General features: G+C 47.9%; 1 protein-coding gene and 1 long non-coding RNA gene across 6 annotated transcripts; one reads left to right on the forward strand and one right to left on the reverse strand.

Annotated features, from left to right (window-relative positions):
- The first annotated feature begins 3,674 nt into the window (after positions 1–3,674).
- On the forward strand, positions 3,675–27,477 carry echs1 (enoyl CoA hydratase, short chain, 1, mitochondrial). The gene is made up of 8 exons (XM_059946807.1): positions 3,675–3,835; positions 10,187–10,384; positions 13,387–13,514; positions 15,515–15,614; positions 22,214–22,318; positions 24,628–24,747; positions 27,126–27,193; positions 27,278–27,477. The coding sequence occupies exons 1-8, from the start codon at positions 3,745–3,747 to the stop codon at positions 27,341–27,343; spliced, it is 876 nt and encodes a 291-aa protein (XP_059802790.1). The 5' UTR covers positions 3,675–3,744; the 3' UTR covers positions 27,344–27,477.
- Positions 27,478–34,735: 7,258 nt separating this feature from the next.
- LOC132379275 (uncharacterized) lies at positions 34,736–39,329 on the reverse strand. 5 transcript variants are annotated; one of them, XR_009507350.1, is made up of 3 exons: positions 39,203–39,329; positions 36,830–37,775; positions 34,736–35,199 (listed from the first exon to the last, which is right to left on the reverse strand). It is a non-coding gene; the product is annotated as an uncharacterized LOC132379275 (long non-coding RNA). The 5 variants fall into 5 exon arrangements; XR_009507353.1 differs by having other exon boundaries at positions 39,234–39,313; XR_009507349.1 differs by having other exon boundaries at positions 39,171–39,310.
- Between the last annotated feature and the right edge of the window lie 32,760 nt (positions 39,330–72,089).

The following is a 72,089-nucleotide window of genomic DNA, read 5'->3' on the forward strand; positions in this document are numbered from 1 at the left end:
TGATGAATTCCAATTATATCTCAGAAACTTGAAGCAGTCCATGTCTGCAGGTAGCAATACTTGGATACCAGTCAGCCAGGAGACATAAAACAATAAAACATATAACCATATAACAATTACGGCACAGAAACAGGCCATCTCGGCCTTTCTAGTCTGTGCCGAATGCTTACTCTCACCTAGTCCCACCAACGCGCACTCAGCCTATAACCCTCCATTCCTTTCCTGTCCATATACTTAGCCAATTTTACTTCAAATGACAATATCGAACCTGCCTCTACCACTTCTACTGGAAGCTCGTTTCACACAGCTACCACTCTCTGAGTAAAGAAGTTCCCCCTCGTGTTACCCCTAAACTTTTGCCTTTAACTCTCAACTCATGTCCTCTTGTTTATTTCATATTTACATACCCTTGTTGAGGGGTACACACCCCGCCCCCACCCCTCAACTCCCGCGGCAGAAGAACCCTGCTCCGTGGTCCTTCCCCACCGGGCCCCTGCGGTGGCTGCACCGAGTTTGAGTGCGTCCCTCAGCACGTACTCCTGCAGCCGAGAATGTGCCAGTCGGCAGCATTCCCCCACGGACATCTCCGTGTGCTGGTAGACCATCAAGTTTCAGGCCGACCAAAGGGTGTCTTTCACCGAGTTGATGATCTGCCAGCAGCACCGGATGTTGGTCTCCGTGTGCGTCCCCGGGAACAGCCCGTAGATCAGAGAGTCCTCTGTCACGCAGCTGCTGGGGATGAACCTCGACACTGCTCCTTCCATCTTCCTCCACACCTTCTCCGCAAACCCACAGTGTTAAAGAGGTGGGTCACCGACTCCTCCTCACTGCCGTGGGCAGAGGGGTGTGGAGACGATGTCGCCGGGTGTACAGGAGGGATCTGACTGGGCGGGCCCTTCTCACCGTTAACCATGCGAGGTCTTGGTGCCTGTTCGAGAGGTCTGGCGATGAGGCATTTTTCCGGATGAACTGGGCGGTCTGCTCAGGGAACCACCCCACCATGTCCATCATGTCCTTCTCCTGCATCGTCAATGGCGATGACCTGGAAGGACAGGTATGGCGGCAACGCAGTAGCAGGGCCAGGCCCCTCCTTCGTAGCCAGGACGACAGGTAGAACCTGGGCACATAGTGGTGCTTGTTGCCCACATACCTGGGATCCACACACAGCCTAATGCAGTCACACAGTAAACTGGCCATCGGGTGAGGGCGTCATTGGGGACATTTTTGCCCCCGTTGTCCAGGGACTTGTGCATGGTGGTCCGACTGACCCCCTCCATCTTGGATCCCCAGATGAATCTGAAGACGGCTCGGGTGATTTCTGAGGTGAAGGAGCGGGGGACTGGCCACACCTGCGCCAAGTACAGCAGCCCTGAGAGCACCTCACACCTGATGACCAGGCTCTTGCCCGTCATCAAAAGGGAGCGCCCTCCTCACAGCCCCAGTTTCTGTTTCACCTTGGCAGTCCGCTCCCGCCAGTTCTTGTTGCACGCCTTGCCCTCCTCCCCCCGAACCGGATCCCCAACACCCTCATGTGATCAGACCTGCTGGTGAAGGGACGCCAGGTCGGTCGGGCCGGTTGCCGAAGAGCAGGGCTTCGCTCTTCGTCCGGTTGATCCTGAACCCCGACGCCTGCTCACACTGTTTGCAGATGCTGATCAGCCTGCGAACTGACCTCGGATCAGAGCAGAAGACGGTGATGTCGTCCATGTACAGGGAGGTTTTGACTTGGGTCCCTCCACTGCCTGGCAGCGTCACCCCTCTTATGCCCTCATCCCTCCTGATGGCTTCGGCAAAGGGTTCTATGCAGCACACGAACAAGACGGGAGAGAGGGCAGCCCTGCCTGACTCCAGACCTGATGGGGAAGATGTCTGTTTCCCACCCGTTGACTTGGACTGTGCTACAGATGTCCGTGTAGAGCAGTTTGATCCAATTCTGGATTCCCTCCCCAAATCCCATTTTGGAGAGTACATCCATCATGTACGTGTGCAATATCCTGTCGAAAGTTTTCTCCTGGTCCAAGCTGACCAGGCAGGCGTCCACCCCCCTGTCCTGCACGTAGGCGATGGTGTCCCTCAGCAGTGCGAGACTGTCTGAGATCTTCCTGCCCGGTACAGCACAGGTTTGGTCCGGATGGATCACCTGCTCCAGTGCAGACTTGACCCTGTTGGCGATAGCCTTGGACAGGATCTTGTAGTCCACATTCAGGAGAGAGATGGGCCTCCAATTTCTAATGTTCTCCCTCTCCCCCTTCTGTTTGTAAATGAGAGTGATGATGCCCTTTGTGGTGAACTACATACAACTGTCTGGACACGCCCCTCTGCTGACTGCTCCTGTGGCACCTCCCACAGACCCCGGTATAAAGGCAATTGGAGACACTGCTCCTCCCTCAGTCTCCAGGATGTTGTGTGGTGGTCTCTTGCTGCTAATAAAAGCCTATCGTTCACCTCCCGTCTCTGAGAGTTATTGATGGTGCATCACCCTCCCTCATGGATCCTGACATACTGCCCGCCAGGAGCATAGCGTTGTACACTTCCAGCAGGTCGGGGCCCATCCGGTTCCACAGAGCCGAATACAACTCAACTGGTAAGCCGTCGCTTCCGGGAGTCCCCCTCAACCATCAGACTCCTGAACTCCTGAACGAGGAAATCTGCAGATGCTGGAAATTCAAGCAACACACACAAAATGCTGGTGGAACACACTAGGCCAGGCAGCATCTATAGGGAGAAGCAACGTCGACGTTTCAGGCCGAGACCCTTCGTGAGGACTAACTAAAAGAAACGATAGTAAGAGATTTGGAAGTAGGAGGGGGAAGGGAAAATCTGAAATGATAGGAGAAGACCCAATCACCTTTCCAGCTCTTAGCTTCACCCCATCCCCTCCTGTCTTCTCCTATCATTTCGCATTTCCCCCTCCCCCTCTTACTTTCAAATCTCTTACTATCAGTTAGTCCTGACGAAGGGTCTCGGCCTGAAACGTCGACTGTACTTTTTCCTATAGATGCTGCCTGGCCTGCTGTGTTCCACCAGCATTTTGTGTGTGTTGCTTCAACGCTGAACAGTCAGTTACTTTCTCAGAATTATTTATATTCTTTGATTTATTACACGATTTGTCCTTTCTGCACACCGGTTGCTTGTCATGTACATATAATTTATTATGTACAAATGATTTTAATACATTCTATTATATTTCTTTACGACATATGAATAGGTTTCTGTTTAATAACTTTATTACATTTGCCGTATTTTAATGATATACTTTATTTGAAGTTTGATGTCCCAGTTAGAAAAAAAACCGAAGACACACATAGATTTAGGATGGGAGTGAAGAGATTTGGAGGCAGTCTGAGGACCTGTGTACGGGCAGTGCACCGACCGAGACTGATGGAACGGACTCGTTGACAGCATTTACAAGCCCGAGTACCGAGACGTAGAACGATTTGCCCCAATGCAGGGAAATCTGGTTGATACGGATACGTGCGCACGATTCCGCGTGGCCAAACAGTCTTTACAAAGGCTGGGCGGCCGGAGACGGGAGCCCGCCGCCAGCCTGCAGGGTGGCCGAACCAGCTCTCCGCAGAGACGGAGCCCTCGACCTGTCAGTCAGCGGGTTGATTGACAGGCAAGCGTGGTCTGGGGCGTGTCATCCGTCTGATTGACAGGTGAGGTGACCGTGGGCGCGTCATCGGCGCAGGACTGGGACGGCGTGCGCGCTCTCGCGAGACGGTGCCGCACAGACAGACAGCGATGGCAGTGCTGTGCAGAGCCGCTGCGGCTTCCCTGTGTGCGCCCCGGACTCTGCCCTCTTTATTAGTCGCAGCCCGGGTGAGCAGCGCAGGTAAGATCCTGTCTCGTCCCACGGCCGTGCGCTTGCAACCGAGATCGGGCCTTCTGCAGAATATTGGGGCGGAGAGCCCATGACCTTGGGTCTTTAACGAGCCTTCCAACTGAATGTCCCCGGTGCAGAGTGGCATTGCCGGAGATTCCCTTGTCACTCAGGCGCAGAAAGATGGTTTCTGTCCTCGGTCCAAATCACCGTCTGCGTACTCCCCTCCATACCTGATCTGCTGAGTTCCTCCAGCATTTTGTGTGTGTTTCCTGAAGATTTACGACATTTGCTGAATCTTTTGTGTTTATGGTCGCCAGGTCTAACTTGGGATGGACACGTGATAGCAACAGGCCTGGGTGAATGATCTCCCCACTAGAGACTTTTTTGGGTGAGGGGAGCTTTATTGTTGGTTCGAAGGAAACGACACCACCTGCCACAGACTATTTGCATCCTATTTGATATTCAAAAGTCAAAAAGTTTTGAGTTACGTAGTTAGAAAAGCATTTCTTGATTAGTCTCATTCTAGTAGTTTTGCACATCTGGTGCTTCCCTTGGAATCTAGTCGTTGAATGAATTGCTCCCAAGATGGTGGTATTGTCAGTCGTGCAGGTGGTTGTTGGGACTCTACAATTCATGTTCTCAATATTATGCACGATTATTTATTTATTTTTCTTGTATTTGCACAGATTTTCTTGTGCGTTGGCAGTCAGGTTTAGACTATTGTATTTGCTTGTTCTGCTGTGAATGCCTGCAAGAAAACGAATCTCAGGGTTGTATATGGTGACAAATATGTACTTTGATAATAACTTTACTTTGAACTTTGCAAACCTGGGCTGAGAAATGACTGATGGAGTTCAGTGCAGTGTGAAATGATACAAAGTTGAAAGTATATTTTATTATCAAAGTATGTACACATTATACAACCTTGAGATTTGACTCCTGACAGGCATGCACAAAACAAAGAAACCCAAAACCTTTTAAAAAAAAAAGGAAGAGTGTCGAACACCCAATGTGCAGAGAAGAAAAAGCAAATCATGTAAACATTAACTGCAAGTAAATAGCATTCTGAACTGAAATTCACAAAGAGAGTCTGAGACCCATAGTTCAGCAGAGAGCTGAGTAAACATCGCAGAGCAGCAAACTACACCATCCCTCGCCTCGGGCCCCAACACCCTGGCCTTTTCCAGCTGGTCCCTCACCTCGGGCCCCGACACCCTGGTCTTTTCCAGCTGGTCCCTCACCTCGGGCCCCGACACCCTGGCCTTTTCCAGCTGGTCCCTCACCTCGGGCCCCGACACCCTGGTCTTTTCCAGCTGGTCCCTCACCTCGGGCCCCGACACCCTGGTCTTTTCCAGTTGGTCCCTCACCTCGGGCCCCAACACCCTGGTCTTTTCCAGCTGGTCCCTCACCTCGGGCCCCGACACCCCGGTCTTTTCCAGCTGGTCCCTCACCTCGGGCCCCGACACCCCGGCCTTTTCCATCTGACCAGCACCTAAATCAACATCCAAACATCAGGTGCAGTCGCCTCGATTTGCTCTGGGCCTGGAACCCTGCGCCTCAATTCAGCCTGTACCCAATCTTTCTGATTTGGCCTGACACTTTGGAAAGTTGAACTTGAAGCCAGAATACGCGGTGAAAGGCAGGATTCTTGGCAGTGTGGAGGAACAGAGAGTTATAGAAACATAGAAAACATACAGCACAGTACAGGCCCTTCGGCCCACAAAGCTGTGCCGAACATGTCCCTACCTTAGAAATTACTAGGCTTACCCATAGCCCTCTACTTTTCTAAGCTCCATGTACCTATCCAGGAGTCTCTTAAAAAACCCTATTGTATCTGCCTCCACCACCGTCGCTGGCAGCCCATTCCACACACTCACCACTCCCTGCGTTTTAAAAAAAATCTTACCCTGACATCTTCTCTGTACCGACTCCCCAGCACCTTAAACCTGTGTCCTCTTGTGGCAACCATTTCAGCCCTGGGAAAAAGCCTCTGACTATCCACACCATCAATGCTTCTCATCATCTTATACACCTCTATCAGGTCACCTCTCATCCTCTGTCACTCCAAGAAGAAAAGGCTGAGTTCACTCAACATATTGTCATAAGGCATGCTCCCCAATCGAGGCAACATTCTTGTAAATCTCTGCACCTTTTCTATGGCTTCCACATCCTTCCTGTAGTGAGGCAACCAGAACTGAGCACAGTATTCCAAGTGGGGTCTGACCAGGGTCCTATAGAGCTGCAACATTACCTCTTGGCTCCTAAATTCAATTCCTCGATTGATGAAGGCTGATACACCGTATGCCTTCTTAACCACAGATCCTTGAGATCCACGTCCATAGCTCTCTGAAAGTTGCTGTGCATGTGGGTAGGGTGGTTAATAACGCTTAAGGTGTGTCGGGGGATTGTGTTCAGGAGCTGTGAGGTAATGTTGCAGCTCTATAGGACCTGGGTTAGACCAGACTTGGGATATTGTGTTCAGATCTGGTCACCTCATTAGGAAGTTTGTGGAAACTTGAGAGAGGTTTCGGAGGAGATATACCAGGATACTGCCTGGATTAGAGAGCATGTCTTACGAGGGTAGGGTCGGTGAGCTAGGGCTTCTCTTTATTTTCTCAGTGCAGAACTTACTAATACAATGGGGTATAATTTTAAGATGATTGCAGGAAAGTATAAGGGGCATGTTGGGGGTAAGTTTTTTTACAGACTGGTGTGTATGTGGAATGCAGTGTCAGGGGTGTTAGTAGAAGCAGGTACATGGTGGGGAGGGGGTGAGAGAGGGGGGTGCAGGGATGGGAGGGGTAGAGGTGAGAAGGAAGTGTAGGGTGGGGAGGGGGTGAGAGATGGGAGTGCAGGGATGGGAGGGGGTGAGGGACTTGCAGAGACAAAGGAGTTTGAGAGAGGAGAGGATAGAGGTGGGAGGGGAGGGGTGAAAGAGGGGAGTGGAGCAGGACTGGAAAACCACAAGTGTCACTCCACTCTTTAAAAGGGAGGATGACAAAAAGAAAGGAAATTATAGGCCAGTTTGCCTCACCTCGGTGGTTGGGAAAGTGTTGGAGTCTATTATTAAGAATGAGGCTTCAGGGTACTTGGAGACTAATGATAAGTCAAAGTCAGCATGGTTTCTGTAAAGGGAAATCTTGCCTGACAAATCTGTTAGAGTTGTTTGAGGAAGTAACAAGCAGGGTGGACAAAGGAGAGGCAGTGAATGTCATTTACTTGGACTATCAGAAGGTGTTTGATAAGGTGCCACATGAGGCTGCTTAACAAAATAAAATCCTGTGGCATTACAGGAAAGACACTGGCATGGATAGAGGAATGGCTGAGAGGCAGAAGCCAGTGAGTGGGAATAAAAGGGGCCTTTTCCTGGTTGGCTGCCAGTGACGAGTGGTGTTCCTCAGGGGTCAGTTTTGGGACTGCTACTTTCACATTGTTTGTCAATGATTTAGATAATGGAATTGATGGCTTTGTGGCAAAGTTTGCGATGATGTGAAGGTAGGTGGAGGGGTACATAGTGTTGAGAAAGCAATGTGATTGTTGCAGGACTTGGACAAATTGGAAGAATGGACAAAAAGTGGCAGAGGGAATACAGTGTTGGGAAATTTATAATAATGCATTTTGCTTAAAGGAACAATAGTGTGCACTATCTTATGGGGAGAAAATTTAAGCATCAGAGATGCAAAGGGACTTGGGTGTCCTTGTCTAAGTCTCCCAGAAGGTTAATTCACAGGTTGAATTTGTGGTAAAGAAGGCAAATGCAATACTGGCATTTATTTCAAGGGGAATAGAATATAAAAGCAAGGAGATAATGCTTGAAACACCAGTCAAGCCACATTTGTCATATTGTCAACAGTTTTTGGCCCCTTATCTATGAAAGGATAAGTTGTCATTGGAGAGAGTTCAGAGGAGGTCCACGAGGATGATTCCGGGAATGAAGGGGTTAACATATGAGGAGCATTTGGCAGCTTTGGGCCTGTACTCACTGGAATTTAGAAGAATGTGTGGCGATCTCATTGAAACCTACTGAATGTTGAAAGGACTACATTAGATTCGATTAGATTAGATTCAACTTTATTGTCATTGTGCCGAGTACAGATACAAAGCCAATGAAATGCAGTTAACATCTAACTAGAAATGCAAAGAAATGTTATTTACAAAATAACTGCAAATAAAAACTAAGTGTTACAGCATACAAATATAAAAGTACTGAGACAGTACAATATATGTGCAATACTGCTTAGTGCTGTGATGTGAGGTTCAGCAGGGTCACAGACAGACATACTGTATTGATCCCGAGGGAAATTGGGTTTTGTTACAGCCGCACCAACCAAGAATAGTGAAGAAGTATAGCAATATAACACCATAAATAATTAAATAATAAGTAAATCATGCCAAGTGGAAGAAGCTCTTCCTGGGCCTGCTGGTACGGGAGTGGAGGCTCCTGTAGAGCCTACTGGATGGGAGAAGAATAAAAAGTCCATGGTTAGGGTGAGATGCATCCTTCATAATGCTTTTCGCCCTGCCCAGGCAGCGTTTATGGTAAATGTTCTCAGTGGTGGGCAATTGGGTGCTGATAATCCACTGGGCAGTTTTCATCACACGCTGGAGTGCTTTGCGGTCTGATATGGGACAATTAATAAGGTGGATGTGGAGAGGATGTTTTTTCTGGTGGGGGTTTCCAGAATTAGAGGGCACAGCCTCAAGATTGAGGGGTGACCTTTTATAACAGAAGTAAGGAGGAATTTTTTTTAGTCAAAGAGTGGTGAATGTGTGGAATACCCTGTTGCAGACTGCGGTGGAGGCCAAGATCGTAGTTATATTTAAAGTGGAAATTGATAGAGTCCTAATTGCTTGGGGCATCAAGGAATATGGTGAGAGGGCAGTTGAAATGGCAGAGCTGACTTGGTGGGCTGAATGACCTAATTCTGCTCCGATGTCTTATGGTCTAAAGCAGCTGAGATATAAGAGCTTCCAAGGGGTGATGAATGTATTTTATTGGGGGTTTCTAAATTCTCTTGTTGAAGTCCTTTCCATAAGACATGGGAGCAGAATTAGGCCATTTGGGCCATCAAGTCTGCTCCACCATTCCATCTTGGCTGATTAATTATCCCTCTCAATCCCATTCTCTTGCCTTCTCCCCATAACCTTTGATGCCCTGACTAATCAAGAACCTATCTGCTTTCATTGACTTGGCCTCCACAGATCACTCTGCTCTGGCTGAAGAAATTCTGTCTCACCTCTGTTCTAAAGGGACACCCTCATACACTTGAGGCCATGTCTTCTGGTCTTAGACTCCCCCACTATAGGAAGCGTCCTCTCAAGATCCACTTTAACTAGGCTTTTCAATATTCGATAGGTGTCAATGAGAACTCCCCTCATTTTTCTAAACTTCAGCGAGTACAGGCCCAGAGCCATCAAATACTCCTCATGCATTAACCCTATTTATGACAGAGATACATGGTGATTTCTTCTGTGAATATTGTGAGTCTTTGCAATTCTGTTCCCAAAGAGCAGAGCTTTCCTGGTTGTTGAGATCGATCAGTTATTGGACCTTGGAGACAAAATGGAGCCCTCCCCAGTGCAGAGCAGCTGTGAATGGTGCCGCAGGTGAAGGTTCCAGGGGATGGTCACTGCTCGGAGTTCACCATTCGGTTCTTTAACCTAAGAAAGTAGGAGGATTGGGCCAAGCACAAGCAAAAGGACAGCACGGCAGTGTAGGGATCGGTAAATCGCTTTACAGCAGAGTCCCCAGCCTTTTTTTTGCCTGTTTCCATACTGTTTGGCTCAATGACTGGTCGTGGACCCCTGGTTAGGAAACCCTGCTGTACAGTATCAGCAGTCACTGACTGGAGTTCATTTCCTTCTGTTGTTCTCAAGTGTGCATTTCTCCCCATGGCTACTGGGTTTCCTCCAGGTGCTCTGGTTTCTTCCACATTCCAAAAATGACGGTTAGGGTTAGTGACTTGTGGGCATACCATGTGTTTGCCAGAAGCGAGGCGACACTTGCTCAGCACAGTCCTTGCTTGATTTGATACAAAACAACACGGTTCACTGTCTGTTTCAATGTAGATGTGACAAATCTTTGAAGAAACTAATCTGGCTCAGGTAGGAGCCTTGGTTAGCATTGATGTGCTGTCCTGAAGGGTCTGTTTGCATGCTGTATTGCTCAATGACTGCTATCATGTTCTACACTGTGGATTGTGTGTGCACCTTTCTGCTGCTGTGTTCCAGGTGAGGAATGATGGACTAATGAGTTCCCACAAAGTCCGTTGAAATCTTTATAAAAGCATTCTCCATTGGAATGATTTCTGGAAGATTGTCTTCGTTGTTCACGTTTCTGCAATGTGTTCTTCTGTCTAGCGGCTCAGTATCAACACATCCTGGTGGAAAAGAGGGGCGAGCAGAAGAATGTGGGGTTCATCCAGCTGAACCGCACCAAGGCTCTGAACGCATTGTGTGACGCACTCATGAAGGAACTCGGTCAGGCTCTGGATGAGTTTGAAAGTGACCCAGCAGTTGGAGCCATTGTCCTCACGGGAAGTGAAAAGGCTTTTGCAGGCAGGTACCTGGTGAGGTGATTGTAATTTTTCAGAATCAGGTTGAATATCACTGACACATGTGAAATGTCCGCACAAAATGCTGGTGGAACGCAGCAGGCCAGGCGACATCTGTAGGAAGAAGCCCTGTCAACATTTCAGGCTGAGACCCTTTGTCAGGACTAACTGAAAGAAAAGTTAGTAAGAGATTTGAAAGTAGGAGGGGGAGGGGGAAATCCGAAATGATAGGAGAAGACCAGAGGGGGAGGGGTGAAGCTAAGAGCTGGAAAGTTGTTTGGCAAAAGGGATACAGAGCTGGAGAAGGGAGAGGATTATGGGATGGGAGGCCTAGGGAGAAAGAAAGGGGGAGGGGAGCACCAGAGGGAGATGGAGAACAGGCAAGGAGTGATTGTGAGAGGGGCAGAGCGAGGAAAAAAAGGAGGGGGGATAAATAAATAAATAAGGGATGGGATTAGAAGGGGAGGAGGGGCATTAAGGAAGTTAGAGAAATCAATGTTCATGCCATCAGGTTGGAGGCTACCCAGCCGGTATATAAGGTGTTGTTCCTCCAACCTGAGTGTGGCTTCATCTTGACAGTAGAGGAGGCCGATTCGCTGAACACCTACGCTCTGTCCGCCAGGGAAAGCAGGATCTCCCAGTGTCCACACATTTTAATTCCACGTCCCATTCCCATTCTCATATGTCTGTCCATGGCCTCCTCTACTGTCAAGATGAAGTTCAGTTCCACCTGAATTTAAATTCACTTCATGATGTTGGAGGAACAACACCTTATATTCCGTCTGGGTAGCCTCCAACCTGATGGCATGAACATTGATTTCTCTAACTTCCATTAATGCCCCTCCTCCCCTTCTTACCCCATCCCTAATTTATTTATTTCCCCCTTCCCTTTTTTTCTCTCTCTGCCCATTACTCTTTGCCTCTTCTCCATCACTCTCTGGTGCTCCCCTCCCCCTTTCTTTCTCCATAGGCCTCCCGTCCCATGATCCTCTCCCTTCTCCAGCTCTGTATCCCTTTTGCCAATCAACTTTCCAGCTCTTAGCTTCACCCCACCCCCTCCTGTCTTCTCCTATCATTTCAGATTTCCGCCTAACCCTCCTAATTTCAAATCCTTTACTATCTTTTTCAGTTAGGCCTGATGAAGGGTCTCGGCCCAAAACGTCGACAGCGCTTCTCCTATAGATGCTGCCTGGCCTGCTGTGTTCCACCAGCATTTTGTGTGTGCTGCCTGAATTTCCAGTATCTGCAGATTTCCTGATGTTCACGTGAAGTGTGTTGTTTGGCAGCAGCAAGTACATGGTAATTGTAATTTATAGACTTTATAAGAAGTGTGTGTGTATATATAACAATAGGTGAGGGGAAAAATAGGTAGTGTTCATTGTTGTTCATTGTCTGTTCAGAAATCTCATGGTGGAGGGGAAGAAACATTTCTGTTCACGAGCGTTCAGAGATGGGACGATTGTGCCAGGTCGATTAGGGGAGAGGAAGAAGTGAAATGGGCCGGAAGGAGAGTGGTTACCAGAAGTTTGGTGGTCCAAGTTTATACTAACCGATAGCGATCACTATAACTGGTCAGCCCAATAGCCAGGATCTCCCAGTGGCCAACCATTTCAGTCTGTCTTTCCATTCCCACATCAACATCAGTCCATGGCCTCTTGCACTGCCACGTCATGTCCAAGCGACACCTCGTATTCCACCTGGGCCATCTCCAACCTGGAGTCATGAGCATTAAATTCTCAAACTTCTGGTACCCTTGCTGTGTGGCTGTGCTGCTGCAAGTTAGCTTAACACTGTCGCTGTGCATGTGGCATCACACTCGGCTTCTGTCTTAGATCTATCTTACTGTGTCTATTTGATGTTTATTCCCAGATCATGAAGTGAATTTAAATTCAGGTGGAACTGAACTTGGTTAGTCCACAAGGCATCACACACTGATCCGTGCCACTTTTCCATTGCTGTCAGTGAGCAGACTGTGGGATTCCTCACTCTCTTTGCTATTTACATGCCAACCATGTACTTAGGCAGCTGACCTCCCCATCTTTTCATCTAGGCCTGTCCACCTCCACCTCCTTTGCTTTCAAAGATTCAGGTTGAATCTGCTTTCACTCACCTTCTGATGTATTTCTTTGGCGTAGTGCTATTTGCTTCCTGATATATGTCCCCTTGGGTTCCTTTACTGCCTTAGAAAGTTGCTATGCAAATGCAGGTCCCAGTTGTAGTAAGTGAAGATTCAAAAACCAGTAGGTTCTGCAGATCAGAAATGAAACACAATAGGCGGAATGAGAAATGGCTAACGATTCAGGCCGAAGAACTTTGTCAGAACTTCAGGAGGTGGGGAAGCATGAGTTTTAAATTGCAGGGAACATGGGGAAGGGGTGGCTAGGACAAAGGGATTATCTGATAGGATAAAGTTGGGGTTAGATAAGATTTAAACGATGTAGTAATCTAACTTCTGGTAACGACTTTTTCTTCCCCCTTTTCTCTTTTTGACATTCCCTATTCAGACTCTCCTTTTAGTCCTCCTCAGTAGCCCGCCTGCCACCTCCCTTTGGTTCCCTTCCTCCTTCCCTTTCTCCCGTGGTCCATTCTTCTCTTCTATCAGATTCCCTCTTCAGTCCTTGACCTCTTCCACCTACAGTGTCTATCACCACCCAGCTTCTTCCTTAATCCCTCCTTTCCCACCTTCCACCTTCCCCTGTCACCTTCCAGCTTGTACTGCTCCCCGTCCCCCCTCCCCAGCACCTTATTCTGGCTTCTCCCACCCCCTTCTAGTTCTGATGAAGGGTCTTCACCCAAAACATTAAATGTTTATTCCCCTCCATAGATGCTGCCTGACCTGCTGAGTTTCTGCAGCATTACGTGGGTGTTAGTCAGGATATCCAGCATTGCAGAATCTCTAGTTGATGGGTTAGTTGGAGTGAAAAGACAAAGGAATGTAAAAGCTGTGAAATGTAGAGCTGTACAGAGTGCTCAGCAAGTTGTAATTGGGTTTTGATCTCCCGTTAGCTGGTGCTGACATCAAGGAAATGGAGAACAAAACATTCCATGATTGCTACACTGGAAACTTCCTGTCCCACTGGAACCGCGTGGCCACGACTGGGAAGCCCGTGATTGCAGCTGTCAACGGCTACGCTGTAGGTAGAACGGAGAGTTCAAACCTGAGTTTCCCCTCACCACTGTCTTCCTGTTCAGTGTGGTGTAGTTGTGGATAGGAGAAAGTTCTGTTACCCAGAACTTTGTCCACGAGTAGCCCTTGTGTCCATTCCTAATTGTCTCGCACACAAATGAAGAAAAGGCCATTCAGCCCCTCATCATATCACATGATTATCGTTGATCTACCCCCAGGCTTCAACCCTCTGACCAGATGTGATTCCTCTGGGTGTCCCTACATTCCAAAGGTGCTGAGGGTGATGGAGTAATGGGCCAGTTCCATGCTGTATGACTTTCCTGTCTGTTCCCCGTAACTACCAGTTCCCCAATCTTTCAAAAACTATCTCCCTCCTCTTGTTGAAGTAATTGCAATGATTCAACCTCCACCACCCTGTGGGATTGGAAGTTCCAGAGCTGACCATCCTCCCTGAAGCAAAGTTCCACACATCTCCTGTCCCTATATGTTGTGACTATGTTCCCTTTTCAAAGTTTCATTTTGTTATCAAAGAATGCATGTACAGTACATCTTTGGCAGCATGTAGGGTAGTGGTTAGCACAACGCTTTACAGTACCAGCGACCCGGGTTCAACTCCCGTTGTTTCCTGTAAAGAGTTTGTACACTCTCCTCCTGAATGGGTTTCCTCCGGCTGCTCCTGTTTCCTCTTGCATTCCAAAGATGCACCGAGTGGCAGGTTTGGTCACTGTAAGTTGTCCTGTGATTGGGCTCAGATCAAACTGGGTGATTGCTGGGCAGCGTGACTTCAAGTGCCGGAAGGGCCTACTCGACATCAAAAATTAAACACTGTTTGTCCACTCCAGCTAGCCATCAAATAGGGAAAAACAATTGGGGTTGATGAAAGAACAGACAGTAACTCCCCACCCCCCCTCCACAACATGAAAAAGGAAAACAAAACCCCTCCCCACAGCAAAAAAAAGTGACAATAACAGTTCCTGACTCCCTCACTCGTGGAAAAAAACAGCGACCACAGCACCAAATCCCCAACATCCCCTCTTACACACAGAAGAGGGGGATGCTGGTACTCAGTGTGATAGAGCTTGAGATGTTTCTGTCCACACAGTAAGCTTTCTGTCAAGAAGTTCAGGATCCAGTTACAGGGAGAGGTGCTGAGACCCAACTAGGACAGTTTACTTGCCAGGTTCTCAGGGACGATCATACTCAACTCCAAGGTGAAGTCGATTATCAGCATCCTGGCATATAAGGAACCATTTTCCAAGTGGGACAGGACCGAGTGGAGTTCGGAGGCTATAGCATCATCAGGACTGATTTGAACTGGAAGGGGTCCAGTGTGGCAGGAAGATGGGATTTAATGAGATCCATAACCAGCGGCTCAAAGTATTTAATTATTGTTTGCATTTTTCCAGCCTGGTGATCTCCTGGAACCCAGTGAGTTGTGGAAATCGCCAACCGGTACCTGGACTGTCACTGCAGCCACCTCCTTTAATGCTCTTTGATGCAGCCTAACAAACTGCACCGTCCAGCAACCCACCAATTTTAACCTAGCCTCATCATGGGGCAATTTACAATGACCAATTAACCCAGTAACTGGTACACCTTGGGCTGTAGGTCAAAACTAACACCTGTAGAAAATCCACACATTTCATGCCGAGGACGTAGAGACTCCTTACGGGGGATGGTGCAATTGAACTCTGAACTCCGATGCCCCGAGCTGTAACGGTGTCATGCTAACCACTAGGCCACCCATTTGCACCTTCCGTGTTACTCAGTTTTAGTCGGTCACAACAGAAAGATTCCTGAACTCCCAAAAAGAACTACAGGGGTGTGGGCACGGAGAAATCCTTTCTGCATTTGCTTGATGCAAGTATGGAGCAGTGGCAATGACTTTGAACCTCCTGGTTGCGTTCCACTTGGGGAGAGGGCCACTCTGAGCTTGATGCGCTGATGTTGAAGGGGTAGGGGTGGATCAGGAACGCGGGATATGACTTTAACCTTCCTATTCTGCAGCTCGGAGGAGGCTGTGAGCTGGCCATGATGTGTGACATCATCTATGCAGGTGACAAGGCACAGTTTGGACAACCAGAAATCCTGCTCGGGACGATTCCTGGTAAATTTTCTGTCTAGTCTTACTAACCGATTGAAAGTTTTCCAATAGGATGGAGGGTGGGAGCCGCCGGACGGGATTTGAGGGTGGGAGCCGCCGGACGGGATTTGAGGGTGGGAGCCGCCGGACGGGATTTGAGGGTGGGAGCCGCCGGACGGGATTTGAGGGTGGGAGCCGCCGGACGGGATTTGAGGGTGGGAGCCGCCGGACGGGATTTGAGGGTTTGTTGGTAACATCCGCTATTCTCTGAAAGTCTAACCCCATCACTTTGCATGCGATGGGGGCTGCAACCCTGCCGGGTAAGTGCTTGCTCTGTGAAAGTTATTTTAGAACAAAGAAGTTGTTGCTTGCTTTTCAAAGTTATTAATTTGAAGACATTGCTAAATCTTTGCTTTGAACCCTATGTGGAATATTAGTATGTATTGTGATTATGTGTGCTGAGTGTATGTATGGCATAAGATCATATGACAGGAGCAGAATTAGGCCATTTGACCCACCGTGTCATCCCCACCATTCCATCATGGCTGATTTATTATCCGCCAACGTCATTCTCCTGCCTTCTCCCCAAAACTTTTGACACCCTTACTAATCACAAACCTATCAACCTCTGCTTTAATTATACCCAGTGACTTGGCCTCCACAGCCAGCAGTGGCAATGAATTCTACCCTCTGTCTAAAGAAATTCCTCCTTATCTCTTTTCTAAAGAAACATCCTTCTATCTGAGGCTGTGCCCTCTGGTCCTAGAACCCCCCACTATTGGAAACATCCTCTCTAAGCCTTTCAATATTCAATAGGTTTCAATGAGCCCCCCCCCTTATTCTCCTAAACTCCTGTTATTATAGGCCAGAGTTATCAAACGCCACTCGTATGTTAGCCTCTCATACCTGGGATCATTCTTGTGAGCCTCCGATGACCCTTTCCCAGCTCATCCTTTCTGAGGTAAGGGGCCCAGAACTTCTCACAGTACAAGGACGTAAACTTGTGGGATGGTGACGATTGGTTGACCCCATCTACAGTGGGTCACTGGGCTTTCCCTGTAGCTGGGCACCCTGCAGACACTCGGGAAACCAGGTGTTAGAGGGTAGAACCTCTTTGCCTTTATAACACACAGACTCTGTGGCATTTAATGTGCCCTTGGTGACCTGTTACTGCTGCCACTTGGGTAGCTGAGCTCGCTGGCAGTGTACTGTGCTGCAGCATCTCTGACTAGAGTCCTGGAGTACGGCAGCTTAAAATCAGGCTCCTCAGGCATGTTACAGTAAATATTATATATATGTGCGTGTGTGGAAACCCCATTTCCAGAAAAGTTGGGATATTTTCCAAAATGCAATAAAAACAAAAATCTGTGATATGTTAATTCACATGAACCTTTATTTAACTGACAAAAATACAAAGAAAAGATTTTCAATAGTTTTACTGACCAACTTAATTTTATTTTGTAAATATACACAAATTTAAAATTTGATGGCTGCAACACACTCAACAAAAGTTGGGACAGAGGCATGTTTACCATTGTGTTACATCACCTTTCCTTTTAATAACACTTTTTAATCGTTTTGGAACTGAGGATACTAACTGTAGTAGATTTGCAATTGGAAATTTTGTCCATTCTTGCTTGATATAAGACTTCAGCTGCTCAACAGTCAGTGGTCTCCGTTGTCTGATTCTCCTCTTCATGATGCGCCATACATTTTCAATAGGAGATAGATCTGGACTGGCAGCGGGCCAGTCAAGCACACGCACTCTGTGTCTACAAAGCCACGCTGTTGTAGCCCGTGCAGAATGTGGTCTGGCATTGTCCTGCTGAAATAAGCAGGGACGTTCCGGGAAGAGACGTCACCTTGATGGCAACATATGTCTCTCTAAAATCCTAATATACGCCTCAGGGTCAATGGTACCTTCACATACATGCAACTCACCCATGCCGTGGGCTCTGATGCACCCCCATGCCATCACAGATGCTGGCTTTTGCACCTTTCACTGATAACAATCAGGATGATCGCTATCATCTTTGGCACGGAGAACCCGACACCCGTTTTTTCTGAAAACTAGCTGAAATGTGGACTCATCTGACCACAGCACACGGTTCCACAGTCTTTTGGTCCATCTGAGATGAGCTTGGGCCCAGAGAACTCGCTGGCGTTTCTGCATAGAGTTGATGTATGGCTTCCTCCTTGCGTAATACAGTTTCAAGTTGCATTTCTGGATGCAGTGACGGACTGTGTTAAGTGACAATGGTTTTCCAAAGTACTCCCGAGCCCAGGTGGCAATAATTGTCACAGTAGCACGATGGTTTCTTAGGCAGTGCCACCTGAGGGCTCAAAGATCACGCGCATTCAACAGTGGTTTCCGACCTTGCCCTTTACGCACTGAGATGACTCTGAATTCTCTGAATCTTTTCACAATATTATGCACTGTAGATGTTGAAAGACCTAAATTCTCTGCAATCTTGCGTTGGGAAATGTTCCTTTTGAACTGACTAACAATTCTCTCATGAATTTTGGCACAAAGGGGTGAGCCACAATCCATCCTTGCTTGCAAAGACTGAGCCTTTGATGGACACTACTTTTATACCCAGTCATGATACCTCACCTGCTAAAAATTAGCCTGCTTAATGTGGAGTCTTCCAAACCGGTGTTACTTGAATATTCTGTGCCCTTTTCAATCTTATTTTAACTCTGTCCCAACTTTTGTTGAGTGTGTTGCAGCCATCAAATTCTAAATTTGTGTATGTTTACAAAATACAATTAAGTTGGTCAGTAAGACTATTGAAAATCTTTTCTTTGTACTTTTGTCAGTTAAGTAAAGGTTCACGTGAATTAACATATCACAGATTTTTGTTTTTATTGCATTTTGGAAAATATCCCAACTTTTGGAATTGGGGCGTGTAAATAAAAGACACATTGTGCAACTAAATAAATAATCCTGACAACATGAGTTGTAGACTCCTTGGTGAGCCTGTCTGTAGGTTGTCGAATCAGTTCAAAGGGTTTTCAGTGTCTGACCAGAGTGTTTCCAACATTTGGTGTTTTGTGTTTGAAGAGTTATGTTTCTGCAGAGCGAGGGAGGGGAACAATCAGGGTTGTTTATAGACAGCATGGACTCACGACTGAGTGACTTCTGCTGTAATATTCTGTACCACAGGTTTGTATGGAATGGACTCAGATCATTAAGCTTTCTGCTCCCCTACTGAGTTGTGTGCCACATAAAACAGAACAGCACATTCAAGCCCTTTGGCTCATGATGATGTGCCAACCTTATAACCTATTCTAAAATCAATTTAACCTTCCCTCCCACATACCTCTCCAATTACCTATCATCAAGTGCCTATCTAAGAGTTTCTTAAATGTCCCTAATGTATCTGCGTCTGCTGTTCCACTGGGAAGGCACCCCACACATCCATCACTCTTGTTTAAAAAAAAAAATTACCATAGGACCGTAAGATATGGCAGAATTAAGCCATTTGGACCAGCGAATCTGCTCCACCATTTCATCATGGCTGATCAATTTCCCCCTTAGCCCCAAGCTCCTGCATTCTCCCTGTATCACTTCATGCCCTGTCTAATCAAGGATCTACCAACCTCTGCCTGAAATATATATATAAAGACTTGGCCTCCATAGCTGCTTGTGGCAATGAATTCCACAGATTCACTACTCTCTGGCTAAAAAATTCCTTCTCATCTCCATTCTAAAAGGACACTCCTCTATTCTGAGATTGTGTCCTCTGGCCTTGCTCTCCCACCATAAGAAACATCTCCATGTTTCACACAGACACGCACTCTATCAAGGCCTTTCAACATTTGATAGATGCCAATGAGGTCACCCCTCATTCTTCTGAATTCCAGTAAATACAACTCCTAGAGCCATCAAACACTCTTCACATGACAAGCTGTTCAATCCTGGAATCATTGTCGTGTACCTCCTTTAAACCCTCTCCAGTTTCAGCACATCCGTTCTAAGATAAGGGGCCCAGAACTGCTCACAATACTCCGAGTGAGACCTCACCAATGTTTTATAAAGTCTCAACATCACATCCTTGCTTTTATATTCTAGACTTCTTGAAGTGAATGCTAACATTGCACTTGCCTTCCTCACCACTGACTCAACCTGCAAATTAGCCTTCGGGGAATCCTGCACAAGGACTCCCAAGTCACTTTGTGCCTCAGTTTTGGGAATTTTCCCCTCATTTAGAAAATAGTTAGCTCTTTCATTTCTTTTACCAAAGTGCATGACCATACACTTCCTGACACTTGTTATTTCTTCCTGCCATTTCTTTGCTCATTCTCTTAATCTGTCTCAGTTCTTCTGTAGCCTCTCTACTTTCTCAAAACTACTTGCGCCTCCACCTGTCTTTGTATCATCTGCATATTTTGCAGCAAGGCCATAAATTATATTGTCTAAATCCTAGACATAAAATGTAAAAGCTGGTCTCAACACAGATCCCTGTGGAACACCACTCATCATGGCAGCCAGCCAGAAAAAGCTCCCTTTATTCCCACTCTTTGCCTCCTGCCAGTCAGCCACTGCTTTATCCATGCTGGAATATTTCTTTTAATATCATGGGCTCATAGCTTGTTAAGTAGTCTCATGTGTGGCACCTTGTCAGAGGTTTTCTGAAAATCCAAGTACACAACATGAACCGATTCTCTTTTGTCTATCCTGCTTGTTATTTCTTCAAATAATTCTAACAGATTTGTCAGGCAAGCTTTTCCCTTGAGGAAACCAGGCTGACTATGGTTATTTTATCACGTGCCTCCAAGTACCCTGAGACATCATCCTTAATAATTAACTCCAACATCTTCCCAACCACTGAGGCCTATAGTTTCCTTTCTTCTGCCTCTCTCCCTTCTTGAAGAATGGGAGCATTTGCAATTTTCCAGTCTTCCAGAATCTAGTGATTCTTGAAAGACCAATATTAATACCTCCATAATCTCTTCACCCACCTCGTTCAGAACCCTGGGTGTAGACTATCTGGTCCAGGTGACTTACCTACCTTCAGACCTTTCAGTTTCCCAAGTTCTAGTAATGGCAGCTTCCACACTTCATGACTCCTCTGACACCTGGAGATTCCCCTATTACCACAGCATGCCTCTTCTCCCCCTTCCCATCTGAATCACAGTGGCAGACTCGGTGCCAGAGATCCGACCACTGTGACTTCTTCCCTCTGTTTGGACAACCCCTGCCCCCCCCCCCCCCCCAACAACAGTCTCCAAAAGGATGTACCTGTCGTTAAAGGGATTAGCTCTGACATCCCTCCTATAATTTCCTCCAGTCACCTTCAAATTATGCTCCCTCGTATTAGCCATTTGCAATTTGAAAAAACATCATTGGCTATTCACCCAATTTGTGCCTCAAATTATCTTGTGCACCTGTATAAAGTCACCTCTTATCCTCTGCATTCTAAAGGGTAAATTCCTAGCTCACTCAACCTATCCTCCTAAGACCTGCTCTCTAATCCAGGCACATCCTGGTAAATCTCCCTGCTCCCAATACATAGAGCGCTTAACTTGGCCAACATGTTGGGTTTAAAGAGATATCGGATGGGGAAGGGGCAGGTAATAGACATAGAAACATAAAAAACCTACAGCACAATACAGGCCCTTCGGCCCACAAAGTTGTGCCAAACATGTCCTTACCTTAGAAATTACCTCGGGTTACCCATAGCACTCTATTTTTTTGAGCTCCATGTCCCTGTCTAGGAATCTCTTAAAAGACCCTATCGTACCTGCCTCCACCACCATCTCTGGCAGACCATTCCATGCACTCACCACTCTCTGCATTTAAAAAAAAACTTACCCTGACATCTCCTCTGTACCTACTTCCAAGTACCTTAAAACTGTGCCCTCTCATGCTAACCATTTTAGCCCTGGGAAAATGCCTCTGGCTCTCTACATGATCAATGTCTTTCATTATCTTGTACACCTCTATCAGGTCACCTCTCATCCTCCGTCGCTCCAAGGAGAAAAGCCCGAGTTCACTCAACCTATTCTCAAAAGGCATGCTCCCCAATCCAGGCAACATCCTTGTAAATCTCCTCTGCACCCTTTCTATGGCTTCCACATCCTTCCTATAGTAAGGCGACCAGAACTGAGCACAGTATTCCAAGTAATATATGGGGATTTCCAAGGATTAGGGCTTGGCAGGTGGAACATAGACTTTCTTGTTGCAGAAACTGCTGTTGGAAAGTAAGTTTGGAATTGGCAGAGTTTCAGTGGAAGGTGCTGTTTTGGGTCAGAGTAGAGTACATGTACAGTATTTAGAGTATTAGAGTATATGCATTGTGGTAACAGCCCCTTTCAGCTGTCCATTTACACCCAGGTAACCAATTAATCTGCTCACTGGTAAATCTTTGGAATGTGGGAGAAAACAGGAGCACCTGGAGGAAATCCACGTAGCCATGGGGAGAACGTACAAGCTCCTTACAGATGTTGGCGGGAATTGAACCCTGGTCACTGGCACTGTCGTAGCAATACACCAACCACTACGCTACCATGCACCCCAAAGCTTGTGATGTTTGTGTATTGTTGATTTTGTTCTATACTTTCTGCCAGACAATTATTGCACAAGGTGTGTGTAATCACACTGTCTGCTCTCTGGACAGGTGCCGGAGGAACTCAGAGACTGACAAAAGCAGTAGGGAAGTCACTGGCAATGGAGATGGTCCTCACCGGAGACCGGATTTCTGCTCAGGAGGCCAAAGCCAGTGGTATGTCGTGGACTGTTGCAGCCTCTCAGTTCACATTGTCTCACACACTTCTCCATACCCTGGGCTAACCAGAGGAACAGAGCAGAGCTACACAGAGTAACTTGTGTCTTGTTTGTGAGCCCATCTCACTCCAGGGCTTATTGAAATATTTTATACATTCCTTGTTGTAATTGGTAGTATTTTTATGCATTGCACTATACTGCCACAAAACAAATTTCACGACTTGTCAGTAATAATAAACCTGATTCTGAAGGTTCAGAGTTAATTTATTATCACAATATGTATGTCACTATATACAACCCTGAGTTCATTTTCTTGCTGGCATATTCAAATTCAATAACCATAATACAATCAATGAATAGTACACATATAGAATGGAATTTGTAATAAAGATTGACACACCTTGACACGTTGCTGAGGGAGTGCAGTGCTGTCAGAGTTGTAGACTTTGAAATGTTGTATTAAGCGTGATTTAAAACACCCTGTTATGCTGGTCAGACCTTGGCTAATTCCTACTGCATTTCTGACAGAGTGACTGAATCGCATTTTGTGTGTGTTGCTCCGCATTTCCAGCATCTGCAGAATCTCGTGTTTATAAATATTGTTAGACCTGTTTGCATTAGAACACCTAGATCCTTCGGAATTCTCATTTACCATCACAATTTAGATCATCTGTATTTTGATTCCTCTTATCAAAATGTAGGAATCAGAATCAGGTTTATTACAACCAGCATGTGTCATGAAATTTATTATCTTAGCAGCTGCAGTTCAATACAATACATAACATAGATGAAAAATATAAGTAAATCAATTACAGTATATGTATAATAGATTAAAAATTGTGCAAAAACCCCCCAGAAATGATATTAAAAAATGGTAGTGTCCAAGGCTTCAATGTCTATTTAGGAATCAGATAGCAGAGGGGAAGAAATTGTTTCTGAATCACTGAGTGTGTGCCTTCAGGCTTCTCTACTTCCTACCTGATGGTAACAGTGAGAAAAGGGTGCCCTGGGTGCTAGAGGTCCTTAATAATGGACGCTGCTTTATGCTGCCTTCTTGAGACACCACTTCTTGAAGATGTCCTGGGTACTTTCTAGGCTATTAGCCAAGATGGAGCTGACTAAATTTACAACCTTCTGCAGCTTCTTTTGGTCTTGTGCGGTAGCCCCTCCATACCAGACAGTGATGCAGCCTGTAAGAATGCTCTCCATGGTACATCTATAAAAGTTTTTGAGTGTATTTGTTGATATTAAAATCTCTTCAAACTCTTAATGAAGTATAACCGCTGACTTGCCTTCTTTATAAGTACATCGATATGTTGGGACCAGGTTAGATCCTCAGAGATCTTGACACTCAGGAACTTGAAGCTGCTCACTCTCTCCACTTCTGATCCCTCTATGAGGACTGGTATGTGTTCTTTCATCTTACCCTTCCTGAAGTCCACAATCAGCTCTTTCATCTTACTGATGTTGAATGCAAGGTTGTTGCTGTGACACCACTCCACTAGTTGGCATATCTCGTTCCTGTACTCCCTGAGATTCTACCAAATGGTTGTATCATCAGCAAATTTATAGATGGTATTTGAGCTCTGCCTAGCCACACAGTCATGGGTATAGAGAGAGTAGAGCAGTGGGCTAAGCACACACCCCTGAGGTGCACCAGTGTTGATCGTCAGCGAGGAGATGTTATCACCAATCCGCATAGACTGTGGTCTTCCAGTTAGGAAGTCGAGGATCCAATTGCAGAGGGAGGTACAGAGGCCCAGGTTCTGCAACTTCTCAATCAGGGTTGTGTGAATGATAGTATTAAATGATGAGCTATAGTTGATGAACAGTATCCTGACGTGGACGTTTGTGTTGCTTAGGTGTTCTAAAGTCGTGTGAAAAGCCATGGAGATTGCATCTGCCGTTGATCTATTGTGCCGATAGGCAAATTGCAATGGGTCCAGGTCTTTGCTGAGGCGGGAGTTCAGTCTAGTCATGGCCATCCTCTCAAAGTGTTTCATCACTGTCAACGTGAGTGCTACCGGGTGATAGTCATTAAGGCAGCTCACATTATTCTTCTTAGGCACTGGTATCATTGTTGCCTCTTTGAAGCAAGTGGGAACTTCTGCCCAAGGCAGTAAGAGGTTGAAAAGATCCTTGTGCTTCCAAACATTAAACCTGCTTCGCCAGGGTACGCACAGTCACTCAGTCTGAGACAGAAAATAATCAGTTTCTGTAGTGAGGCCATGTACTTTCTAATGGTTTTCACAGCCCATCTCCAAGGACCTAATTCTGGAAAATAATAATTGGGTTTTCTTTTGCAAGGGCTTGTTAGCAAAATATATCCAGCATCTCAAGTGGTGGATGAAGCCATCAGATGCGGGGAGAAGATAGCTTCAAACTCGAAACTCATCACAGCAATGGCAAAAGAGGCCGTGAATGGCGGTGAGCATATTAAATTTTTTCTTTGACATTGCATATTATTATAAAGGGCAACATGTTATTTCTTCATTATATGAATGCTCCAGTACACAGTGAATTTCAGTGTAATTTAGAAGAATTATTTAATACTGTATTGAGATTAGTTGTACCTGTGCCTTTAAATGTAAGATGACTCATGAAATCTGTCTGTTGATTTGTGTAGAGATAGAGTACAGTAAGAGATCCTTACAACCCAATGAGTCCCCACCACCTAGTACACCCATGTGGCCAAATAACCAACTGACCTGTATGTCTTTGGAATGTGGGAGGAAATCGGAGCACCCAGTAGAAACACACAGGGTCGGTCACGGAGAAAACATACAAGCTCCTTGCAGAGAGTGCTGGAATTGAACCTGGGTTGCTGGCACTTGAAATGTGTTTCACTACTGTGACCTATTCTACTACTAGAATAAACTACTAGACCTATTCTAGAGTCTATCCCCTCATCTGACTCTAGACTGTATCCCCTTGTTTGTCTCTAGACTGTGTCCCCTAGACCTATTCTAGACTGTGTCCCCTCATCTGACTCTGGGCTGTGTCCCCTCGTCTGACTCTAGACTGTGTCCCCTCGTCTGACTCTAGACTGTGTCCCCTCGTCTGACTCTAGACAGTATCCTCTTATTTGTATCTAGACTGTGTCCCCTTGTTTGTCTCTAGACTGTGTCCCTCAGTCTGACTCTAGACTGTCCCTCAGTCTGACTCTAGACTGTCCCTCAGTCTGACTCGACTGTGTCCCTCAGTCTGACTAGACTGTGTCCCTCAGTCTGACTAGACTGTGTCCCTCAGTCTGACTCTAGACTGTGTCCCTCAGTCTGACTCTAGACTGTGTCCCTCAGTCTGACTCTAGACTGTGTCCCCTCGTCTGACTCTAGACAGTATCCCCTCGTTTGTATCTAGACTGTGTCCCCTTGTTTGTCTCTAGACTGTGTCCCTCAGTCTGACTCTAGACTGTGTCCCTCAGTCTAACTCTAGACAGTATCCCCTTGTTTGTCTCTAGACTGTGTCCCCCAGTCTGACTAAAATTGGTAGGAATTGGGAAAAGTTTGATGGCTGAATGGTTTCCTGTACACTGCAGAGGGGTTTACTGTTCAAATAATGACTTTTAGATTATTTCAACATCACAATTTTTTTCTATCGTTCTGCACAGGCATAGAGTTATACAAAATGGAAAAAAGCCCCTATGGCACATTTGGTCCGTGCCAACCAGGATGACCGATCCAAGCTAGTTCCTAACCTTCTAAACCAGGGGTTCCCAACTTCTGTTGTGCCATGGACTCTTGCCATTAACCAAGGGGTCTGTGAATGCCAGGTTGGGAACACCTGCTCTAAACCTTGCCAATCCACATACCTGTTATAACTGCATCTACCTCATCCACTTCCTCTGGCAGTTTATTCCACTCATTCCATGGAGTGTTTTGTGTGTTTATTGTCCCTCAGGTTCCTGTTAAATCTCTCCCCTTCCACCTTGAAGCTCTTCCATCTAAATGTAGACTCCTCAACCCTGGGGAAAAGACTGTGTGCAATTACACGATGTATGCCTCTCATAAATTTATATACCTCCATAAGAGCAGCTCTCAGTCTCCCAGGGATTAAAGACCTCGCCTGCCAACATTTCCCTATGCCTCAATCAAAGTCCTTGGGCAGCACAGTAGTGCAGTGGTTAGTATAACAGCACCAGTGATCCGAGTTCCATTTCCGCTGCAGTCTGTAAGGAGTTTTCAACATTCTCCCTGTGACCATGTGGGTGTTCTGGTTTCCTTCCGCGTCCCAAAGACGTTCGGGTTAGTGGGTTAATTGGTGTAATAGGGCAGTGTGGGTTCACAAGGTCGGAAGGCTATTTTACCATGCTATATCTCTATACAAGTAAACATTTACCTTTTTTCCAATTTGTCACCTTTTTTTTCGTAAATATTGTTGCTTCCTCGTTCCTGTTTCTTGGCATTGCAGATATACAAACTGGCCTGTTGTGTTGGTGAGAGTTTAAGCTGTGGTCACATTTGGACATCCGGCAGTGAAGGGAATATCAGAGGTTAATTCTCAGTCTTCTCTTGCTTTTATCCTGGGGAGGGAGACTGTGGAACACACTATAGGATTAAGAGGGAATGTGAAGATTGCCACTTGGAAAAGTCATTTCAGGAATGTCTTCCACTGCAGCCCATGAATCTTTTATTGGAATTTTTAAATGATAGCCACTGTCTCAGTCCTTAAAAATCTTTTTATCAAGGTGGAAGTCAAAACCTGAGTAAATTTCCCTCAACGTTCTTCTGTTGTCACTGAGTGGCAGCTACAAAGATCAGGCAGTATTTCATGGTTGTGCTAAACTGTCCTGTACTTTATTACAGCTTTTGAATTAACGTTGGCGGAAGGAAATCGACTAGAGAAACGTTTATTTCATGCGACCTTTTCCACTGTAAGTAACTTAAATTCAGTTAAAATGAAATTGTGGGCTCATCTACCAAACCTTTGTAATCGTGCTGTGTAAACTTTGTTTCAGGTTGATCGGAAAGAAGGAATGAGTGCATTCATTGAAAAGCGGAAAGCTAATTTCACCGACCAGTGAGTCAGAGTTGTCCCAGGAACATAAAGGGCTGGAAATTGAACAGTTGAGAGCTGAGGTAATGGAAATGTGGACATCTACATCCATAATTAAATAATTCCCCATTTCAAATAAATACTATGTTTCTAATACTTAGATATTCTGTTCCATTTTTTCTTTATGGTTGGGGTGGCCAGAATGAGAGCAATGATGTAACTTGAGTAATTGTAGTTAGTCAAATCCTCTGTCATCATGGAATCATTTTCTTCAGTAATGTTACTGTGGCTTTATTAAATACCTTGTCACACGAGAATCAGATGATGCCGTGCAGTAAGACACAGGAGCAGAATTGTCCTTTCAGCCCATCAAGTCTGCTCCACCATTCTGTAGTCTCAACATGGATAAATCAGAAAAAGATGATTGTGGGCTTCAGGAAGGAGCAGGTCAGCCGCTCTCCAATGCACATTGATGGCTGAGCCGTGGAGAGAGTGAAGAACACATAGTCCCTTTTGTGCACGTAATGGACGATCTACCCTGGACCCACAATATCTCCTCACTAGTCAAGAAGGTACAGCAGTGTCTGTACTTTCTGAGGAGATTGAGGTGAGTGAGGCTGCCCACCCCCATTCTGGAGCACCATTGAGAATGTACTTGCTACGTCATTGTGAGGTACTACAGCTGCAGTGGACACCCCACAGAGGACAGCAAACGTAACCAAGAGGGCTGCCGGAGTCTCCTTCCCCCCACTATTTGTGACATATACCAGGAGTATTGAAGACAAAGAGCCCAAAGCATTGTTGAGGATCCACTACCACCCATCCCACAATCTCTGACCCACCACCACCCATCCCACAATCTCTGTGACCCCCACCACCCATCCCACAATCTCTGTGACCCCCACCACCCATCCCACAATCTCTGTGACCCCCACCACCCATCCCACAATCTCTGTGACCCACTACCACCCATCCCACAATCTCTGTGACCCCCACCACCCATCCCACAATCTCTGTGACCCCCACCACCCATCCCACAATCTCTGTGACCCACTACCACCCATCCCACAATCTCTGTGACCCACTACCACCCATCCCACAATCTCTGACCCACCACCACCCATCCCACAATCTCTGTGACCCCCACCACCCATCCCACAATCTCTGTGACCCCCACCACCCATCCCACAATCTCTGTGACCCACTACCACCCATCCCACAATCTCTGTGACCCCCACCACCCATCCCACAATCTCTGTGACCCCCACCACCCATCCCACAATCTCTGTGACCCACTACCACCCATCCCACAATCTCTGTGACCCCCACCACCCATCCCACAATCTCTGTGACCCCCACCACCCATCCCACAATCTCTGTGACCCCCACCACCCATCCCACAATCTCTGACCCCCACCACCCATCCCACAATCTCTGTGACCCACTACCACCCATCCCACAATCTCTGTGACCCACTACCACCCATCCCACAATCTCTGTGACCCACTACCACCCATCCCACAATCTCTGTGACCCACTACCACCCATCCCACAATCTCTGACCCACTACCACCCATCCCACAATCTCTGTGACCCACTACCACCCATCCCACAATCTCTGTGACCCACTACCACCCATCCCACAATCTCTGACCCCCACCACCCATCCCACAATCTCTGTGACCCACTATCACCCATCCCACAATCTCTGTGACCCCCACCACCCATCCCACAATCTCTGTGGCCCCCACCACCCATCCCACAATCTCTGTGACCCACTACAACCCATCCCACAATCTCTGTGACCCACTACCACCCATCCCACAATCTCAGTGACCCCCACCACCCATCACACAATCTCTGTGACCCACTACCACCCATCACACAATCTCTGTGACCCACTACCACCCATCCCACAAACTCTGTGACCCCCACCACCCATCCCACAAACTCTGTGACCCCCACCACCCATCCCACAATCTCTGTGACCCACTACCGCCCATCCCACAATCTCTGTGACCCACTACCGCCCATCCCACAATCTCTGTGACACCCACCACCCATCCCACAATCTCTGTGACCCCCACCGCCCATCCCACAAACTCTGTGACGCCCACCGCCCATCCCACAAACTCTGTGACCCCCACCACCCATCCCACAATCTCTGTGACCCACTACCGCCCATCGCACAATCTCCGTGACGCCCACCACCCATCCCACAATCTCTGTGACCCACCATCACCCATCCCACAATCTCTGTGACCCCCACCGCCCATCCCACAAACTCTGTGACCCACCAGCACCCATCCCACAATCTCTGTGACCCCCACCGCCCATCCCACAATCTCTGTGACCCACACCGCCCATCCCACAATCTCTGTGACCCACCACCTCCCATCCCACAATCTGTGACCCACCACCGCCCATCCCACAATCTCTGTGACCCCCACCGCCCATCCCACAATCTCTGACCCACCACCGCCCATCCCACAATCTGTGACCCCCACCGCCCATCCCACAATCTCTGACCCACTACAGCCCATCCCACAATCTCTGACCCACTACCGCCCATCCCACAATCTCTGTGACCCACTACCGCCCATCCCACAATCTCTGTGACCCACTACCGCCCATCCCACAATCTCTGTGACCCCCACCGCCCATCCCACAATCTCTGTGACCCCCACCGCCCATCCCACAAACTCTGTGACCCACTACCGCCCATCCCACAAACTCTGTGACCCACTACCGCCCATCCCACAAACTCTGTGACCCACTACCGCCCATCCCACAATCTCTGTGACCCACTACCGCCCATCCCACAATCTCTGTGACCCCCACCACCCATCCCACAATCTCTGTGACCCCCACCGCCCATCCCACAATCTCTGTGACCCCCACCTCCCATCCCACAATCTCTGTGACCCCCACCTCCCATCCCACAATCTCTGTGACCCACTACCGCCCATCCCACAATCTCTGTGACCCCCACCGCCCATCCCACAATCTCTGTGACCCCCACCGCCCATCCCACAATCTCTGACCCACCACCGCCCATCCCACAATCTCTGTGACCCCCACCGCCCATCCCACAATCTCTGTGACCCCCACCGCCCATCCCACAATCTCTGTGACCCCCACCGCCCATCCCACAATCTCTGTGACCCACTACCGCCCATCCCACAATCTCTGTGACCCCCACCGCCCATCCCACAATCTCTGTGACCCACTACCGCCCATCCCACAAACTCTGTGACCCACTACCGCCCATCCCACAATCTCTGTGACCCCCACCACCGCCCATCCCACAATCTCTGTGACCCCCACCACCGCCCATCCCACAATCTGTGACCCCCACCACCGCCCATCCCACAATCTGTGACCCCCACCACCGCCCATCCCACAATCTCTGTGACCCCCACCGCCCAGCCCACAATCTCTGTGACCCCCACCGCCCACCCCACAATCTCTGTGACCCACTACCACCCATCCCACAATCTCTGTGACCCCCACCGCCCATCCCACAATCTCTGTGACCGACCAACACCCATCCCACAATCTCTGTGACCCACCACCGCCCATCCCACAATCTCTGTGACCCCCACCGCCCATCCCACAATCTCTGTGACCCCCACCACCCATCCCACAATCTCTCTGACCCACCACCGCCCATCCCACAATCTCTGACCCCCACCGCCCATCCCATAATCTCTGTGACCCCCCACCATCAGGAAGGAGGAACAAGTGTATCAGGACTAGGATGGCCCAACTGGGTAACAGCTTCTTCCTTGTCACCACAGAGGTCTCGTCACTAGGACAGCGAGCCGTTTGCTCTACTGTTTACATTTACTGCACTTTACTACATGTTTTGTATGGTTGTATGTGTGTACAGTCAGATGACAATGAACTTGAACCATCATGACTGATCTATTATCCCTCTCAGCTCCATTCTCGCGCCGTCTCCCCGTAACCCTTGATGCGCTAACAGTCACCGCTCTAAATATACCCAGTGGCTTGGCTGCCACAGCTGTCTGTGGCAATGAATTCCACAGCTTCACCACGCTCCGGCTAATGAAATTCCTCCTCATCTGCCTTCTAAGTAGACATCATTCTATCCTTTTGGTCCTGACTCCCTCACTACAGGAAACATCTCCATATTCACTTTATCTAGGCTTTTCAATATTTGATTGGTTTCAATGAGATCCCTCCCTCATTTTTCTAAACTCCAGCGAGTACAGGCCCAGAGCCATCAAATGCTCTTCACATGTTAACCCTTTCATTCCCAGGAGCATTCTCATGTATCTCATTTGGACCCTATACAATGCCAACACATCTTTTCCTAGATGTGGGCCCAAGACTGTTCACAATACTCAAAGTGCAGTCTTACCAATGCCTTATAAAGCCTCAGTATCACATCCTTGCTGTCGTATTCTAGTCCATAAGATTATAAGATACAGGAGCAGAATGAGGCCATTCGGCCCATCATGTCTGCTCTACCATTTCATCACGGCTGATCCATTTTGCCGCTCAGCCCCAATCTCCTGCTTTCTCCCCGTATTCCCTCATGCCCTGACCAATCAAGAACCTATCAACCTCTGCCTTAAATATACCCAGTGATTTGGCCTCCACAGCTGCCTGTGGGAACAAATTCCACAGATTCACCACTCTCTGGCTAAAGAAATTCATCCTCCTCTCCGTTCTAAAAGGATACCCCTCTATTCTGAGTCTGCGTCCTCTGGTCCTAGACTCACCCACCATAGGAAATATCCTCTCCATATCCACTTTATCAAGTCCTTTCACCATTCGATAGGCTTCAATTATGTCACCCCTCATTCTTCTGAATTCCGGTAAATACAACCCCAGAGCCATCAAACACTCTTCATAATGACAACCCATTCAATCCTGGAATCATTTTCATGAATCTGCTTTGAACCCTCTCTAGTTTCAGCACACCCTTTCTAAGATAAGGGGCCCAAAACTGCTCACAGTACTCCAAGTGAGGCCTCCCCAGTGCTTTCTAAAGCCGCAACATTACATCCTTGCTTTTATATTCTAGTCCTCTTGAAATGAATGCTAACACTGTATTTGCCTTCCTCACCACAGAGTCAACCTGCAAATTAACCTTTAGGGAATTTTGTACAAAACTCCCAAGTCCCTTTGCAGTTCAGATTTTTGTATTTTCTCTCCATTTAGAAAACAGTCAACCCTTTCATTTCTTCTGCCAAAGTACATGACCATATACTTCCTGACACTGTATTCCATTTGTCATTTCTTTGCCCATTCTCTTAACCTTGCAGCTCCCCTGCTTCCCCAACACCAGTAAAGTCTCCCTTTATTCCCATTCTGCCTCCTGCCAATCAGCCAATGCTCTATCCACTCCAGTATCTTGTTTGTAATACCATGGGCTGTTAGCAGCCTCAGGAGAGCCAGTTTGTTAAAGGCCTCCTGAAAATCCAACAGCACAACACCCATCGATTCTCCTTTGTCTATCCTGCTTGTTATTTCTTAAAAATTCCATGATTTGTCAGGCACGATTTTCCCTTGTTTACCATGACCTATTTTGTCTGCACTTCCAAGTACCCTTGACTTCCAACATCTTCCACTGATGTTCTGATCACTGTGATCAGACTAACTGGTCTATAATTTCCTTTCTTCTGGCTCTCTCCCTTAAAGAGTCAAGTGACATTTGCAATTTTTCATTTTCCCAGAACCATGCCAGAATTAATTGATTTGTGAATGATCAGTACCAATGCCTGTACTGTCTCTTCAGCCACCTCTTTTAAAACCCTGGGGTGTAGTCCTTCTGGTCCTGGAGACTTGTCTACCTTCAGACCTTTCAGCTTACTAAGCATCTTTTCCCTAGAAATGGCAACTTCACTCACTTCTGACCCCTGACATTCTCAAACATCCACCATACTGCTAGTGTCTCCCACAGTGAAGACTGATGCAAAATACTTATTTAGTTTGTCTGCCATTACCTTGTCCCCCCATTACTACCTCTCCAGCATCATTCTGCAGCGGTTCAATATAGAACAATAGAACACTACAGCACAGTATAGGCCCTTCAGCCCTCTATGTTGTGCTGATCCATGTATAATATCTGCTCTCGTTTCTCTTTTACATTTTATATGTCTGAAGAAACTTTTGGTATCTTTAATTTTATTGTCTGGTTTACCTTTGTATTCCATCTTTACCTTAGTGACCTTTTTAGTTGCCTTCTGTTTTTAAAATCTTCCTAATTGTCTTGACTTCCCACTAATTTTGCTCGATTCTGTGTCCCTCTTGGTTTTTATGTTGACTTTGACCCCTCTTGTCCGCCACAGTTATGGCATCCTGCCTTTAGAATACTGCTTCCTCTTGGGATGTATCTATCCTGCACGTTCCAAATTTCTCCCAGAAATTTCGGCCATTGCTGTTCCGCCATCATCCCTGCCAGTGTTGCTTTGCAATCAATTTTGTCCAACTCCCCTCTCACGCCTCTGTTACTCCCGTTACTCCACCGTAATACTGATACACCTGACTTGAGATTCTCCTTCACAAATTTCAGGGTGAATTCTATTCTTATTATCATCTGAACCCTAAGGGTCCTTTACCTTCAGCTTTCTAATCAGTTTGGTTCACTGTACAACACCCAGTCCAGAACAGCAGATCCCTGCATGTGCAAGAAATACCCTCTTGGATCCAGCACATTGGGAAGCTGATTTTCCCAATCTCCCTGCATATTGAAATCTCACATGACCATCATAACATTGCCCTTTGACAGGCATTTCCTATCCTGTTGGAACTTGTAGACCACATCCTTACTGTTTGGTGGTCTGTGTACAACTCCCTTCAAGTTCCTTTGCTCTACCCACAATGATTCAACACCTTCTGGTCCTATGTCACCTCCTTCTAATGATTTGATTTCATATTTTACCAACAAAGCCATGCCGCTCCTCTGCCCACCTGCCTGTCTTTTTGATACAATGTGTATCCTTGGATGTTAAGCCCATAAGACATGGGAGCAGAATTCGGCCATTTGGCCCATTGACTCTGCTCTGACAATCAATCATGGCTGATCTTTTTTTTTCCCTTCGTCAACCCCATTCTCCTCACCGTAACCTTTGATGCCGTGTCCAATCAAAAACCCCCCCCACCCCGACCGTGGGAAACCTCCTTTCCACATCTACTCAGTTTAAGCCTTTCAACATTTGAAAGATTTCAATGAGATTCCCCCCCCCACATTTCCTTCTAAATTTCAAGGTTTCAAAGGTACATTTAATGTCAGAGAAATGTATACAATATACATCTGAAAATGCTTCTTCTTCGCAACCATCCACAAAAACAGAGTGCCCAAAGAATGAACGACAGTCAAACGTTAGAACCCCAAACTCCCCCAGCTCTCCCCTCCCCCACCAGTAAGATAAAGCATCAGCACCCCCCGCCCCCCATCAAGCACTCAAGCATGAACAAAGCAACAGCAAAGACACAGGCTTGCTGTACCCCAAAGACTCGTTCACCCGGTATTTGACATTCTGCAGGCTCTCTCTCCCTAACAAGGGAGAAAGAGGTGTCTCCGTTTCACAACGAGTGGGGAGACATAACTTGTTGATTTACGATGTAGAAAGTCTGTTGCATCACTTTTTCCAAGCTCTGTGCCCAAAGAACTCAGGTCTCTGGGCACAGAGCCAGAGATCTTCTGTCTCCCATGATACACTGATTCCTGCTGGGACACCGACCTTTGATCTGTCGTCTCCAGAGCCACGAGATCCCAGACCTCTGAAGGTGAGTGAAGCCCTTCGGCTGCATCCTTGGCATGGTGAATAACGGCCGATTGTGAAACCCTGAGAGTGGGTCCCATTCCCACAAAGTGTGTAACTCCAGGTCAAGGTCTTCAAAAGAACCCTGAAAGGGAAAAATAGAGATATTGAAGATGGAAATAGAGCTGTTTCCAAAGATGGAAGCAAAGGAGTCGTCATTTAGCACCATCTGCACCTTCTCCAGTGAGTACAGACCCAGACCCAGAGCCAAAAGTTATTCGTATGATAGCCTTTTCATTCCTGGAATCATCCTCGTGAACCGCTTCTGGACCCTCTCCAATGCCAGCACATCTTTTCTAAGATGAGGATCCCAAAACTGTTGACAATACTCAAGGTGAGGCCTCACCAGTGTCTTATAAAGCCTCAGCGTCACATCCCTGTATTCAGGATATCTGGAAATGAATGCGAACATGGCATTTGCCTTCCTTACCACTGACTGAACCTGAAAGTTAACCTTTAGGGTAATGTGCATAAGGCCCTTTGCATCTCAGATTTTGGATTTTTACCCCATTTAGTAAATAGTCTGCACATTTATTTCTTCCTCCAAAGTGCATGACCCTGCATTTTCCAACATTATATTTCATTTGCTACTTTCTTGCCCATTCTCCTAATCTGTCCAAGTCCTTCTGTAGCTTAACCTGCTTCCTCAGTCCTAGCTGCCCCGCACCAATCTTCGTATCATCCGCAAACTTCAACCATCTAAATAATTATAAAAAGAAACAGTCCCACACCGACCCCTGCGGAACACCACTGGCAGCCAATCAAACAATTCCCACTTGCTGCCTCCTACCAATGGCTAATGCTCTAACCATATTAACAACTGTCCAGTAATAAGCTCCCAGATATAATAGCAATGATTCAGTGATGTCCACAATGTCATGCGTGCCAATCTGTAGCTGTGCTACAATTTCATCTGTATACTGCTCGCGTTCGAAGAAAACATCGTAAGTCCTATAGTCATCCTTTTGATTTTCTCCACCGTTTACATTACAACTCACCTTGTTGATTGCAATTTTGCCCAATCATCAGGTTCTCCACTACACGCTGCCGATGTTGGTAAAACAACTACCTAACCCTCATCCTCAGCACTCCAGTTCTCATCCCCCTGCTCATTTAGCTTAAACCCACCCAAACCACTCCAACAAACCTTCCCGGAAGGATATTGATTCCCTTTGGATTCAGGTGTAACCACCACTTTTGTATAGTTCTGAAATGAATGTTAGCATAATATTCTGCAAGATCATCTTTAGGGAAGTATCTTCTTGCTCTACGGCAAAAGATTCAGTCAATTGTGGAGCAAACACGCCAACCGCAGCCCACTACCGTCTGCCCCCTGCCCAGTCCACGCTATCCACAACCCACTACCATCTGCCCCCTGCCCAGTCCACTCTGACCACAGCCCACTACCATCTGCCCCCTGCCCAGTCCACGCTATCCACAACCCACTACCATCTGCCCCCTGCCCAGTCCACTCTGACCACAGCCCACTACCGTCTGCCCCCTGCCCAGTCCACGCTATCCACAACCCACTACCGTCTTCCCCCTGCCCAGTCCACTCTGACCACAGCCCACTACCGTCTGCCCCCTGCCCAGTCCACTCTGACCACAGCCCACTACCGTCTGGCCCTTGTGCCTGACCCCAATTTTCTGCATTTCCCGGTAGACTCCGCCCTTTCAGGTACATAATAAAGTTCCCCCGTCTGCCCCTGACAAACCTTGAGCGGAAAGGCTGCAGTGAGCCAACCCAGGGCTGCATTCTGGCTCCTGTCTAATGGAAAAGTAAATTGATTGGCCGTCCATTGGCATCGCAGGCCCATCGTGGAGGAGGAGCGGGTCGGGCAGCGCCGGTGTCCGGAGGAGAGAAGCGCCGCGCAGGGTCGGTGCCTGCGCCGGAGCTGGTGGCCACCAGATGGCGCTGTCTGACCGAAGAGGGACAGGGAACTTCAGCAAGATCTGTTTTGGATTGGTAAAGGGCACTTTCGGAGCGGGTCCGGGTTCTGCTGGCGGCACAAGGTCCCCGTGGTTCCTGGAGCGGCTGATGAGTTGCTGTATCGCGAGCTCGGTCCAAGGTGCCCAACTCTTGGGACACGGGCACGGAGACGGGCTGTGATGGGCGCCAGGGTTACGGGGCGAAATCGGGAGAATGGTGTTGAAAGGGATTATAATAAATCAGCCATGGTAGAATGGAGAGCAGCCGCGATGGGTTGAATAGCCGAATTCTGCTCCTATGTTTTATAGACTCCCGGCAGGACTATGGATGGTTGCCGAAGGTATAACGTAGCGTTATCCTGAGGAGGGGGAAGGGGGTCTCCAGGGATCTGTAGACCAACGCATGTTCCCACCTCCTCCAGCCTAATCCCGTGCAGATTGCAGCTCCCGAGCGCAAGGCTCGCTTCTCAGGCGGATCCCCACGGTCAGAGAGGAGTCGGGCACTCCCGGAGGTGGGTCGGTTCCAGATGGCGCCCAGTAACTGCTTGTGTTCACCTCCTGGCAGCCGAGGGCGGTGGGGTTGGAGTGAAGGGACACGGGAGGTACCAGGTTGTGGGATCAGAGATGGTGGGGAGCGGGGAAGGCGGGCTACGTTATTTGGGTGCAAGATGACAAATGTTGGAATCTGGAGTAACAGACGAACTGTTGGATGAACAGCAGGTCAAGCTGCATCTGTGGAAGGAAAATAAACAGTCGACATTTAGGGTCCCTCTGTCTCTTTCTCTCATTCCCTCCATCTCAATCCCTCTTCCCCTTCCTTCGTTCGCCTCTCCCTCTTCTGCCTCAAGCTGCGCTTGACAGGGGGTGGTAGAGGCAGGTTCGTTAGGGGAATCTTAGAAATGGCCGTGGCTAGGGACATGCCTGTTCCTCTAAGCGAAATCAGTTCCGGCGGACTGAGGGGATGAGATCTAACGGCCAAGAAGACGGGTCTGCAATGCTCTTTGGAGAGTGAAGGGTTATGACAGGCCATCCACTGCAGCCTCGGTTTGTGCCGCCTGTTCGTGAAATCCCACGGCCCAGAACTGGGTGGTCGGTCAGTCTGAGTCTCCGCAGGAGGCCGCAGCTTTGACCCCGATACTTCTCAACCCGACAATAGCAGAGGCTTTTGCGGCACACATCTCTCGTTTGCGGCCTAGCCCAGGATACCAACACCCGAGTTCCCTAGACTGCACTGGTGAGGGCTAAACTATGCAGTTTAGCTCACAATCCTTTCCTGACCTCCTGCTTCACTCTCTCCGCGTGTTCATACTGCCTGTTTAAACATTATATAAGTTTCTCAGCCAAGTCTTGGCATGTGATCTGTTTGATCCCATCCGTGGTATCAATAACATGCCACGAACAAGTTAATTTCCGAACCTTCCAGCCTTTCATAACAAATTAAAAGGCGGGGAATCCGTTGAAGTGATCGGGATGGTCCCGATTGCAAGGCCGCAATGCTGAGCGCTCTGGATTCCGTTCGCTTCCTTCCGTGCCCTGTCCAGGAACATCAACCCTACCGTTCCTGGTCACCGCCTCCTGTTAAACCATAGGACCTAGGATGGCGTGGTCGCTCAACTCTTGACAGTATCAGTGATCCGGGTTCAGTTCCCTCTGCTTCCTGTGCGCTCTCCCCGTGGCCGCTCCGGGTGCTCCGGTTTCTCCCACAGCCCGTTACCGCTTAGTAGGTTAATTGGTCACTATAAATTGTCCGGTGAATCGGGGGAGTGTTGGGCGGCGCAGCCTATTCTGCACGGCGTCTCCATTCGGCCCATTGAGTCTTCCGCTATTCCATCATGGCTAATTTATTATCCCTCTCAGCTCCATTTTCCTGCTTTCTTCTCGTAACCTTTGAATATATCCAATGACGTGGCATCCACAGCAATCTGCGGCGATGAATTCCACAGATTCACCACCCTCTGGCTAAAGAAATTCTTTCTCATGTCTGTGCAGAAGCGAGGTCTCTCCATTCTGCTGTGCTCTCTGATCCTAGACTGCCCCGCTATGGGAAACATCCTCCCGACGCCCACTCTCCATGCCTTCCCCGTCGCTCATTCCAAACACCAAGTACTCTTTGTATGAAGAATTTACCCTAGACCCCCTTTAAACCTTCTCTCTCTGACCCTATATCAACGACGGTCAGTACTGGACGACCTGTCGTGGGAAACGGGCTCTGATTGTCGGTTGCTCTGTGCTGAAGATTTGTGTCCGTGCTGGAACCGGCTGGGAGTGCACACTCGTCTGCAGCCGTTCCAGCTGGGAGTGCACACTCGTCTGCAGCCGTTCCGGCTGGGAATGCTCACTCGTCTGCAGCCGTTCCGGCTGGGAATGCACACTCGTCTGCAGCCGTTCCGGCTGGGAGTGCACACTCGTCTGCAGCCGTTCCGGCTGGGAGTGCACACTCGTCTGCAGCCGTTCCGGCTGGGAGTGCACACTCGTCTGCAGCCGTTCCGGCTGGGAGTGCACACTCGTCTGCAGCCGTTCCGGCTGGGAATGCTCACTCGTCTGCAGCCGTTCCAGCTGGGAGTGCACACTCGTCTGCAGCCGTTCCGGCTGGGAATGCACACTCGTCTGCAGCCGTTCCAGCTGGGAGTGCACACTCGTCTGCAGCCGTTCCGGCTGGGAATGCTCACTCGTCTGCAGCCGTTCCAGCTGGGAGTGCACACTCGTCTGCAGCCGTTCCGGCTGGGAATGCACACTCGTCTGCAGCCGTTCCAGCTGGGAGTGCACACTCGTCTGCAGCCGTTCCGGCTGGGAATGCTCACTCGTCTGCAGCCGTTCCAGCTGGGAGTGCACACTCGTCTGCAGCCGTTCCGGCTGGGAATGCTCACTCGTCTGCAGCCGTTCCAGCTGGGAGTGCACACTCGTCTGCAGCCGTTCCGGCTGGGAATGCACACTCGTCTGCAGCCGTTCCAGCTGGGAGTGCTCACTCGTCTGCAGCCGTTCCAGCTGGGAATGCACACTCGTCTGCAGCCGTTCCGGCTGCGTCTGCAGCCGTTCCAGCTGGGAGTGCACACTCGTCTGCAGCCGTTCCAGCTGGGAGTGCACACTCGTCTGCAGCCATTCCAGCTGGGAGTGCACACTCGTCTGCAGCCGTTCCGGCTGGGAGTGCACACTCGTCTGCAGCCGTTCCGTCTGGGAATGCACACTCGTCTGCAGCCGTTCCGGCTGGGAGTGCTCACTCGTCTGCAGCCGTTCCGGCTGGGAGTGCACACTCGTCTGCAGCCGTTCCAGCTGGGAGTGCACACTCGTCTGCAGCCGTTCCGGCTGGGAATGCTCACTCGTCTGCAGCCGTTCCAGCTGGGAGTGCACACTCGTCTGCAGCCGTTCCGGCTGGGAATGCACACTCGTCTGCAGCCGTTCCAGCTGGGAGTGCTCACTCGTCTGCAGCCGTTCCAGCTGGGAATGCACACTCGTCTGCAGCCGTTCCGGCTGCGTCTGCAGCCGTTCCGGCTGCGTCTGCAGCCGTTCCAGCTGGGAGTGCACACTCGTCTGCAGCCGTTCCAGCTGGGAGTGCACACTCGTCTGCAGCCGTTCCAGCTGGGAGTGCACACTCGTCTGCAGCCGTTCCGGCTGGGAATGCACACTCGTCTGCAGCCGTTCCGGCTGGGAGTGCACACTCGTCTGCAGCCGTTCCGGCTGGGAATGCTCACTCGTCTGCAGCCGTTCCAGCTGGGAGTGCACACTCGTCTGCAGCCGTTCCGGCTGGGAATGCACACTCGTCTGCAGCCGTTCCAGCTGGGAGTGCTCACTCGTCTGCAGCCGTTCCAGCTGGGAATGCACACTCGTCTGCAGCCGTTCCAGCTGGGAGTGCACACTCGTCTGCAGCCGTTCCAGCTGGGAGTGCACACTCGTCTGCAGCCGTTCCAGCTGGGAGTGCACACTCGTCTGCAGCCGTTCCGGCTGGGAATGCACACTCGTCTGCAGCCGTTCCAGCTGGGAGTGCACACTCGTCTGCAGCCGTTCCGGCTGGGAATGCTCACTCGTCTGCAGCCGTTCCAGCTGGGAGTGCTCACTCGTCTGCAGCCGTTCCAGCTGGGAGTGCACACTCGTCTGCAGCCGTTCCAGCTGGGAGTGCTCACTCGTCTGCAGCCGTTCCGGCTGGGAGTGCACACTCGTCTGCAGCCGTTCCGGCTGGGAGTGCACACTCGTCTGCAGCAGTTCCGGCTGGGAGTGCACACTCGTCTGCAGCCGTTCCGGCTGGGAGTGCACACTCGTCTGCAGCCGTTCCGGCTGGGAATGCACACTCGTCTGCAGCCGTTCCGGCTGGGAATGCACACTCGTCTGCAGCCGTTCCGGCTGGGAGTGCACACTCGTCTGCAGCCGTTCCGGCTGGGAGTGCTCACTCGTCTGCAGCCGTTCCGGCTGGGAGTGCACACTCGTCTGCAGCCGTTCCAGCTGGGAGTGCACACTCGTCTGCAGCCGTTCCAGCTGGGAGTGCACACTCGTCTGCAGCCGTTCCGGCTGGGAATGCTCACTCGTCTGCAGCCGTTCCAGCTGGGAGTGCTCACTCGTCTGCAGCCGTTCCGGCTGGGAGTGCACACTCGTCTGCAGCCGTTCCGGCTGGGAGTGCACACTCGTCTGCAGCCGTTCCGGCTGGGAGTGCACACTCGTCTGCAGCCGTTCCGGCTGGGAGTGGTCACTCGTCTGCAGCCGTTCCGGCTGGGAATGCACACTCGTCTGCAGCCGTTCCGGCTGGGAGTGCACACTCGTCTGCAGCCGTTCCGGCTGGGAGTGCACACTCGTCTGCAGCCGTTCCGGCTGGGAATGCACACTCGTCTGCAGCCGTTCCGGCTGGGAGTGCACACTCGTCTGCAGCCGTTCCGGCTGGGAGTGCTCACTCGTCTGCAGCCGTTCCGGCTGGGAGTGCACACTCGTCTGCAGCCGTTCCGGCTGGGAGTGCACACTCATCTGCAGCCGTTCCGGCTGGGAGTGCTCACTCATCTGCAGCCGTTCCGTCTGGGAATGCTCACTCGTCTGCAGCCGTTCCAGCTGGGAGTGCACACTCGTCTGCAGCCGTTCCGGCTGGGAATGCACACTCGTCTGCAGCCGTTCCAGCTGGGAGTGCACACTCGTCTGCAGCCGTTCCGGCTGGGAATGCTCACTCGTCTGCAGCCGTTCCGGCTGGGAGTGGTCACTCGTCTGCAGCCGTTCCGGCTGGGAATGCACACTCGTCTGCAGCCGTTCCGGCTGGGAATGCACACTCGTCTGCAGCCGTTCCGGCTGGGAGTGCTCACTCGTCTGCAGCCGTTCCGGCTGGGAGTGCACACTCGTCTGCAGCCGTTCCGGCTGGGAGTGCTCACTCGTCTGCAGCCGTTCCGTCTGGGAGTGCACACTCGTCTGCAGCCGTTCCGGCTGGGAGTGGTCACTCGTCTGCAGCCGTTCCGGCTGGGAGTGCTCACTCGTCTGCAGCCGTTCCGGCTGGGAGTGCACACTCATCTGCAGCCGTTCCGGCTGGGAATGCACACTCGTCTGCAGCCGTTCCGGCTGGGAATGCACACTTGTCTGCAGCCTCTCGAGCCCGTGGATTGGAGCCTCTGTACTCAGAAACCAGACAGAATACTTCATCTCCACGCTACATCTGTAGAAATTTGCTGGTCTTTGGTGACCTAACACATCTCAAACTGGCCTGCCGTCTTTGTTATCAGGTCAATTCATGGCCCCATGAAAGGTTCCCAACCTTCCTTATGCCATGGACCAAGCCAAGGGTCGGTGGATCCCACGTGGGGAACCGCTGGGCCAGGATGGACGCCCAGAGACAGGTAGCCCGATGGAACCTGAAACACAAGCGCCCACCTCCCTTCTGAGAAAACGAGGCCCATCACTGCCGCCTACTGTATTACAGGTACAGAACCGTGGAGTAACACTGCCTGGAAACGGGTGTAAAAACCAATTTCAAATCCAGTTCCAAATCGGATTAGTTTGAAGTCATATACAATGAAATATGTTGCTTGCGTGAAATTCACCGAATAAACAGAGACGGGCAGAGCGGTGCAGAAACGGTACTGCGGTCTAAAGTGGCGCAAAAACTATCGCTGGTAATTACGGACCAGCCGATGGGGGAAAGTGAAGAGACCGGAACATTTGTAAATATCAATATTAACGCGGAATCAGCAGAAATCCCGGCAAGGCGCAGAATTATCCTCGGTTCAAAAAGGAAACGAACTGATACCATGTGGAATTATTTTACTTATTTATGTAGAGATACAGCGCGGACAGGGCGCTTCTGGGCCAACGAGCCTCAACAGGCCAGTTGGGTCCCAGCAACCCATCTGCTTCACAGGAACCTAATCACAGGACAATTTACAACGACCAATGAATCTACTAACCCGCAGCGGGGGAAACCGCAGTACCCGGAGGAAACTCGCGCTCATGGGAAGGACGTACAGAGGACTCCGGAATACCAACGCCGACGCCCCCATCTGTTTTGGCGTCATGCTAACCGCTGTGTTATCGGATTATCGGAGTGAGGCTGGCTGAGAATCGTGTTTCAACAAGCCGCCTGGGGGTGGGGGAGAATCACAACCCAGGGACGTCCCGGTTCTGTTCTCTCGATGCAAGGCCTCTACACAACACACGGAGCCATCACACTTAGAATGATCTTCCAACCGGATCTGTCGTTCAATTGCTAGCATGGCGGGAGGGAGGGAGGGAGAGAGGTGGAGGAGTGGAGTAGGGAGGGGGCAGGGAAGGAAAGCGGGAGGGAGGGAAGGGAGAGAACGAGGGAGGTAAGGAGCGAGGAGGAGAGGGAAGGAGGAAGGGGATGGAGAGAGGAAGGGAAGGAGGGGCGGGAGAGAGGAAAGAGAAGGAGGGGAGAGGGAGATGGAGAGAGGAGGGGGAGGGAGGGAGATGGAGAGAGGAAGGGGGAGGGAGGGAGGGAGAGAGGAGGGGGAGGGAGGGGAGGAAGGGAGGGAGGTGGAGAGAGGAGGGGAAGGGAGGGAGATGGAGAGAGGAAGGGGAGGGAGGGAGATGGAGAGAGGAAGAGAAGGAGGGGAGAGGGAGATGAAGGGGAGGAGAGGGGAGGGAGGGGGAGAGAGGAAGGGGAGGAGAGGGGAGGGAGATGGAGAGAGGAAGGGGAAGAGAGGGGAGGGAGGGAGATGGAAAGAGTAAGGGGAGGAGGGGGGAGGGAGGATAGAAAGAGGGGAGGGAGGCGATGGAAAGAGTAAGGGGAGGAGGGAGGGAGGATGGAGAGAGGGGGAGGGAGGCGATGGAGAGAGGAGGGGAGGGAGGCGATGGAAAGAGTAAGGGGAGGAGGGGGAGGGAGGATAGAAAGAGGAGGGGAGGGAGGCGATGGAAAGAGTAAGGGGAGGAGGGAGAGGGAGGATGGAGAGAGGAGGGGGAGGGAGGGGAGGAAGGGAGGGAGGTGGAGAGAGGAGGGGAAGGGAGGGAGATGGAGAGAGGAAGGGGAGGGAGGGAGATGGAGAGAGGAAGAGAAGGAGGGGAGAGGGAGATGAAGGGGAGGAGAGGGGAGGGAGGGGGAGAGAGGAAGGGGAGGAGAGGGGAGGGAGATGGAGAGAGGAAGGGGAAGAGAGGGGAGGGAGGGAGATGGAGAGAGGGGGAGGGAGGGGAGGAAGGGAGATGGAAAGAGTAAGGGGAGGAGGGGGAGGGAGGATAGAAAGAGGGGAGGGAGGCGATGGAAAGAGTAAGGGGAGGAGGGAGGGAGGATGGAGAGAGGGGGAGGGAGGCGATGGAGAGAGGAGGGGAGGGAGGCGATGGAAAGAGTAAGGGGGAGGGGGAGAGAGGATGGAGAGGAGGGGAGGGAGGCGATGGAAAGAGTAAGGGGAGGAGGGGGAGGGAGGATAGAAAGAGGAGGGGAGGGAGGCGATGGAAAGAGTAAGGGGAGGAGGGAGAGGGAGGATGGAGAGAGGAGGGGGAGGGAGGCGATAGAAAGAGTAAGGGGAGGAGGGGGAGGGAGGATGGAGAGAGGAGAGGGAGGGAGGATGGAGAGAGGAGGAGAGGGAGGCAATGGAGAGAGGAGAGGGAGGGAGGATGGAGAGAGGAGGGGAGGGAGGCGATGGAGAGAGGAGGGGGAGGGAGGCGATGGAAAGAGTAAGGGGAGGAGGGGGAGGGAGGATGGAGAGAGGAAGGGGAGGGAGGCGATGGAGAGAGGAGAGGGAGGGAGGATGGAGAGAGGAGGGGAGGGAGGCAATGGAAAGAGTAAGGGGAGGAGGGAGAGGGAGGATGGAGAGAGGAGAGGGAGGGAGGATGGAGAGAGGAGGGGAGGGAGGATGGAGAGAGGAGAGGGAGGGAGGATGGAGAGAGGAGGAGAGGGAGGCGATGGAGAGAGGAGGGGGAGGGAGGCGATGGAAAGAGTAAGGGGAGGAGGGAGAGGGAGGATGGAGAGAGGAGAGGGAGGGAGGATGGAGAGAGGAGGGGAGGGAGGCGATGGAGAGAGGAGAGGGGGGGAGGATGGAGAGAGGAGGAGAGGGAGGCGATGGAGAGAGGAGGGGGAGGGAGGCGATGGAAAGAGAAAGCCCTGCGCTCCCCCCGAACCGCCGATGTTCAAATGTGAACAAGGGTCACCAACGCTCGAAGGCACGGCTTTTCAAAAATTGCATTTCTTTTCAAACTTAAGACAGTTTGAAATTAATTTTGAAGAAGGTACATTTTGATTTAATTTTAAGTTCAGACGAAACATGTTCTTTGTTAACTAATTTGATATCTCTATCAGATTCCATGTTTTACGAACTGGTTTCGATTCCAGTGCCTTTAACCCCGTCCGGAACAAACGCGGTATCCACGCCTCCACTTCCCGGGGCTGTTACCCCCAGCTGATTATCTCCCAGGTTGTCTTACCCACCCAGCCCCTCCCTCCCTCCCCACCTCCCGTCAGCAACGCAATGTGTCCGCTGTCGCCAAGGCAGTATCCTCGATTCCGAAACAAACCAACCCCGCCGTGGGTGTCGGGGTAGAGAGTGACAGGAGGGGCAGGGGTGAGAGATTATTGGAGGAGGGTAGTGATTGGAGGGGGTGTGATTGGAGGTGGGTAGTGACCGGAGGGATATTGGAGGAGGTTAGTGACAGGAGGAGGGTAGTAATCAGAGGGGGGTGATTAGGGGAGAGTAGTGACCAGAGGGGTGGGGGTGATTGGAGGATGGTAGTGATCGGAGGGAGTGATTGGAGGTGGATAGTGACTGGAGTGAGTGATTGGAGGAAGTTAGTGACCGGAGTGAGTGATTGGAGGAGGGTAGTGATCGGAGGGAGTGATTGGAGGATGGTAGTGATCGGAGGGAGTGATTGGAGGTGGGTAGTGACCGAAGGGGGTTATTGGAGGAGGGTGGTGACTGGAGTGAGTGATTGGAGGAGGGTAGTGACTGGAGGGGGATGATTGGAGGAGGGTAGCGACCGGAGGGGTGATTGGCGGTGAGTAGTGACCGAATGGGGTTATTGGAGGAGGGTAGTGACTAGAGGAGGGTGATTGGAGGAAGGTAGTGGACCTGAGAGGGTGATTGAAGGGGGGTAGTGACCGAATGGGGTTATTGGAGGAGGGTAGTGACTGAAGGGGGATGATTGGAGGAGGGTAGTGACCAGAGTGAGTGATTGGAGGAGGGTAGTGACTGGAGGGGGATGATTGGAGGAGGGTAGTGACCGGAGTGAGTGATTGGAGGAGGGTAGTGACTGGAGGGGGATGATTGGAGGAGGGTAGCGACCGGAGGGGTGATTGGCGGTGAGTAGTGACCGAATGGGGTTATTGGAGGAGGGTAGTGACTAGAGGAGGGTGATTGGAGGAAGGTAGTGGACCTGAGAGGGTGATTGAAGGGGGGTAGTGACCGAATGGGGTTATTGGAGGAGGGTAGTGACTGAAGGGGGATGATTGGAGGAGGGTAGTGACCAGAGTGAGTGATTGGAGGAGGGTAGTGACTGGAGGGGGATGATTGGAGGAGGGTAGTGACCGGAGTGAGTGATTGGAGGAGGGTAGTGACTGGAGGGGGATGATTGGAGGAGGGTAGCGACCGGAGGGGTGATTGGCGGTGAGTAGTGACCGAATGGGGTTATTGGAGGAGGGTAGTGACTGGAGGGGGATGATTGGAGGAGGGTAGTGACCGGAGTGAGTGATTGGAGGAGGGTAGTGACTGGAGGGGGATGATTGGAGGAGGGTAGTGACCGGAGTGAGTGATTGGAGGAGGGTAGTGACTGGAGGGGGATGATTGGAGGAGGGTAGCGACCGGAGGGGTGATTGGCGGTGAGTAGTGACCGAATGGGGTTATTGGAGGAGGGTAGTGACTAGAGGAGGGTGATTGGAGGAAGGTAGTGGACCTGAGAGGGTGATTGAAAGGGGGTAGTGACCGGATGGGGTTATTGGAGGAGGGTAGTGACTAGAGGAGGGTGATTGGAGGAAGGTAGTGGACCTGAGAGGGTGATTGAAGGGGGGTAGTGACCGGATGGGGTTATTGGAGGAGGGTAGTGACTAGAGGAGGGTGATTGGAGGAAGGTAGTGGACCTGAGAGGGTGATTGAAGGGGGGTAGTGACCGGATGGGGTTATTGGAGGAGGGTAGTGTTTGCAGTGGTAAGGGGATGCGGTGAGATGTAAAAGGGGAGGGGGAGTGATGGGAGAGGTGAGGGTGTGACTGGAGGTGGGCAGTGCCGGGAGAGGTGAGAGGGTGATTGGAGGTAGGCAGTACCGTAGGGGGAGGGGGAGTGATGGGACTGGAGGAGTGATGGGAGAGGTGAGGGTGTGACTGGAGGTGGGCAGTGCCGGGAGAGGTGAGGGGTGAGAGTGGAGAGGTGAGAGGGTGATTGGAGGTAGGCAGTACCGTAGGGGGAGGGGGAGTGACGGGAGAGCTGATTTGTTCCTTCGTTATTCAACATTACAAAGCTTTCCTGCAAACTGGAACGGCCCCACTTTGATGTCGTTCCCATGCTAGTTAAAGGTCAAAATAATAAATGTATCCTCAAATTGAAGCGTTTACAGTGAACAATGAGGGCGAAGCGTTACACTCTGACTGGTCTGCCTCTCAGAGCGTGATAAACGCGTTTGAAGAGTCGGACCAAAGACCGATCAGCATGGGTTCTCCCGGGAAAGAATACGCCATTGAGCGGATTCAGACAGGCCCGGCTCCCCCAGCGCCCCTCCTGCCTCTCCATCTCCCCACCCTGCAGCTGCGGGCCTACGCACCTCATTCACACACACGCGGACACTCCCTTAAATGAGCTCCTGGCCGCGGTAAACGTTCCTTTACGCAACAGCTGCACGTTTGGAGAATTATTTCACGGTGATTTTTTTTATATAACGGAGAAGGTGGGGGTAGTCGGTTTTAAAAAAAAGTGAAAGACGTTATTTATCCTCCCAACTTTGCGGATAAATGCCCCCCGTGAACAGAAAATAGATTTGAATGCTTTCTAACTATACGGTTTTGCAAACATTTTGTCAAATGGCCGATAACAGTTCTGGGGCAGGATCAAAGTTCCTGCAACATTTTCTTCTCCTGTGCCGAGTGTAATCCGATTTTAACCAGAATATACCAGACATTTTAATCAGGGGTCTTAATAATCTGCGACTAGGGAGAAGTGTTTAAGGAATTCAAGCCACGAGGGGACTTTGCGAATTGCTCTTTATCAGCGAATTTAGCCTAGACACGGCCGACTATCTACAGGCACGGATCGTTATTACATATGAACTCGTTAATGAACAGGCCCGGACACAGTTTGGCTTCAGCTCGTTAATATTTACAGAGTCGAACCCCCCAAAGAGACTATATTAAATGCCAAAAAGGCAATTTTTTGATCCTTTGTACATTTCCCGGTCTCGGAGCCCCCGGCACAAAGTTTACAAGAGTTTGAGCTGCAAATTAAAAGTTAATTAAAGAACAGCGGACGGGGAGTGCAGACACGAGAGGAAGCTCTGATATTGGCACAAGAATGACTTCTTAAGAAGAAAATATGACAACAAAAACGAGTTGATTAAAAAGGAGAATCGGCAGTGTTTATGTAATAAATTGTACAAATGCGGATGAGAGTGTAGGCGCCAAGCGGCGATTAATGAATGTATGATTTCAAAAAACAAATCGAAACATTTTTTCCTCTGTTGCGATCCCGCTATTGAGTCGGACAGTTGAGGCGTGTGATTGGAGAATACATTGTCATTCCCCGGCCCGCAAAAGCGCCGGGACGGCGAGCGGTGTAATTGATTGATAACCGCGAATATAGCTTGCTGATAAATAGCTAACATCAAAGAAATTATAGAGTCGAAAGGGAAACGCAGCCCCCTGGGCATCAGATCGGCAGAACAACAGGCAGCCCGGCTCCCTCAATGGATACTTTTTGCAACAAATTAGCCGAATAATTATTGAAATATTCTCAAGCAGCGAAATTAAAAAGAGAGCGCTTTTAGAGACACCGCCTGTTATATTTAATAGAAGCAAGTCTATGCGAAGCTGGGTTGATTGGCGGTGCAAATTTATCTTTTCTACTTTGAAAGAATGTATTTTGTCCGCCGCTCTCTCGTCTGTCTGTAGCTATTTGATATCGGGTAAATTGTTCCAAGCATGCTTAGTTAAACGCACTTTACACTCGTTCGATGTATCTTTCAGATCCGCTCCCCGAAGCTCCTACTTCTCCAAATCCCAACATTTCAAAGCAAAACCTTTCTTTTAAAAAATAAACAATTAGTTGTGTACCATCCTGACCCCGCGAGGTACGAAGGAGCTCAAACACAGGAACGCACGCGGGTTTAAAACAGGTTATTCCACACAGGGCATTCAAGTCATTAATATGCGCCGAGCGAATTGTTTCTGCGGATCGGTTCTGCCGCAGGACCTCGACCTGAAACGCCGACTGTACTTTTTATTTCCACAGATGCTGCCTGACTTGCTGAATTCCTCCAGCAGTTTGTGTGTGTTGCTCTGCATTTCCAGCATCTGAAGATTTTCTCCTGTTTGTTTAAACGACTTCTGAGCAAGAATTAGAGATAAACACAGGGAAGTTCCGAAGTTCCTTCCGAGAAAATTCCTGCTCCGCCGTTTCCCAGTTTTCAGTGCGGCTGCTGAAGGTGGGAGAAATTCCCTCTCAGCCTGCTGATAACGGTTTTTTCTCAAGATACAACTTACCGTGAGTGAGTGACCCGAATGTAAGGATAAACTCCACGCCTCCCGCGGCTGAAAGCAGCCCGGCCCGCGCTGACAAGCTACATAGTTTATTTATTCTCCCAGATACGTAAAGGGAGTGTTTAATTTCAGAAGCAAGCGGCAGTATAATAATTTAACGGAGCCATTAAAGCCGATGCTCTAAACTGCAGGAGTGAGCAGAATGAGGGCTCTGCTTTGAAGGCAACTTCACTTCAGGTCAGTGAGGAGTGAAAAGCCGGCCAACCCGCTCACACACGGGGCCGGGAACTCTTATCCACGGCGTCTTCGCCTTCACGTAAATTACACCGCAGAAAGCATTTTCTCACTTGATATATTTAACTACTTGTTTAATTATTTTTAGTGATCATATTTATTCATTTTTAGTGATATCATTAAATATGTATCTGACTAAACGGGGCAGCAATGGGATACTCGCTCCGTTTCTCGTGAGGTTTAAGTTACCGGAGTTGCAGGCTGAAACTGATGTTACTAAGGCCCAGAGCCCAGCCAGTGCCACCCCGAGACCATTTAAACATTACCTTTCACGAAATACCCGTTACCAACTGCGCACCGCCGTATGTTCTTTACAATATTAAAAATTAACCGATATTCTGAATTAAACTCGGGAAATGTCTAGTAAATACATGCGGATATTTACGTATTTATCCGCATTTTATTCCGTATCCGTATTTTAATCTCGAACTTTATTTTTTATAATTCTTTATTCTTTGTAATTGTTGAATATTGATTTTTGTTACACGCCGCGCCAACTTCCCTCAGCAAAGATTTTTTAAAAAGTGTACGCTGAATAAAGTTGATCCTTGAAATATCCCCACCCGGCACCCGATGGGATTTTTATTTGGTTGTGTGTGTGTCGGACAGCCAGTTTAAAACTCTGCCTCTAATGGTCTACGTACATTTTACTTCAGGCCGTCTCTCGCTTTAACTAACTTGATCGCCACGTCCCATCGGTGTCTCCAGTGATTCGGGAACAATTTTATGTAGAAAAGTGTTTCTGACCGCTCACCTCTCTCCTTCGCACAGGCAATGCGCTTGGTTCCTGTGACGGGGTTTGGTGCCCTTTGGGCATCCTGTCCCCGCCGCACACGAGACTGCTGTGCGGTGTCATCCAAACAAACAGCTTATTCATAGTAACATATATACAAACAGAAAAATGCGGTGTTAACGCTTTTTATATTCTTAGTGTCACTTGGCTAAGATATTCAGAATTAGAATCAGGTTTAATGTCACTGATATCGATGGGGAAGTTTGTTGTTTTACGGCAGCAGTGCATTGCAATCAAGAATAATAAAACTATAAATTATAGTGATTATATTTATTAAAATAAGTAGTGTAAGAAGAGAACAAAATTTAAAAAAACAAAAACAATACTGAGGTCATTGTCCATTCAGAAATCTGCTGGCAGAGGGGAAGAAGCTGTTTCTGAATCACTGAGTGTGTGCCTTCAGGCTCCTGTACCTCCTACCTGATGGTAACAGTGAGAAGCGGACACGTCCTGGGTGATTCGGTACTGGCAACACTGGCCGACACGGAATTTGCTGATAACCAGCCCGCCGGGCCAGAACAAAACACACACACACACACACACACACACACATACATACACAGACTCACACACACACACACACACCACACACACACACACACACACACACACACACACACACACAGACAAGCACATACACACACACACACACACACACACACACAGACAAGCACATACACACACACACATACACACACACACACACACACACACACAGACAAGCACATACACACACACACACACATACACACACACACACACACACACACACACCACACACACACCACACACACACACACACACACACACACACACACACACACACACACACACACACACACACACACACACACACACACACACACACTTTCTATCTCACTCACAGTGCTGGCGGGTTGTTGAACTGAATTGCATAGTTTAGGAGTGGCTGCTGCGTTTGATATTATTTTGTATCCTAGATACTTGCAATGTTTGAAAATCTCTCTGTTCATCTGATTAGTTTAAACCTTCCTGTCATTCAACTTCTGGAGAGGTACAAAGAGGAAAGTAATTATCCATGTGGCGAATTAAGAACCAGGATCGTTGTTGTGAATTTATGTCACAGTCCGTTACAAATTATCATCCAGATAACGAAATGCGCAAACATTTAAAACACAAATTTTGCAGATACTGGCAATCCAGAGTAACATACACAAAATCAGCCACGATGGACTCGATGTGCCGAATAGCCTTATTCCGCTCCTATGTCTTATAAGTCTGAAACTCCGGAGGAACTCAGCAGGTCGGGCAGCATCTATGGAGAGGAATGAACAGTCAATGTTTCGGGCCGAGACCCTTCATCAGCCCTTATTTTTCAGCTCGATTTTCAGTGAAAGCACCGGGAAATTAACGGTGATCATTATTCGCGGAGAGTTGTGAAGTTCTTCCGACTTTTGAACATACGCGTGTAAACCAGCGCAGCTCCAACAGCGCCGCGAGGGACGGATGCTTCCGACTTACCGCGATGAAAGGCTTCGGTCCCAAATGTCGACTGTTCATTCTTCTGCATTTATCAGATGCTGCCTGACCTGCTGAGTTCTTCCAGCTCTTTGTGTGTGTTGCTCTGTTTATGATTTATATACGTAAACGGTTATGGGGAGAAGGCAGGAAAATGGGGTTCGGGGAGATAATGAATCTACCATGATGGAATAGTGGAACAGACTCGACGGGCCGAATGTACAACTTCCGTTCCAGAGTGTTAAGTGTTCGAGTGCTGAGCGAAAATATCCAAATGGAGATGCTAAAACTATCTTAGAAACACTTACAAGCACTTCTTCCTCTGCGTTTTGTCACTGAGGGAAGGGAAACACAGATCATTGGCCTAATATCAACTTCCTCTCCAGTTACCATTCAGGCCGAGTTTATTGTCATGCGTTCAGGTACACCGGGGTACAGGTACAGTGTATGTGTTAGTGTCACACGGTCAGGTGCAATGTACGTATTAGTGTCACACGGTCAGGTACAGTGTACGTATTAGTGTCACACGGTCAGGTACAGTGTATGTGTTATTGTCATGCGTTCAGGTACACCGGGGTACAGGTACAGTGTACGTGTTAGTGTCACACGGTCAGGTACAGTGTACGTGTTAGTGTCACACGGTCAGGTACAGTGTACGTATTAGTGTCACACGGTCAGGTACAATGTACGTGTTATTGTCATGCGTTCAGGTACACCGGGGTACAGGTACAGTGTATGTGTTAGTGTCACACGGTCAGGTACACCGGGGTACAGGTACAGTGTATGTGTTAGTGTCACACGGTCAGGTACAATGTACGTGTTATTGTCATGCGTTCAGGTACACCGGGGTACAGGTACAGTGTATGTGTTAGTGTCACACGGTCAGGTGCAATGTACGTGTTAGTGCCACACGGTCAGGTACAGTGTACGTATTAGTGTCACACGGTCAGGTACAATGTACGTGTTATTGTCATGCGTTCAGGTACACCGGGGTACAGGTACAGTGTATGTGTTAGTGTCACACGGTCAGGTACAGTGTACGTGTTAGTGTCACACGGTCAGGTACAGTGTACGTATTAGTGTCACACGGTCAGGTACAGTGTACGTGTTATTGTCATGCGTTCAGGTACACCGGGGTACAGGTACAGTGTACGTGTTAGTGTCACACGGTCAGGTACAGTGTACGTGTTAGTGTCACACGGTCAGGTACAGTGTGCGTGTTAGTGTCACACGGTCAGGTACAGTGTACGTGTTATTGTCATGCGTTCAGGTACACCGGGGTACAGGTACAGTGTACGTGTTAGTGTCACACGGTCAGGTACACCGGGGTACAGGTACAGTGTACGTGTTAGTGTCACACGGTGAGGTGCAATGTACGTGTTAGTGTCACACGGTCAGGTACAGTGTGCGTGTTAGTGTCACACTGTCAGGTACAGTGTACGTGTTATTGTCATGCGTTCAGGTACACCGGGGTACAGGTACAGTGTACGTGTTAGTGTCACACGGTCAGGTACACCGGGGTACAGGTACAGTGTACGTGTTAGTGTCACACGGTCAGGTACAATGTACGTGTTAGTGTCACACGGTCAGGTACAGTGTGCGTGTTAGTGTCACACTGTCAGGTACAGTGTACGTGTTAGTGTCACACGGTCAGGTACACCGAGGTACAGGTACAGTGTACGTGTTAGTGTCACACGGTGAGGTGCAATGTACGTGTTAGTGTCACACGGTCAGGTACAGTGTGCGTGTTAGTGTCACACTGTCAGGTACACCGGGGTACAGGTACAGTGTACGTGTTAGTGTCACACGGTGAGGTGCAATGTACGTGTTAGTGTCACACGGTCAGGTACAGTGTGCGTGTTAGTGTCACACTGTCAGGTACAGTGTACGTGTTATTGTCATGCGTTCAGGTACACCGGGGTACAGGTACAGTGTACGTGTTAGTGTCACACGGTCAGGTACACCGGGGTACAGGTACAGTGTACGTGTTAGTGTCACACGGTCAGGTACAGCAAGGTACAGTACAGCTGTTCACTGACGTATTTCTGTCACCGAGATACAGAGAAAAACTTGTGTTGCATACTGTCCATACAGATCATCATGTCAGGCCTGCTCCTCAAGGCACAATCCAGTCTCCATCCAGCTGAAAGAATTCACCTGCCTCTCATTTCAGACTGATCACCTGCAGCCTATTTAGCCCCAGCTCTCATCCACAATCCTTTTACAACTTACTGAGCCAGCTGGCCTCCACTCTTCCTGCCTAAAGTTTACCTTGTTGCCTGTTGAGTTCAGTTTCTATTTTCTTTTGTTTTGTGGCCCCTTATGGTTTGTTATTGTGTGGTGTACTATTAAAGTTATTGTTTATTGCTGCATTGTCTCCACTGCTCTGCTTTTGGGCCAAGCCTCCTCTGCATTTTCTGCCCAGTGAGGCGGTAGAGGCTACCTCATTAAGTATATCTGAGACACAGTTAGATTTCTTTTCCACATCGCGGGGAGTTAAGGGGAGTAGGTAGTTAGGTGGAGCTGAGCCCATGGCCAGACCAGCCATCATCTTATTAAATGGTGGAACAGGATTAATGGGCCAGATGGCCAACTTCTGTTTTTAGGTCTTATGTTCTTACTTTATTTCAATGAGGCATTGAGTTAGTACAAGGAAAAATTATAACGGAATGCAGAATAAAGTGTTACAACTACAGAGAAAGTGCAGCGCATGCAGCCAATGAGGTTCAAGGCCATGAAGAGGTGGTTTGTGATGTCAAGAATCCACCTTTACTAGGATCTGTTCAACAGTGTTAGAAAAGTTTGCTTGTAGCAACATCATGGGCACATAGGTCAGGCAACATACTGAATATAAATGATTTAGAAATTATACTGGTCAGTAGAGAGAAAGAGCGGTATTATACAGAAACAGAAGAACTTTCTCAGAAAACTTGTCTTAATTTACCCATTGCTAAATGCCATCCCGAGTTATGGAGTTCCACCACTGACTGCTGCCATTGTTATCTCAGATCTCCTTTAACCATGGCCAGGTTCTGTCGAGGTGTGTGTGTGTGTGTGTGTGTGTGTGTGTGTGTGTGTGTGTGTGTGTGTGTGTGTGTGTGTGTGTGTGTGTGTGTGTGAGTGTGTTTTTGTGTGTGTATGTGTGTGTTGTGTGAGAGTGTATAAGCATTTCTGTGTGTGTGTATGTGTGTGTTGTGTGAGAGTGTATAAGCATTTCTGTGTGTGTGAGTGAGTGTGTGGGTGATTGTGTGTATCAGTGAGTGAGTGTGTGCTGTGTGAGAGTGAGTGTGTGGGTGATTGTGTGTGTGTGTTCTGAGTATGAGTGAGTGTGTGTGAATGTGAGTGTGTGTTGGTGTGTTTCTGTTTGTGTGAGTGTGTATTTGTGTGTGTATGTGTGTGTTGTGTGAGAGTGTATAAGCATTTCTGTGTGTGTGAGTGAGTGTGTGGGTGATTGTATGTGTGCAGCTTACTGTGTGTATGTTTCTGTGTGAGTATGTGTGTGAGTGTGTATTTGTGTGTGTTTTTATGTGAGTGTCTGTGTGAGTGTATGCAGGTGTTTGTGTGTGTGAGTGAGTGAGTGTGTATGAGTATGTGTCTGTGTATCTGTGTGAGTGTGTATTTGTGTGCATGTTCCGGTGTAGGTGTTTGTGTGTGTATGTCTCTGTGTGAGAGTGTGTGTGTGTTTCTGTGTGAGAGTGTGTGTAGGTGTGTGTGTGTGGGTGTGTGTGTATGTATGCATGTTTCTGTGACGGGGTAGGGGGAGGCTATTGCAATACTTTCAGAACAGAAAGGGAGTGAAACGTCACTGAAAGTCTTTGGCCGCTCCGCGCCATTTAAACCGAGCTCGGTAGTTCGCACAGTATTTTAAAACGCCCATTCCTGGCATTTTATTTCCCATCTCCACTCACCCAATTTGGCGGCCAGTTTTGATTTAGTAAAATGGCCTAGCAAGTAAAGTGATAATGATTTTATAATTGTCTGTAGGTGTTCGTTGAAGGGTAAGTATTGACTGGAACGCCAGGGAGTCAGTCCTCAGCCTGTTCCCAATAAAGAGTGCCCTCATGTCCCGGGACGTTCTCCGGACATGGCTACTGGTGCGCAAGGGGCTGAAAAACTTTTTCTTGTGATCAACCAACTCCTCTCTGCACTGAGAGGTAAACCGTGACAGCTTCAGTATTTCCAGATGAATGAAACTGAGAACTCATATTTACTTACTTTTCTGCACAGCTCGGTTGTGTTGTCGGCGTGTGTGTGTGTGTGTGTGTGTGAGTGTGTGTGTGAGAGTGTGTTGTCGGCCTGTGTGTGTGTGTGTGTGTGTGTGTGAGTGTGTGTGTGTGAGTGTGTTGTCGGCCTGTGTGTGTGTGTGTGTGTGTGTGTGTGAGTGTGTTGTCGGCCTGTGTGTGTGTGTGTGTGTGTGTGTGTGTGTGTGTGTGTGTGTGTGTGTGAGTGTGTTGTCGGCCTGTGTGTGTGTGTGTGTGTGTGTGTGTGTGAGTGTGTGTGTATGTGTGAGTGTGTTGTCGGCCTCTGTGTGTGTGTGTGTGTGAGTGTGTGTGTATGTGTGAGTGTGTTGTCGGCCTGTGTGTGTGTGTGTGTGTGAGTGTGTTGTCGGCCTGTGTGTGTGTGTGTGTGTGTGTGTGTGTGTGTGTGTGTGTGTGAGTGTGTGTGTATGTGTGAGTGTGTTGTCGGCCTGTGTGTGTGTGTGTGTGTGTGTGTGTGTGAGTGTGTGTGTGTGTGTGTGTGAGTGTGTTGTCGGCCTGTGTGTGTGTGTGTGTGTGTGTGTGTGTGTGTGTGTGTGAGTGTGTGTGTATGTGTGAGTGTGGTGTCGGCGTGTGTGTGTGTGTGTGTGTGAGTGTGTTGTCGGCCTGTGTGTGTGTGTGTGTGAGTGAGTGTGTGTGTATGTGTGAGTGTGTTGTCCGCGTGTGTGTGTGTGTGAGTGTGTGAGTGTGTTGTCGGCCTCTGTGTGTGTGTGTGTGTGTGAGAGTGTGTGTGTGTGTGAGTGTGTTGTCGGCCTCTGTGTGTGTGTGTGTGTGTGTGTGTGAGTGTGTGTGTGAGTGTGTGTGTGAGTGTGAGTGTGTGTTGTCGGCCTGTGTGTGTGTGTGTTGTCGGAGTGTGTGTGTGTGTGTGTGTGTTTCATTGATTCCATTATTATTCTTTGTTCTACTATGAATGCCTGCAAGAAAATAAATGGTGACATACACTTACTTTAATAATAAATTTACTTTCAGCTTTGGAAATGGATCAAAAGGCACAGACTGTGTCAAAACTGAAGCGAAAGGAAGTACTGTAGTGATCCTTGTGAACAGGATTGCAAGAATAATCACGGCTGGAGGCAGACTAAATCCTTCGGAGATTCCTGTCCACCCCATGAGCTAATGCCAGAAACTAAATTAAAATTAACGTCTACTGTCCCTAAAATGCATGTTATTTTGACATGCAAAATAACTAGATCTAAAGATTGGCCTTCATCGATCGTGGGATCGAGTTTAAGAGCTGAGAGGTAATGTTGCAGGTAATAGGACCCTGGTCAGACCCTGCTTGGAATACTGTGCTCAGTTCTGGTCGCCTCACTACAGGAAGGATGTGGAAGCCATAGAAAGGGTGCAGAGGAGATTTCCAAGGATGTTGCCTGGATTGGGGAGCATGCCTTATGAGAATAGGTTGAGTGAACTCAGCCTTTTCTCCTGGAGTGACAGAGGATGAGAGGTGACCTGATAGAGGTGTATAAGATGATGAGAGACATTGATCATGTGGATAGTCAGAGGCTTTCTCCCAGGGCTGAAATGGTTGCCACAAGAGAACACAGGTTTAAGGGTCTGGGGAGCAGGTACAGAGGAGATGTCAGGGGTAAGTTTTTTACTCAGAGAGTGGTAAGTGCATGGAATGGGCTGCCGGCAACGGTGGTGGAGACAGATACGATAGGGTCTTTTAAGAGACTCCTGGATAGGTACGTGGAGCTTAGAAAAATAGAGGGCTACGGGTAAAACTTAGTAATTTCTAAGGTGGGGATATGTTCGGCACAGCTTTGTGGGCCAAAGGGCCTGTACTGTGCTGTATGTTTTCTATGTTTCTAAATCTATTAATCAATATTTTGAACTAACACAATCTGGGCGGGGGGGGGCTCTAATAGACAGATAGAGTAAGGGACATCAGAAGAGGGCAGGGCAAGTTAACAGGTCAAGAGGATTAAAGCAATTAGACCGTGATGACAGAGGTGTGAAAATGTAATCAAGGAAACAGGAATGAGATGTGGACATGCTAAGAGAAACGAATAAACCTTTTGTAAAGGAAAAGACATTGAGAAAAAGAAAACAATAGAGAGTAGAGAGAAAGAGAGAAAACTTTTATTCTAATTGTGTTTGTTTATCTAAAACTTGTGCATAATTTACGTTTAATTGATGTTTTTTTAAAAAAAGTAGTTCCCTAGTGCTATTTGCATGGTGCTATTTATGCACAATTTACTCCATATCTCTATTCTGTATAATTATTGAATGTTGTTGTTTTTGTTGCATGTTGCACCCTGACCAACTCACCACGGCAAATTCCTAATATGTTCAATTGGCTACAGCAAATAATGTTGATCCTTGATCCTAGAATGATAAGATGTACTCTTGACCTCACAATCTGCTTCACTATGATCTTGCAGTATTATTTGTTAATCTATTTGTGGTGATGTTGTTTGTAGGTTGTATGTACTGTGTTGTGCACCTTGGTTTGGAGGAGTGTTATTTCATTTGGCGGCAGTTGAATGACAATAAATTTGAACTAGACCTTTCTCTGTAGCTGTTACACTTCATTCTGCATTCTGTTATTGCTTTCCCTTATTCTAGCTCAATGCACTGTGTAATGATCAGTATGCAAGACAAGCTTTCCACTGTATCTAGTACATGTAACAATAATAAATCAATTCCAATCCCTTTTCCACCAACTCTCTCCTGATGGAAGATCTCCCTGATTTGACCATCAAGCAGCACATTTTCTAATACAGATCAATACTGAGCACAATACTTCACAAGTGGAACAGTCCTTGAACACAAAATAATGAAAGCACAATGAATGTCTCATTCACGCAAGCAGATCATTCCAGCACAGGCACCCAGAGTAGCTCTGACATCACACCAACATTCACCATGAAGATTTTTGAGATTTCTAAGGTTAGTTTTATTTGTTACATACAGTGAAGTGTATTGTTTGTGTCAATGACCAACTGATGCACCGTCAATAACTCTCGGAGACGGGAAGTGAACAATAGGCTTTTATTAGCAACAAAAGGGAGCACAGCATCTCGGAGACTGAGTGGGGGGGGGAGCAGTGCCTCCAAGTGCCTTTATACAGGAGTCTGTGGGAGGAGCCACAGGAGCAGTCAGCAGAGGGGCGTGTCCAGACAGGTATACATAGTTTACCACACCAACACAGCCCAGGATCATGCTGGGCAGCCCACAAGTGTCACCATTCCTCAGGGTGCCAACGTAGCATGCCCCCAACTTACAAACCTAACCCTAACCCTGACCCTCCAACAATCTTTGGAATGTGGGAAGGTAGCAGAGCACCCGGAGGAAACTCAGGTGGTTGTGAAAGGAACATACAAACTCCTGATGGGAATTATAGCAGGTCTCTGCACTGTAAACCATTATGCTAACTGATACACTAACATGCCACCTTCTCCACACATTCCCTGGTAACAAATGCATAGGAACCAGGTTGTCCTGTCATGCTGTTATATGTTCATTCAGCTGACTTGTGATACATTCTGGTTTGATTGATGTGGGGCTGAATGGGTGAACTGCTTACCCAAACTATCATCTGTCTCCTGCGGTTATGGGTGGTGCAGTAACATGTTGGTCAGCACAATCACTTTACAGCACTGTGGTGACCGATGTGGGTTTGCTTCCCAGCTCTGCCTGTAGGAAGCTGATACCTTTTCTGCATGACCACCCACACTCCAAGATGTATGGGTTAACAGATTAACTGATCACATGGGTGTAATTGTTTGGCATGGGCTCATTGGGCTAGAAGAGCTTGTTACCATGGTGTATTGCTAAAGAATCAATAATAAATTGGCTGGTTTGTTCAGTTTGTTGATTATATCAACCCGTAGATGTAATTGTTCTCTATATGCCTTTGGTTGATTTTAATGGCAGCTGAAGCAAAGTATCGTCTTCTGGGAAATGGAACTTCTTTGAACAGTAGTAACCAGTGCAAATGACTCTGTAGTTGATCATTTTTGTTCCTCACCTTAGCTGAATTATTATGCCTGGGGAGCAGTTGTACCACTGCCCGATGTACACTCGTGGCCACCTTCTTAGGTACACCTGTACATTAATACAAATATCTACTCAGCCAATCATATGGCAGCTACTCAATGCATAAAAGCATGCAGACATGGTCAAGAGGTTCCCTTGTTGTTCTGACATTGTTGGTGTCAGATGAGTTGGATTGAGTATGTGGAATTTCTGATCTCTTGGGATTTTCACACACAACAGTCTCCAGAATTTACAGAGAATGGTCTGAAAAACACAAACAAACAGAAATCCAGTGAGTGGCAGTTTTCTGATTGAAGATGTCTTGTTAATGAGAGAGGTCAGAGGAGAATGACCAGACTGGTTTAAGCTGACAGGAAGGCGGCAGTAACTCAGATAATCATGTGTAACAACAATGGTGGGCATGAGAGCATCTCCAAATGTACAAAATGTCAAACCTTGAAGCAGATGGGTTACAGCAACAGAAGACCTGGTCAGTATTAGAAAGATGTACCTAATAAAGTGGCTACTAGATGTATTAGGTGACAGGGTGGAGATATGTGTAAGATGCTCTTTCCCTCCGCTAACCTACAGGTCACCCTTGGGCAAGCTGTAGCACTTGCTTAGACCCTTGAGCAGGATCATGTGAAGGCATAGGAGCAGGTGGCGGATGGTTGTATAAGCAGCTGGTGCATATCACAAGTCCTGGCTATGCAACCACTGACGCCAGGCAGACACTCTGAAGAGTACTGATTATCGCGGAGGTCACCTGTCTGCTAAAGACACTGCCCAGTAGAAGGCAATGGCAAATGACTTCTGCAGAAAAAATTTGCCAAGAACAATCATGGTCATGGAAAAACCATGATCACTTATGTCATACAACATGGCACTTAACAAACAAACAAGCAAACAAACAACAGAACAGAACAGGAGTGGAAAACAGCAGTTTCTTTCTTAACCATCTATTGAAAAGTGTCTCTCTGGAAACAAGACATGATCCAAGATCAAAGAGCAAAGAAGACCAATGCAGGAAGACTCTCCACAAACCAGGAGTGACAGTGAGAGAAGGGAAGGTAATTATAATTACTTTGTCTAGTTATTTGGTGGACTTCTACAAAAATGGTCAGATTTAGGATTGATTCTCAATGCAGTGCAGATCCTGACCAAAGAAGATTCAAGTCAAACACTGAGCACTAAATGTAAAATTACTTTTGTTTCACCCACTCACTTTTATGTGAGATTTTTGCATCATTTGCAAAAATGCAAGCTGCAGATTGCATTTCTGAATGAAACGGCACTGAAACTGTCATTAAGTCCATCACCCCTACTGGGACATTAATTGCCACCAGCTGCTCACCAAAGCCCTCTGTCCTAAGCCAGTTCTTCAAGTTGTCCCATGTGTATCTCATCTTAGCTGAAGATCCTTCCTCCCCCAGGGATGAAGTCTTTGGAGCTTCTGTTGCCATTTCTGTAGCTCTGGGTTTTTACAGGATGGTGTTGCTAACCTCATCCCCAACCATCGTCCTTTCACAGCCAGGTGGAGTTAAAAGTTCATTATTGCTTCTCAGAATTGGTGCTCACAGCTGAGAATGCTTTGGCTACTCTACCCTAGAAAAACCCTTTGACCTTGTGTTTCTTGAAAAATCTATATTTCAGTCTTGGCAGCTGGCAAAGAAATGGTCGAATCATCAGCAGCACGTTGACATCTCTATTTACTGCCAGAGTTATTTCCCAGCACCGTATCTATGTTGGGATTTATGTGAAGTATTTTACCAGGGAGACTCATCACTCATCCCTAGTGTGCTATCCTTCATTGCGGGCCGATGCTAATTGCCTAACCTTCTCCGTGTGTCGCACTGTCTGACTCAAGTGAGAGCTGCTGGCAATCACCGCGTTGACCTGTCTGTGAGTTTTGAACACGTGGTAATAGACTTCAGTGCATTTGCTTTCCCAGTGCCTGGGTCCTAGAGTATTCTCAACGTTGGATCTGGTGATATTGATCCAGAGTTTCTTCAGAAGTGAGGAATGAGGCTTAAAGCTTGGCGGTTCTGGCCACATATTGAGTCTTACAATAACAAAAAACAAAGGTGAAAAGACCAGAACAAAGTTATGATCGTCCACCGCTGTGCAGTTTCCATACCATGCAGTGATACAGTTTGTTAAGGTGCTCTCTATTGAATGGAATTGACTTTATTACTCACATCCTTCACATACGTGAGGAGTAAAAATCTTTAACATTACGTCTCTGTCTAAATGTGCAATGTGCAATTCATAGTAATTTATAATAAATAGTATGTACAACTGGACAGTTAATAGAACATAGAAATACAGTAGTGTCAGTATGAATTAGTCAGTTTGCTGACCTGGTGGAAGAAGCTGTCCTGGAGCCTGTTGGTCCTGGCCTTTATGCTGCGGTACCATTTCCTTGATGGTAGCAGCTGGAACAGTTAGTGATTGGGGTGACTGGGGTCCCCAGTGATCCTTCAGGCCCTTTTTACACACCTGTCTTTGTACTGCACATCAATAGAATGATATGAGTATAGATACACATAGTCTAACTCTCTTCAGCCTCTTCAGAAAGTTGAAGCATTGGTGAGCTTTCCTGATTGTGTAGGATGCATTCTATATCTTGAGATCATTTGTAAGATTCCTCAGTGTATTTCTGTTGAAAGGAATGGTTGCCAACTTGGAATTATAATTTCAGATGCTGGTATTATGCTATTATAGAGCCAGCAACCTGGGTTCAATTCTTGCTTCTGGCTGCAAGAAGTTTGTATGTTCTTCCTGCAACCACATGGCTTTCATCCGAGTGCTCCAGTTTCCCCAAATTCCAAAGCACTTCTGAGTGCTCTGGTTTCCTCCATAATCCCAAAGTGTTTCCAAGTGCTCCAGTTTCCTCCCACATTCCAAAGTGTTTCCAAGTGCTCCGGTTTTCCCCACATTTCAAAGTGTTTCCAAGTGCTCCAGTTTCCTCCATAATCCCAAAGTGTTTCCAAGTGCTCCAGTTTCCTCCATAATCCCAAAGTGTTTCCAAGTGCTCCAGTTTCCTCCCACATTCCAAAGTGTTTCCAAGTGCTCCGGTTTTCCCCACTTTTCAAAGTGTTTCCAAGTGCTCCAGTTTCCTCCATAATCCCAAAGTGTTTCCAAGTGCTCCAGTTTCCTCCCACATTTCAAAGTGTTTCCAAGTGCTCCAGTTTCCTCCCACATTTCAAAGTGTTTCCAAGTGCTCCAGTTTCCTCCCACATTTCAAAGTGTTTCCAAGTGCTCCAGTTTCCTCCCACATTTCAAAGTGTTTCCAAGTGCTCCAGTTTCCTCCCACATTTCAAAGTGTTTCCAAGTGCTCCAGTTTCCTCCATAATCCCAAAGTGTTTCCAAGTGCTCCAGTTTCCTCCCACATTCCAAAGTGTTTCCAAGTGCTCCGGTTTTCCCCACATTTCAAAGTGTTTCCAAGTGCTCCAGTTTCCTCCATAATCCCAAAGTGTTTCCAAGTGCTCCAGTTTCCTCCCACATTTCAAAGTGTTTCCAAGTGCTCCAGTTTCCTCTCACATTTCAAAGTGTTTCCAAGTGCTCCAGTTTCCTCCCACATTTCAAAGTGTTTCCAAGTGCTCCAGTTTCCTCCCACATTTCAAAGTGTTTCCAAGTGCTCCAGTTTCCTCCCACATTTCAAAGTGTTTCCAAGTGCTCCAGTTTCCTCCATAATCCCAAAGTGTTTCCAAGTGCTCCAGTTTCCTCCCACATTCCAAAGTGTTTCCAAGTGCTCCGGTTTTCCCCACATTTCAAAGTGTTTCCAAGTGCTCCAGTTTCCTCCATAATCCCAAAGTGTTTCCAAGTGCTCCAGTTTCCTCCCACATTTCAAAGTGTTTCCAAGTGCTCCGGTTTTCCCCACATTTCAAAGTATTTCTGAGTATATCCCTCCTACAACCCAAAGATGTACGGGTTAGTAGGTTATTTGGTCAATGAGTGTAATTGGGTGATGTGGGTTCGTTGGGCCAGGAGGGCTTATTACTGTTCTGTATCATTAAATGTACTAAAATAATTCTATTTCTCTTCTACAAACACTGCCTGACCCGCTGACAACTTTCAGCATTCATTGTTTTCCTTTCAGAGTTTTGACAGCTGTGTTCTTTGTCTTTGTGATTAAATTGAAACCAATTTGGTTTAAGAATGTGAAAACTTATCCACTCTAGATTCTCAAGGGCATCAAAGGAGCCAATTTAAATGTCTCTCCTTATCTGAGCTGGTCCGTCGATTCCGTCATAGGCTTCTGATGTGACCGAGCACGAGATGCACAGACCCCACCATAGTTGGAACGGGAGGTCGTAGTGAGTCACGGAGAGATGCAGCATGGAAACAGGCCATGTAGCCCATCCAGTTCATGCTGATATCAACTATTTAAACTTACCTTACATTAATTTTATTTTTCTTTGTTCTCTGCTCCCATCCTACCCATCACCTACATGCTGGGGCTGGTTTAGAGTGGCCATCTCACCAATGGACCAACATGGCTTTTGTTTTGGCAGGGAAGGAACTGGAGCATCTGGACAAGGTCCTCGTGGTTGCAGGGAGAACATACAAACTCCACATGGACAGCACCCGAGGTCAGAATCGAACCCACTTCTCTCTCTTTGGTGTAGTGGTTTGACTAGTTGTGGCACAGAGGCCTGATGGGTGGATGTGGTGAAAGTTTGTACTTTTGGATCCTGGGCCAGGAGCCTCCGTGCTATCCCAAAGCATACAGAATAGATCCTTTGGTCCCTTCGAGACACACCACCCAGGCCTAATCAATGAGCATGAACAAGTATGTCCAGAGGCATACTGGGAGGAAACCAGAGCACCCGGAGCAAACCCATGGAGTCATGAGGAGAAATTACAAACTCCTTACAGAGGATATCGGGAATGAACTCCGGACTCCAATGGCTTTAGCTTCTAGTAGCCATATGCTAACTGCTACGTTCCCGTGGAACTCTAGCAGGCAAGGAAGAAGCTGCACATTTTTTTAAGGCTTTGAAGGCATCCTTTGTCCATGTAGTGAAAAAGCTCAGATCAGACGGTCTGTGGTGGGGTTTCTGATGTTGGACACGCTGATGCTGCAATCTGTCGCTTCTCAACAGTAACATTGAAATCGGTATGTATGCTATGATCCGCCACCAGGTGGTGCCCTTCCACACAAGACCTGTGATTGCGAACAATGGTTTCTCCAACTTCAACTAATCTCTCTACTCGGGCCCTTATCTCCTGACCCCATCATCCCATCGCTTCCTCCCACGAAAATATCGCAAAGAAAAAAAACAGATGTTGGATCTCTGAAAGAGAAACGGAATGGTGAAAACCAGTGGGAAAGTTATTGGAAGGTATTCTGAGGTAACGGATATGTAAGTATTTGGATAAACGTGAGCTGATTAGGGACAGTCAACATGACTTTGTGATAGGTCGTGCAGAGATTTTCTGAGGTTAACCAGGAAATTTGATGAAGGCAAGGCAGTGGATGTTGCCTACGTGGACTTCAGCAAGGCCTTTGTGGAAGGTTGGTCAAGAAGGTTCAGTCAGTTGGCATTCAGGATAACATAGCAAATTGAATTAGGCGTTGGCTTTGTGGGAGAAGCCAGAGAGTGGTAGCAGAGGGCTGCCTCTCTGACTGGAGGCCTGTGACTAGCGGAGTGCTGGGACCATTGTTGTCTGTTATCTATATTGATGGTTTGATCCGAACATCAACTGAACCTCTTAACCATATCTGCATACTTTTATGCATTGAGATGCTGCCACATGATTGACTCATTAGACATTTGTAGTTACTAACAGGTGTACCTAATAAAATGGCCACTGAGTGTAAGCACCAAACTCTGTAAAATAAATTGCCCCTCAGTTCCAATTAAATCCATTCCCTCTCTCCTTTAACCTAAGCCCTCTAATTCTTGATTCACCTCCCCTGACCCTCTCCCAATCAATGCCCCTTATGATAACCAATAACCTCCAATAAGCTTAATCTTACTCTCCCCTCCTATTTCACGGACATGCAAGAGTCAGGAAGATATGGTTAATACGAGAGGGCATATTTTTAAGGTGATTGGAGGAAAGTATCGGGGGATGTCGGAAGATTTTTTACGCAGAGAGTGGTGGGTGCATGGAATACCCTGGTCTGGTTTTAAAATTCTTACGTAGATGCATATATAATAGAAAAATGGATGGCAATGTGGGAGGGGTCAGATTGATTTTAGGGTAGTTATAAAGTTGGCACAACATTGTGGTTTGTAAGGCCTGTAGTGTTTTATGTTTAATGTAGTATGTATCCATGTTTGATAGAAGCAGTGAAAAATGTCATAGAACTTATTAAGTCATAGAGCATTATAGCACTGAAAGAGGCCCTTTGGCCCATCTAGTCCATGCTGAGCTGTTAATGCGTTGCAAAATTGGGGTAAACCTGTACAGAGAGATAATGGGCTCAGTGATAGATGGTGGTGAGGAGTTTCACATTGCTAACTGGAAAGATGACAAGGTTTAGCATTCACATTTGAGGTGAGAATTCTAAATAGAGATTTGTGTGTTTGTTTACTCTGGATTTCCAGCATCTGCAGAATTTCTTGTGATTAACATCTGAAAGGAGCTAATGATATAGAGACAAGAAAATCTGCAGATGCAGGAAATCCGAGCAACACACACAAAATGCTGGAGGAACTTAGCAGGCCAGGCAGATTCCGTAGAAAATATGCAGCCTGTAGGCAGCATCTATGGGTCGAGTCCTGATGAACAGCCCAAAACATTGACTATTTACTCTTTTCCATAGATGCTGACTGGCCTCCAGCATTTTGTGTTAGTGTAGTGACGTCGAGGCTGTGGCAGAGAAATGCCAGGATAACAACACACTTCCATAGGAGATTAAAATCAGGATCAATGGAAAACACAATGTGAAGATCTCCAATAAGGATATTGTGTAGAGTGGGTGAGGAGCAGGAAGTGTTCTAAAGGATTTCTTTGTGTCTGAATGAAGAGAAACATCAGGTATCCTTTACAATGCTGAAGTAAGAGGGTTTCTATGCTCTTGGGATCAGATGCCTACAGATAATGAAAATAAGGAGAAGGTTTTTCTTCAGGGGATAAAGTACCTATTGTCATGGAAAACCCATGGAGACTGAGATAAAAGTGGGAACAGTATGAAACTCTAAGCACAAATCTTGTGATTGAAACTGATGCCTAACGAAGTTCTTGCATTTACCCGAGGAAGCAAACAAAACAAAATTTGGGGATGTTTCAGTGAAATATTTTGTCTTTAAAATTTTTATACCTTCTTATAATGATAACTTCAGAATTTTATTTAACACTCCCTAACTTCGGGAGAACTCACACCACTCACAGCCCTCTTTACACTGACAGCACTGCAGTGGAAACTGTGAGCTGTTTCAAAGTCCTGGAACTGCACAACCTCACATGGTCCCAGAACACATTCCACTCTTTCAGGAAACCTCAACAACTGCTCTGCTTTCTGAGGATGCTGAACAGGAACATCAATACTCACATCCTTCTGCAGATGTGCTGTAGAGAACGTCCTATCAACGTGCAACACTGCGCGGTGTAGAAACTGCACTGCGGCCAACAGGAAGGCTTGACAATGAGTAGTTGAAAATGCCCAACGCATCATCAGCACCAGCCTACCCTCCATCAAAGACTTATATACAGAAAGGTGCTTGAAAAGGGCCAATAACATCATAAAGAACCCCACCCACTCAGCTCGTGGACTGTTTGTCCCACTCCCATCAGGGAGGAAGCCTTGTAGCTACTATGCCAGGACCACCAGACTCAAAAACTGTTACTTCCCCAAAACAGTAAGACTGATCAACACCTCCATTCACTAGCCCACCCTATCACCCCCCCTCACCACCACCACTACATTCACCTTTATGTACCTACAATCAGTCTATTGAATCAGAGGGGATAACTTCACTCACCCCAATCCACAACCTATGGACTCACTTTCAAGAACTTTACAACTCACGTTCTCAATATTATTTATTTATTTATTTCTTCTTATAATGATCATTACTGATTTTTTTGCATTTACATTGTTTGCCCTCTTCTGTATGCTGGTTACTGGCCAGTTTTTGTTTAGTTTTTCATTGACTCCATTGTAATTCTTTGTTCTACTGTGAATGCCCGCAAGAAAATGAATCTCAGGGTTGTATATGGTGACATCTGTGTACTTTGATAATAAATTTACTTTGAACTTTGAGTTAACATACTTAAAGAATGATAACAGAGTCAAAGTTAAAAGTAAATTTATTATCAAAATATGTACATTCATGTTAGCACTTACCACCTTGAGATTCATTTCCGTACAGGCATTTACAAGAAAATAAAGAAATACATACAATAGAATTTGTGGGAGACTACATGAACAGAGACTGACAAAGAACCAATGTGCAAGGTAAGACAAATTGTGCAAATACTGTAAATAAATAAATAATACCGAGAACATGAGATGTTCAGTAGAGTCCTGGAAAGTGAGTCTGGAGGTTGTAGAATTAGTTCTTAGTTGTGATGAGTGAAGTTATCCACCCTGGTTTAGGAGTCTGATGGCTGAGGGGTTTCTGAACCTGGTGGTGTTGGGCCTAAGGCTTCTGTACCTCCTGCCCGATGGTAGTAGACCATAAGACCACAAGACCATCATTAGTCCACCTGGCCCATTGAGTCTGCTCCACTGTACCATTGAGAAGAGAACATGTCCTGGATGGTGGGGGTCCTTTCTTGTGGTAGCACTCTTGGTAAATGTGCTCAATTGAGGAGAGGGCTTTTGGACTGGGCTGTATCCACCAATTTCTGTAGACTTCTCCTTTCCTAGGTATTGGTGGGCAACAAGAGTGATGAAGAATGAAAAAAACATTTATGGTGGACTTGTAGGCGCTATGCTTGGAATATTATCATGTAAAGTTCTATTGAGCTGGAAGAAGGAGGAACATTGTGTGGGTTTTGATTGACAGAAAACATTTGTCTAAGATTTTAATGCATTATATACTGGGCAGTTGGCAAGATTTTCCAGAAGACGGGACCTGCACAGGGTCATTGGTAGAAGGTGATATATTGTTGCTTGAAAATCAACATTTTTGCTGCCTCAAGGTTCTCATGCTTGTGCAGAAATTTGTGACAATGGTCAGCGTAGGCCTACTTGCTTAAGGACCTGATTTTTGACTTCACAATCTATCTCATTATGACCTTCCATCTTATTGTCTACCTGCATTACTCTTTCTCTAACTGCTACATTTTATTCTGCATTCTAATTGCTTTACCTTGTATGATCTTATGCAAAGAGAAGTTTGGATAGGTACACGGATGGGAGGGGTATGGAGGACTATGGTCCAGTGCAGGTTAACAGATTGGCATGGGCTAGATGGACCAAACAGCCCAATTTCTGTGCTGTAGTGCTCTATGACACTTACCTCATTACACTGTTAAATTAATTGATCTGTATGGACAGTATACAAGACAAGTTTTCACTGTGTTTCGGTACATGTGACTATAATAAATCAATTCCAGTTCCAAGACTGAGTGAAAGATGTAACATAATTAACAGGAAGGGAAGGCTATGAAGTTGGTTCTCACTGGGTTGTGTTGGACAAACTCATTGTCAATTGGCAGCTCATTTAAACAAGAGATGCTCTTCCAATCAGATCCACAGAAAATTAAACTCTTCCTTGGCATGATGAGGGTGGCTATTTCACCATGGGACTGATGGAAAACAATATCACAGCCATGAACCTTTTAACCAACTGTGGTGCTGTTTGTGATTTTAATTTGGAATTACATTACTATTCATAAAAACATTTTGCAAGCTTAATTTCATGTGTATTGCTATTGTGGTGGTTTAAGGCACGTTCCAGAGATCAGACTGCAAAATGGTCTTCGCTGCAAGTCCTTACGGACTATAACGTTGAGAGGTAGAATGGTCAAGTGCGGATTAATATCAATGACATGTAATCCTGTATGACCGCAGCCTGTTGGAAATAATGTCTTTGCAAGTATCTAATAGCAATCTATCTCTCGAGAACCAATAGCCTTTCAACCCAGGCCAGTGTTGGTGTTGGATGCTGATGGACTGTGCATGGAGATGCCCTAGTTTCTGAAGCGTGACTGCATGGCAGCCGGTGATATTGCAGGCTTCCTGTGTTTGATTTTCAGTTACAGCTGAATAAGGCCAATTCTGGGCTTTCTGCCAATGTCTTCCAGGAATGAAGAGGCTGCCAATTTATTTCTTGTTGGAAGCTCTTAGGCAACAGATAGAGGAACTATGTGTTCCATCACACTAGGTTCATCCCAGATCACAGAAGTGAAAATGTAACCATTTCTAATTCCTTTATTTAAATGTAAATAATGTGATTTGTAGTGAGTAACAGATTCCCAAACTCTAGTGCACTCTTGAGCAGGAAGTCAGAGTGAACAACGTGGAGAAGCTGGGCGCCATGGTAGCATAGCGGTTGTTGTTGTTGAGTGGCATTGAGTCATTGCCGACTCATGGTGACCCTGTGAACCCATGGTGGCACCAGGCCCAATTCGAACTCAGGACCATCTGCCTGCAAGTCCAGTGCTGATGCCACTACACTGCTGGCTGGCCAATAGCCCTCTTAACCCCATTCTCCTAGCAGTTAACACAATGCAATTACAACTCGAGACATCTGAGTTTTGAGTTCAGTTCTGGTGCTGTCTATAAGGAGTTTGTATGTTCTCCCCGTGACTATGTGGGTTTCCTCCAGGTGCTCCGGTTTTCTCCCACAGTCCACAGACATACTGGTTAGTAGGTCAATCGATCATTGACCTGTGATTGAGTTAGGGTTAAGTCGGGAGTTCTTGGGGTTTGTTGGACAGGGCAGCTCAAAGGACTGGAAGGGCTATTGGTCATTGTGAATTGTCCTGTGGTTAGGTTAGGGTTAAATTGGGGGTTAGACCATTAGTCACAGGAGCAGAATTAGGTCATTCAGCCAGTCGAGTTCACTCCACCATTTCATCATGGCTGATCCTGGGTCCCATTCAACCCCATACACCTGCTCTCTCACCATCTCCCTTGATACCCTGACCAATTGGGGATCTATCAACTTCTGCTTTAAATATACCCATGGACTTGGCCTCCAAAGCAGTTTGTGGCATAGCATTCCACAGATTCGC

This window comes from Hypanus sabinus, chromosome 21 (assembly GCF_030144855.1).
Source record: "Hypanus sabinus isolate sHypSab1 chromosome 21, sHypSab1.hap1, whole genome shotgun sequence".
In the NCBI taxonomy this organism is placed as follows: domain Eukaryota; kingdom Metazoa; phylum Chordata; class Chondrichthyes; order Myliobatiformes; family Dasyatidae; genus Hypanus; species Hypanus sabinus.

Bases quoted from the DNA above. Each gene is read 5' to 3' on its own strand.
- echs1 (XM_059946807.1), top strand. From the start codon at position 3,745: ATGGCAGTGCTGTGCAGAGCCGCTGCGGCTTCCCTGTGTGCGCCCCGG. The intron at 15,615-22,213 runs GTAAATTTTCTG...CTCTCTGGACAG, and splicing joins CCTGCTCGGGACGATTCCTG to GTGCCGGAGGAACTCAGAGA. The intron at 27,194-27,277 runs GTAAGTAACTTA...ACTTTGTTTCAG, and splicing joins TTCATGCGACCTTTTCCACT to GTTGATCGGAAAGAAGGAAT.